Genomic DNA, 70,288 nt, shown 5'->3' with positions numbered 1-70,288 from the left:
GTCTTGCTGTAGGAGCATTTCCTCATTCTTGTAATGAGCTTGTGACCTCAGGCCCCAGCTATCTTCTGGCTGAGCATTAGATTTCCACTGCAGAAGACCAGGTTTGGTCCATCTTCTCCATGCCTGGGAATGGTCTGAGTTCAATGCCGTGGTGGCCCTTCTTTTCCTGGCTTAGCAGAGAGGGAGGATCTTTGGGAGGCTGGAAATGAATGAGGTGAGTTAAAGGATATGGAGGTGACTCTGTCAGGGAAATACAATCGGTTGGTTTGTTTTTCCTGTTTCCAGGGAAATATTTTCTTTTCTCCTAGGGCAGATAGGAGAGGTTATTCCTCTGCACTGATAGCTGCACTTTACGTGAACTTGTCCAGTGTTTGTGATGGCTGCTCTGAGGTGTAGTCACAGGAATGGGAAGAAAAAAAAAAAAAAAAAGACAGAATTCTCTTGTTCTGCAGATAAAACATGTAAAAGAAACCTGAATGAGATGTAAGGGAGAGGAGGATGGGCAAAATTATCACACTCCATAGTGAAATGGCACAGCCCCAAGAAGGGATATGGCTTACACTTACACAAACAGGCATCACCTTTTGCCCTTGCTTGAAGTGACTCAGCTGCAAATATCATCCGCAATTGATTGTTGCCCTGGAAAAACAAATGATTCAAACTTTGTAGAAGGGCACATGCAAGGCACTGGAGCCTGGCAACAGGACACAAGAGAGATCAGCAGCCTGCTTGCAAAAGATGTCTTTCTAAAGAGCACAACAGCCTTTGAAGCACACTTTAAGACACAGATTAGCACTACGGGCAGGTGGGTAAAACCTGGCTCTCCCCAAAGTTAATGAAAGTATTGCCACTGGCTAACTTCCTGCGGAACAGGCTGGGAACTGTACTGCAGCCTCTAAACTGGGATTACATGCACTGCACCAGTGCTTGCTGGCCTTGGCATGTGAATAAACAGCAGGAACAAGCTTCTATGCAATGAGCAATGGAGAAATATTTACCTCCCTGAAAAGTCAATATTTTAGCACAAACACGATTGGGAGAGTTTATGAAGGTATTTTGTTTGTAAGCAAACTTCAAAGCTTTTTATGAGTTAGTTTTTTAGCTACTATTATTTACATTTTTTAATGGTGAAACAGTTCCCAGAAGACTGAATGAGGTGAGTTTATGGCTCCAGTGAACTGAAGGAGTGACACACAGCACTTCAGTGCCAGCTGTGCAGTGGGAGTGAGAGTGCTAGGATGCTGGGCCAAGCTGTTTCCCAAGGAGATGTTCAAAGTGATGTCCTCAGCTTGGGTTTCTGGCTCCTGCTAAGTGATGTGATGTGCAAATACCCTGCAGATTAAAGAGAGCTATCCAGTGCTCCCCACTTCTGAAAACTGTGCAGACTGACTCAAAGTTTAGTTGACTGTTTTTTTTAATCCAGTCCGATCCAAGTCCTTCAGGGTATTCCTATAAGAGAATACTTTTTGGTGCCCAGAGAGCTATTTTAAGGTTCCCAATCTTTCTGTCAAACAAATGGAGGAACTCAAGAAGGGTCACCTTGGACACAGAAGAAATGAGGCCAGGCCACCCAACTTTAGTAGAAAGTGTCCCTACAGCTGAGAGAGACATCACCCTAAGCTCTCCATAGCCCCCGAGTTTACACAGTAATTCAGCATTATTACCTCTTTCCATTGACAGTACAGGGAGCTGAGGTAACCGGTTTCCCAGCTTAGCAAAGTACCAAAAGCTGGGTGATGAAGTGGCTAACCCGATGCTACTTGGCAAGCCAAAGGATGGAGTCTTATCCCCCAGCCTTCTTTGTGCCTTGCTGTTCAGACTCCCTGCTTACCTCTGTAAAACTGCTTAGAGACAAACATTAAGTGCTTCTCCCTCTGACTTCCTTACCCAAACCTCTCACTTTAGTCTTGAAATGCTGTAAGAAAATGGATCCAGACATGTGCTTTGAACAAAGCCTTGTGGCTCTAAATAGACAGTTTAAATAAAAGATGAGGTGCAAAACTGAAAGGTCATGGAAAGATCATTAACCATGCAGAACTGTAGAGTCTGCAGTTTTTCTCCTACCTCACAAATTATTTGCTTCCTGCTAGATGACTTTAAGCATAAATGTGATATTAGTATGGCCTTCCTGAGCACCTCTGTCCCATAGATTCCAGAGGAAAAAAAATATGCTGTGATTTGCATTGCTTTACTGCATACAAAAAGAAGATCTATTCCTCACATGTAGTGCTTCAGAGCTGCACCACTTAAAATTGTCCTGATAACTGTCTAAGCAAATCCCAGCTGTACAGCTGTTGCTGCTGCTGTTGCTATACCCTGCCCTGTGGATGGCTAACATGACAAAGAAGCCAGGGTTTCCTGGAGTATCTCAGTGGTTAGGATGCTGGCAGATGACTCAGGCACAGAGGGGTTTAATTTTGCTTCTATTCAGTGACCTTGCATAAATCATTTCCCACCCTCTGAAAGTGCTTTGAAAATGATGGCTGACAAGTGGTATATAAGAGCTTGTGTTTTAGCAGGGCCTGGTAGTCATTTCAACACAGCCATTTTGTAATCAGGGAGACAATGGTTTATACTGGTGCCAATGTATTTCATTAGGGCCCTCCAGTACTATGTGGTTCCCAGTGGTACAGCTCACTGCTGTGCCATGAACACCTCAGCTCTCTTTCCTACTGCCCTGAGCTCCCCATCCCTGTGTTGCTTGGTGAGAGTGATGACTCCAGCTTTAAAGGAAAACTAATATGGTTGGTGGGCAAGCACAGTTTTTGATTTCCCTGATTAAAGGAAAATGTGCAGCATGGGAGGATGGCAGACAGTTAGAGAAAGGGAGTATGAAGATGGATTTCAGGTGAAAGCTTTCTGACAATGAGATTTGAAGCAAGAAGCTCATGCAACAAGGACCCAAACCACATGGAAATTCCAGGCTTGCTTCCGAGTGTTGAATCAGTGGGAACCCTTCTTGGGAGCAGAGTGGGAAGAAGCAGTTGACACTCAGAGGAGTCCCTGTGTGTTGGGCAATGGATGTCTCAGTGAATGTCTACTCCTTACCTGAGCTTTCCTGTGTGCAGAGAAAACCCAGTATCTTGTACTTTCTTCAGCTGCCTCAGGTTTTGATAACTTCTGGACACTTATTGCCATGAACTGGGTGTCCATGATTGTATTCTGGGAAAAAGAGAGCTCTGTCGGGTTGTTACATTGAGAATCAGGTGGGGGACAAGAAAGATTTAATCTTTCCTTTCTGTCACTTCATCTCACATGTGGCAGTATTTTCACATTAAACTGTCCAGATGTTTCTTAATCTGAATCCCTCCCTGTCACCCTTCCTGTTCTTCTTGGTCTTCTCTTTTTTCTTCTGCAATCCTGAGGCTATGGTGTTTGGGTTTTTTTGAAGACTTGTTCAGATGAAGGGGCTTGCTTGCAGAAGTCTGGTTGTAGATAGAAAAACATGACCTCTGAATGATTGTGTCTGTACGGCACCGTTGTATTGAGTGCTAGCTGACTACAGAAAACACGGATCATTAATTACCAATTGAATGCTGCTCTCTGTTCTAGAAGAAAGGGCAGTTTTCAAGTAGAAAGCTGTCTATATGCAAATCACCACCTCTGTTGGAATTAGAGACCAGATTGAATGGGTAGAGGGGACATCTCTCTGAAGGACATCTCCCTCTCAGTGTCAGGAGACACAGAGAGCTGAGTAAGAAGAATGTTGACCTGCTACATCTGTTGTCTCTGTTCTGTGAAGAATAAGCAAATAGGCGTTTTGGAGCTAAGTTACACCAATGTCCTTACCTAACACCATGTTGCATCACATTGCTAGAAAGGACAGGAAACACTAGAAAAGAGACTTTTTTCCCATGTCCTACCTACCTCTTTCACACCTGAATGCTCTCTGCTATTGCTCATTGTTTTAGACAGGTTCCTGAGATCCGTGGGCTATGCTTTTTGCACTGCTGCCTAAGCATGCACTCTGAAAGGCTGTGATCTAATCTTGTAAATTGTTCTGAAACACTACTCGTGTGAAAGGTGCCCAGCCTGACATGATGGCCCTAAGAATCTCTTTTCAGTGTTTGCATTTCAGCTCAATGCTCTGCCCTGACTGCATCTCTCTGAGTGCTCCTTTTCATAACACCTAGGGAGGCCTAACAGGTATATCAGGGTTACAGGTGAAGGATCTTCTAATGTGTTGAGTATATGTGCTTGATTGCTATATTCTTGTTTTTCTACAAAACCTGTGTGTCTCTTTGCATCGTCTACCATGTAGCCCTGAAGAAGGAACTATTGGCTCAGTGAGGTACGAGTTGTATTTAACCTACTGGGAAGCCAACACTTCTTTTGCTTGTGCTGAGCACCTTGAGCTTTGATATCCCATTTCTATGCCAGGATGAAGAATTACGACGGATCCCAGGATGAGAAAGCAAAGAAAAGATCCGGCAGCCTCAGCAGGACTGCAGTGAGATTCAAGCAGATGTTAGATCATTGACACCTGCTGTGATAAGGGACCCAAATCTGGCTTATGTACCACATATTATTGTACAAGTTGACCCAGGTACATCCACTTGTTTTTCAATTCTATGTTGTATGCCTGCCTTGCTGCAACTGCGAGCAGTACTCCTTCAGGCTTGACTTCTATAAAGCAGTTTGCCATTTGGGTTTCCTTCACTGTGCATGACAAACTTTATGGCAAGAACTTTCTGAAGGCCTGCATTAGAGCTTCTACACACACAAGTGATATTCCACCCCAGTCCCAGCAAATGGGCATTTTGAGACAGTGCAGTCCAAAAGCCTTGTTTTCTGGTGTGCTAAATGCACAGAGAACTACCAAGTTCAGCTAGACTTCAGATGACCTGGTAAGAAACCAGGAACAACTCCAGCCCAGTATGCAGTGTTGAGACTGAACTTTCACACCAGTGTAACTCCATGGATATGTAACAGCACAGATTTGAGCTAATATGGGAGTGAACAAGAATCCAGAGTTCTTGTGACAAAGGTGCCCCTGTCCTGATGGCCTGGGCCTGTGGGCTACCCTGTGTATTCCTCACGTTAGGGAGCAGCTCTTGCACCAAACAACACCCATGGGTTCAACGGGTCTAGCAGCAGTTGTAGTTTTTTTGCCAATATAGGAAAAGGGCTCATCATTTGGCCCTACAGATTCTACTCTGCAAGTTTTTTAAGGGTAGCTGTGAATACTGAAAAAAGCCCTTGTCCCTTTGCAGACCCCCAGGTCTCTTCTCTGTCTATGTTTGCAGTTGTGGGGTGGAAATGTAGGGCTTGGGTCAGGAAAGCCCCCAAGGCATGGGGAACAAGGGTCCCGTGTGCGGACCGGGGCTCAGTGGATGAGTTCTGGCAGCTTGCTTATGTGTGAAAGGGCTAAACCCCACAAGCTTATGTGTGCTCTGAGCCATCCTTCAAGTCATCCTCATCAGGGTGCTGCTGAGCTGACACGTGCTAGGCTGCAAGCACAGCAAAAAGTACATGGCTGGGCCCAGACACAAACGGAGAAAGAATTGGAGAAATAATTGGACAGCACTGGTAGAAAATGGGTGGAAAATCCTATGTTCCTTCATACCTTCCAGCCATGCCTTAGCTGCTCAGTTTAAAAGTAAAGGAAAATATCAGCTTGGCAAAATAAAAAAAGTCTCTACCGATTTGTCTCCCTTTTTTTGCTGAGTTTGCACATTTCACTTCTACAGGGGGAATAACAGCTGCAATCTTTCCTCATCACAATTGCAAAGAAATGATCATCCCCTTTCGCTGCATTTCCTAACTCCCCCAGTTCCTCTTTCAGGTTTATGCCTTTTCTGTATGAAGTTCTCTTGGCGGCGTGGAAATTAATTGAGATGAGTGTGACTAAGAGGGGAAGACCCAATAATGTCAGGATTTCAGTAGTAGCTCCTGAGTTGCGTAAGTACTATTTTTACAGCGATTGCAGACAATCTCATGAATCATTGCAAGTGTACACAGCTAAACACAGGCTGTTTCTTCCCAAAGGCTGGGCCTGAGTGGTTGAGGCTTGTACATCCACAGTGCAGGGGTGCTAATAATAACCACTGCATTTACACAGCACTGTGATCTGGTGTCACTCACGAACATGATGGGGCCTGATCTACAGAGGTGTAACACAGCGCTCACTGAAACAAATCTCCTGCAAACAAATACCAATTCCTGTAGCCTCCTTGGACTTCCTGCAAATACCTCACTCCCGCAGACCATCAAAAATTTCTCTGCCAGGAGTCCAGAGGCAAAAACATGTCCAAATCCTCACCTACTGTATTACTCCTTTCCTTCCTTTGTCTGTACATTATTTCAGTGTCTTCCCTTTGCCTTTGAGGCCAGCTGTAACCCTCAAAGGCCCCTATTTGAGGCAACTTCTGTACTCCGCATACCGTCTGTCCAATTTTTCTGCAGAGACATTTGAACTTTCTTCCATCTGCATGTCTTGCCATCTGTAACAGGAACTTCTTCCTGAGCTGAGGTCATTGTTCAGTGCCCATCTGTGGAATTATGAGCCTAGGTTGCTTCTTTGGAGAGAATTATAAAAGAAAAAGACAGAGAAAGAGCTACCCTCTTCACTACATGACAGCATTAATCCTTGTTAAATTCCTCTGTAATCTTTATTTCTATTGCTGCTTGCTTGCCTCTGCTCTGCACTCTTTTTTTACTTCTTTCAATCTGAGGAAGAGGAAAGTTTCATCCTGGTGTGCTTTTTCATTGACACTGACCTTCAGATGGCATATATAATTTTGGGAGAGGCAATATTAATCAGAGCGGCTGCATGAGTATCTCTAATGCTTCATGGAGAAGGCTTCCTGTGCTTCCAGTCTCGGCTCCTCTTGGGCCTCTTGTTCCTGTGGCCGCATTACATTACCCTTACTTACCGCACTGTAGTCTCCGTTCTGTCTACACTGACAGGATGCATCATGGCAATTTGATGACTGCAGTGCATTACGGAGACGGACTCCAGCCAGGGAGTCTAGCTCATGCAGCAAGAAGCAGGCGTGAGGCTAGTAAATGATGGAGACTGGGAAGCAGAAATTTCATTAGCTGGGACAGACAAGTACAGAGACAGATGAGAGACTCACTTTCATGCAAAGGCTATGCTTGGTTCCTTTCGTATTACTGTAAGAGCTGTGCAGGCACTAATGGGGTCAGGGAACCATAAAATACAGGGTCAGAAGAGACTGTGTGTCCGGCTGAGAGGTGGGAAACAGTGACTCAGTGGTGAGGGACAGAGGAATGTCATTCTTGTGCCATTTATATGGCTGCTAGACCATAGCTCAGGAGATGAGATTGCTTGGAGTCAGTTTTACAACGTCGCTGACCTCCAGGCATTTGTGAAGCATAAGGGTGTATGCTCAGAACATTGCAGATTGAGAACGTGTTTCCATCGAGATGCATATTTACAGTTTGCTGTTGCTCTTAAACCGGATCGGTTTCCTGTTTTTCATCTGGCAGTTCTGCCTTTGGATGGCCAAGTGTGCTGCTCCTCTTTCACTGCCCATTTGCCTTTGTGCTGAAGAGCAGCAGAAGGACACACTCTGAAGATCCTTAAATCTAAAGGTTAAAGTAGGTTGCAAATTGCTCCTCCTAACCCTGTTATTAGGATTAACAGAGAGAGTTACCCATAAATCATGACATTGTTGGTTCTTTTTTCCTACAGAAGATGTATAGCTGTATTTACAGAGTTTAAGAGGTTGTGAAGTCACTGCAGGCGTGCTTCCCCAGCCAGAAGCAAAAGATGCTTGAATGTAAATTGGAGTAGGATATTTTATTGCTAATAATACATCTATTTGTAAAAACACTGTACAACAACATTGTAAAATATTCTGCTTTTAAGAAGCACATGCATAGCCACAGGGAACATGAAGTATTTTATATCTAGGTATGAGGTAGAAATATGGTAACAATGCAATAGAGATGTGCATGTATGTTTACTACAATATGTAACTGTACCAGTCTCAAAGCATTGGAAGTGTGATTAAAACGTGGGCTTCTGGGTTAAAGGGCTGGGGCTCTGAGACTATCTGGGCATTGATATGTATTGATACAGTGTCTGATATGATATGTACACTCAATAAAATTTCCCCAGCTGTGAGCCTTCCACTCGCCTCTGACCATCTGCACATTTGCTTGAATTGCTCTCATTTCTGTAATTCTGAAGAAACCTCAAGATTTTAAATTCCATGAAAAGGGAGGTTGCAAGCCTCCCCTCCAACTCTTTTTTCTGTGCCTTGCTGTGTCTGAAAGCTGGGCCATACGTTACATAAAGGCTGCTGAGTAATAGGATGGAAAAACTTGGATGTTTTTTAGTGCTTTTTAGAAATAAGTGTCTCAAATGCCCAGTGAATAAATTTCTTGAACTTGCTGCTCTAACGAATCCCCAAAATACTAAAGATGGTGAAGATGTGAGGAAAACTAAACCTTAATTCTAATGTGCATCAACATTCAGGGCATATTCCTTCTTGGATCCCTGATAAATTAGCTAGTTAGCTACCCTTTATCTTAATCTTACCTAATAGGAATTATAGCAGCCTGGGCCCTGTAGGGACTGAGGATTTGTGGTAGGAGCTACACAAGGACAAAACTGGAAACCAAAGACACAGCAAAGTAATTAAAAGTAATCTGCTCCCATTCCTTCTCCAAAGCAGCCAACCCAGGGCACAGCCTGGGAAGGAGAGGCAAGTGGCCTGTGCCTGAGAGGGGCTGGCTGAAGATGAAGCTGGGCGCTCCTGGGGGGAGATGGCAGCCTGTGGGCCCCAAGGGTTTCTACACTGGAGCTGGGCCAGTTCACCAGGATTAAAACCTTGATACCTTCAAAATGGTGTCAGGCGGTCACTGAGGAGTGGAGGCCACTGGTGCCTGTTCCCGGGGCGAGTGGGGTGCTGCTGCAGAGCGGGGCGGGTGCCGGTGGGGAGGGAGAGCTGTCTGGCATGGCGGGTGAATCACCCACACTCGCCCTTTGTTGTCCCACCTGGCCGCCGGCCAAGGCACTCAGCCATTTTCTCTGAGGTGATCCAACGAGATTGCAGTGCAAGGAGGGCAGGCCACCTGCCAGGAGCCGGAGATTTCTTTTTCTGTAAATGCTGGTCCTGGTTCCACTCCCAAGGGCAGGTGGCCACCTGGCCCCGCGGCTGTGTCACCATCCCACACGTGCCATCAGCACAGAGGGCCTGTCAAGTCTTGTGGGCCTGGTGCTGCCGGCCATCCTGGCCCTTGCCTTGCATCTGTGGCCTGTGCTGGCAGCAGGGTCCGATGGGGGGGGGGGCAGCTGGCCCAAGCCTCAGCCCCAAAGCTGAGGAGGGTGCTGGCTGATGATTCCCACTGCCGCCATCCATCTTTTGGCCCAGCAATGCCCACTCCCTCCAAGCCTTAGCCCTCAGTACACCTCTCCTTCATTGCCTGTTGCGTCCTGGGGCTCCAGAAAGTGCCCAGTTATAGAGCTGGGGTTGCAGTCGTGTCCATCTGACCCTGGAAACATTTACCACTGTCCTTTCTCCCTGAAAATATGCAAACAATAACCCATACTGCAATCCAATCTGCTTCTCTCATCAAGATAGCTGCACATCCCAGCTCTTATTAATCACACCGCCCGCAGCCATTCGCCTAGGTGGCTGCTGTGTACACAGAGGGTGAGCTCCCTCCTCCTCCTCCCCATACCACTCGCACTGATGTCACGCTGGGCTGCTCCTGCACGCAGTGAAGTGCCTGCCTTGATGCACGGAAGGACTCTCAGCACCTGATGAAAGCACCCAGGGATTTGCTGGCTTTGTATGGCCCCTGTGTACTGCTCAAGGCAGAGACCCAGGCAGGCTGCCAACCATTCTGTCATGATCGTGCTGTGTTGCCTGCTGAGGAAATTGAAATTCAGCAAGAAAGCAGAGGTACAAGGCTGCAAACACTGGAGGACACACACAACCTCACGAGGTGAAGCCCAGTGCATTGCAATGCAGATTGGGTGGGAGAATTTGCCCTGTATCTTGCTCTAGTTTTTCACCCCAAACTATAAACACTTCAGGTGAATATTTCATTCTTCTGCAGTGAATGTGTTACAGACCAGATGCTCCCAGCTATGCACCATGATGCCTTTGGTGGGACAGGTGGGCACCAGGGGGGTCTGTGCTTCACATTGCACAGGGTGATGTTTTCTCCCTTATATGTCTTGTTGACATAAAAATGCTTTGGGGATGTTGAGAAGAGAAAAAACTCTTTGCTTACATGACCCACAGTTACATTCTGTTTGCTGGGAAAACAATTTTTTCTTACTGGATGAAATCCATCTGCATGCCAAGGTGCAAGGGAGCATCTCACCATTTTGCTGAGCTGGCACCAAGAGGTGAATGACCTACTTAGTGAATATAAAAAAAAGGCTTTCTAAAATGCTGCTTATTGAGCTGTGGGACAGAATTTCTCTGAATTTAAGGTGAGCCTGTGGTACTGAAGATGTCAGGGACAATAATAGATAGATAGAAGTTCACAAAGTGAGAAAAAGCACAAGAGACAGTCATTTAATTTAATGTGTTTAATTTGTGGTGTGACAATGTATTTCATTACCCACAGACATAGTCCACATAGGTTAGAAATGCCCTGAGGACAAGATAAATCAGAACAGTGCTTGCTTAAATGTCATCTGTGGGGACATCCACAAAGTGAGGCAAATGGTAATTCCTGGGGAATGCAGCAAAAAGAAAAGTGTAAATTTCTCAAATACTGAGTGGTTTCTTAGTATCACTTCTCAACTGGTATCACTACTGTTAAGACAGCAAGGCACGAAGGTTAGTGGAGCAAACTTCAGTGGAAGACAACATTGAAATGCCTTGAGTCAGTGCTGAAAAGTTCATTTGTCCTTATTGATGTGCACTGCCAGGACTCTGCTGTGGTGTGCTCTACCATACCTCCTCCTACTTGAATGTGAAATAGTAGGTTTCAACAAGCAGCTTCTTTCTTCATGGGACATTGCTGCATTTCAGCTGCTTTATATCACTATGTACTCTGGAATTTCTGAAATGTTCTGGGGGACAGGTGATGACTGCTTGGAGCTGATTATGGATGGGCAGGAAGAGAGCCGCTCTTTATGTTCAGCTTAGCTTCTGGGACACTTCTGGGTATGGGGAAGTAGCAGGCTTGCCTTTTTCCTGAAGGGCCCTTACAAGCATCAAGCAGCAGGTCGCCTTCCCATGACACATCCTAAGACAGGTTACAACAGGGTTTGTTGGTTATGTCACACATGTGATGTGGTGTGGTAACACAGCGTGACAGCAAGATGAAATGCAAGACCCTGTGTCAAAGAGCTTGCTTTCAAAACGCACCCTGCTCCTTACCATCCCATGGTGCAAAAACCTTTTCACTCAGATGTCACATGCTCGCTTGTTGGTCTGCCCCACTGTTAGGATTGAAACTCTAAAGCTTGTTTGCCATGGCTGAGCAGGAGCTGAGGAGAGATCAAAAAGGCATATGGAGAAGACACTGTGGTTTTGCTATTCCCCTCCTCTCCTACACTTGTGTTACTTTAAGAAGAAAAGAAGTGCATTAGCAGCTCTGAATATGTTGCTGAGCATTTCTGAACACTCTGCTGGTCCCAATGTTGTTGCTCCAAATTCACTGAATTTTTACAGGAAACACAGGTCAAAGTCTAGTGCTTATGAAAAAAATGCTCCTAAGTCCCCCAGGGAGTATAGCACAAGTTATTTTCACCGTGCTGCTCGATGGCCCTCAGCTCTGTCCTGGAGGTATTTACCTGTGTGGGCAGGACTGTGGTGTTAATTATAATGCCCCAGGAAATAAGGTAATTGTATAATATGTTAAGGAATAGTACCCCTCAACCCAATAACCACTTTCCATTTCTTCTTGTTACCTTTTCCAGGCAGGATCCAGCACTTAACATTTGTGTCTAAAGTACAGAATATAATGATACCTTGAACTAATTGTCCTGCCTGACTACATGCATTTATATCCATGCATGTAATGGGTATAATAGTTTATTTACTTGTTTCTAATGACCTCATTTGCAGTCAGCTCCATTGCTTGCAAGGGTGATGTATGGAGACAACAATATCAATATTGCTTCTACATAAACATAGGCAGTGCTGAAAGTTTCTGAGCTGCTGTAAGTAGTACACCTATGGTCCTCATGATCTGGAAGGATGGAGATAGGCTTGAAGAAAGACTTAAATGTCTAATTGCTAACTTAGACCCTCAAAATATCTCTCTCATTTTTCATTTCTAGGCCCTGCCGTTTCTGCCAGGAATGTCTTCATTGCTTCATTACTTCTACATTTGCATCTCTGGATAACTTGATGGAGAAAGCAGGTCATGGTTTGATTCTTCGTTAATGATATTCACAAGGTAGGTGTACTTCTACCTGTCTTGCTGTGATGGTCCAATCTGACTCTGAAAACAGCATATGACACCAAATCCCCTCATTTCTGGAGAGGATGAGAGGCTTGGGGAGCACTTACAGCATGTGGGAGGCCAGGGCTCAGATCTGGTTTTGGCTGGTGATAGAGCACTGGGTTATGCATGCAAGTCCATGTCTGTTGGGACTTTGTGAATCATTATGAATGCCTCTGGATGGTGGGCTTCTGTTTTACATTAAAAAATATTATTTGGAGCAGGGACTGGAACGTGACTTTCCCAGATGTTGGTATTGGGCTCTTAGTATACCAGCCACTTAATTACAGTCATGATGAATTCACAGAACGACTTCAGCATTGGAGTCTCACCCGTAGAGAAGAGCAAGCCCAGACATTAAACAAACTAATCTACTACAAATTAGGAGGTACATCAAGCTAGCACGCAATAGGTTTTCACCAACAAAGCTCTGGCAGTCCCTAACATCTCTGCTTCTAGGCATGTCTGCTTTGTTTCTGCTTCAATTTTGCTTTGAGTAGAGGAGGGCCTACACCCCTACATGATCCACAGTCTCTCCTGCTTGTATTTGTCACCTAGGGCCTGAGCCAAAAGGCATCCCAGAGCACACATATCAGAACTTCCACCTAAAAGCTGCGTTCAGATATTCCTGTGGTTAAGATACTCAGACAGAATGTGGGACACATGGCCTCCATCCCTTTCTCTACCGAGGAGGTCTGAACCCACATCTCCCAGGTGGCTGTCCCAGTCAGCAGGTTATAAGATGTCTCAGGGTTGGACATTCTCCATCCTGTTGACGTGTATGGTCCCTGAAGAATGGGGTATGTGTCTCTCGTGCCAGGGAGAGAGCCCCACTCCACAAGCAGTGGCCAGGGCACTGCCTGGAAGAAGGCTGAGGTTCCTGTGCCACTGTATTGTATGAGATCTCCCTGTTCGGGGAGGATGTGGACAAATTGCCTGGGCTGGATGTGAGTGTGGAGTAGGGCCTGACACATGGTGGCAGTGCAAAGCTGGCTCTGTGGCAGAGGGAGTCCCAGGCTGGGTGGGCTGCAAGGCTGGCGGTGGTGGGCTCCATGGACAGCTGCCCCTCTGGAGAAGACCTTGGCACACAGCTGCCTCAGGGCTGGAGATCATCTAGGAAGGATGGACTCTCAGGGAAGCCAAAGTAAGAGTGCAGGTGCCCTGGCGATGGCCAGGCTTCCTCAAGCCAACCTTTTAATAAGAGGGACTGGAATAAGAGGGTGGACCAAATTCCTGATGCACAGATTAGACTTGCTGATTTTCTTCTTTGTAAGCATACAGAGGACTTTCAGGTGTCTTGCTCCTGTTTTCCCATCAAACAGAAAAGTATGTGTGACTCCACATGCCTAAAGGCCTCTTGAGAGATCTCAAAGGTGACTAAGGAGGTTAATTTTACTTTCCTAGAGCCAGTTGTGGGTGGGAGGTCACACTGTAGTTTTACTTAATTAGCCACGAGGACCTCCAAGCTAACTGAGAAAAGTCATCAGAAGTCCTAAAGAGAGAATTCATCTGGGAAATGCACTGTGAAAGCACTTGTGTGATGTGGGCAATAAATGACCTTTTTGAGAGCAGGTGACATTGGTCTTTCTGCTACAGGGTCTGGCCTTTTCATGCTAAGGATACTTGGGAGCCACAGTCACCAGAGAGAAGCTGGGACATTTCACTGCTGTGACTTTCTGGGAAGATGCAGTCAGAACTGTCTAGGTGGGCAGTTAAGCTCTCTGTTTTCTGACAAAAGAGATAAGTAGGATGCTATATTTGCTGAAGAAGCAATTTCAGAATGTGTTGATTATAATGTGGGGTAGAGTGGTAGGGTAGTCCAAATCTTCGGTCAGGTTTGGTTACGGATGTCAAAAGCTTGTACAGAAGAAGGCTTATTTGGGAATATCTTAAACTTGGTGGGATGGAGGAATAAGGACTGGTGGTTTTTTTACACAAGACAGGGCTGAAAATAATAAAAATTAAATCTATGTAAAACTTTCTTGTTTGCCTTTTGAGTGGAAAAAGCTTATACTCCAGTATAACCACCAGGTTCTTTAACCACCAGGGAATCTGAGAAAATAACGAATTAGCAGCATGACAGAAGGTGGGTTGCTTTTTTAAAATGGGCTCAGTTTCTGCCTGACATGTAGGAAAATCCAAACCGAAATAGAAAGCTTCTGTGCTAGTGTGCCTGAGATTAGATGTTATGATATCAGTTCTGTAAGATGCGGAAATATGAAGGGAAATATAGATCTAAACCAGAGTATATTAATCCCAGTGATGTCTGTAGTGGGAGAATCCATCATACTCTGACCTTTTCAAATCCTCTGAGACAATGGTCTCCCAGGAAACTTCCCCAAAATGCTCCCACCAGCACATTTCACAGTGGCCACTGACCAGCTACCAGGTATGTCCTTGGGAAAGTAGGGTTTTACGCTAGATTAAATCTGGCAGACTAAAGCTCCAGTCCTCTAAATTGCCTAATCCTCTCCATTTTACAATCTGAACAGGAAAAACAGAAATCTATGAAAACCAAGAGAAAAGCATCAACTGTATATTTTAAACCATAGCAGTATCTGGTTATCAGTTTTACAGTGGCTTGGATTTGACCTCCATGCAGAGAATTAGCTTCAACAGGCACCATTTGCATGGGTTTATTTTAGTCTGTATAATTTTATTATTCCTCCAACTATTGCAATCAAGGACATTAGCATAGAGGGAACACTTTGAAGAGGTTATTACTGAACATTCATAGTTTGCTTAAATCCTTAAAGCTACATGATCTTTCTCATGTAGCCATAGAGAGAACACTTTCATGAGTTTGGAGGCTTTTTCTTCTGGCTGTTTTTCATTTCCAAGGAAACAAATAAGAATTACTTTGAAGAGCTGATTAGCCTATGAGCTAATTTATGGATTTTTCATAGTCTAGTTCTTTTGAGCCTCTTTGCATGGAACTGATTTTTGTTTGGAGTAAGACTGTAGATTTTAGTCAATACAGACAGGACTTTTAAAGTAGCTTAGCACTGGCTGCAGTGTTCTCCTCAAGTTTAATGGGAAATTTGCTGCTAATTTTAATGAAAACAACAGCAAGAGATCTTGACAATCTGATTTTTCCTGCTTGCTGAACCCTGTGTGCTCACATAGGAGATTTATTTAAAGATCTTTTTATGTAAGAACAGACCTTGTTTCAGCAACAGTAAGTTGGTACTAGGAGATCTGATGACAAAATCTAGGCAAGGATATTCAGGGAAAATGCTTTGCACCGAGCAGAGGGGAGAGGGAAGGGCGGTGGTGAGGCAATGCAGAAGTGCCCAAGGGCTCTTGTATGCGATGTGTCACAGCCTCTGCTCATGGTGCATTTCACAGGATTCTCAAATTTGCCACTCTGAGATATATTTGACTACACAGCATCTTTGAAAGACAGCTTGGACCAGACTTCCTATAAAATGCATTTGGAGAAAGCTTACTGGTGTTGTCTAGTGAATGTTGTACATACAGTGGTGCAGCATTACTCTGGCACATGGGGGCTTTAAATGCAAGGCCATCCCATTCCTCTTGACCCAAAAATCTCAGAAATCTGAATCCAAGAACTATAACTGTATGATTAGGTGGCTTTCTTTAATTCTTTTGTCATCGTTGTTGCTGTTTCTTTTTTTGTTTTAATGAGAAAAGGCTAGCTTTGGAGCTTCACTCCAGGAACAACTCCTGACTAACAATCCTGGGAGCACGCAGGTGTGCCTTTCTGACATGAAATCAGGCATAAATGTCTCATTTTAAACATCTCACATTCAGTTCATTTCTGCTGAACATAGAGTTTCACCCATTAAAATCTCACCTGGGTCCCTGGCTCACTGCCTTGCCTTTGAGAACTTATTGCCTCCATGTTCAGCGTGTGAACATGGGGCTGTCCAAAAATAATTTTTCCCACCCAAATAATTACAAGAATCTGAACCTTAGAGGATATTTTAGACTTCCCCTTCCCTCCCTTTCCCCCCTGTTCCTTTCTTGTGGATACTAGCAAAGAAAACCATCAAGGACCCATTAGAGCAGAAAATCTGCACTGTTCTTTGTTCTTGATGTCTTGAGCCTTGTCATTTTAGTTTGATTGCTGTATGTAGAATATAGTAATCTAGAAAACTGTGTGTATAGCTCAGAGGCTGTGAGAAAAACAGTGACTGACCCACTGAAGGGCCATAAATGTGACTGCCACTGACACACTGGAAGGCCTTAAATAATTTGGTCCCCACTTTCTCATCTGAAAAATAGGGAAACTAATTATTTACTGACCTTGCAGGTCTGATGCAAGATGACCCTCTCCACTGTGCTCTATTCAGATAAAGCACTGTGGTCTGGCTGGCAGCTTGCTGCCTCATTGCAGCCCCAGGGTACTTTTACCCTCTTTTTCTCCTCTTGCATGTGGACAATTCTTTAAGGCTCTGACACAGGAGCTGCTGCTACTCTTTATTCCGGTGGCAGCATTTTGCCCTGCTGGCAATGATATTAGCTTTTTCATTTCGTTTATATTAACAGGCCCGGGAGAGGGAGTTTGTGTTCGCTTGCCTGACTAAAGGTAAGACAAAGGATCTGAAGTCTGTAAATGCTGAGGACCTCAAAAAATAAGAGAAAAGGGGAGAATAAATGCATGATTTTTAAGATGACAAAATGTGGTGCAAAGGAAACATCCTCCATGGTTTTTGATTCCCTTAATTATCCTGGTACATTGGAACCACAAACTATAATACAGAGAGTGAAGCAAAGTCAGCCAAACAGATAAATTGATGTTATGAATCCAGGACAGGATATGTCTGATTTTCCTTTGTAACTTAACTGATAGGGTTTTTTCTATTTATGGCTGAGCCGTTCCGTGATCTTACAGGAAATTGCTTCCTGTACATGCCATTCTTAATAGATTTTTAAATTCATGGCTGCTCTAGGAAAGTGGATTATAATACAACAGATTATGCATTTTTCCCCAGCTTTTAAGGAGCAGCCTTAATGATGGTTATTGTTGATGAGGGCATTACAGAGCATTCGTGTAGCAACCACCTTGAATAGCTTAGTGTTGAAAGCTTTAATTTTCCATTTAATAATAGTGAAACTAGTTAATACTAATTTTATACAATCACTTCCTAAGCTTCTTAGAAAGCATGCAGTCATGGATTTAGTCTGTGCCATGGGGGAATGCCATACATCATGAGGCTCAGAAAAACCCAGAGTTATTAGAGCTATGTGTAATATTTTACATCCCGCCTCAGATCCACTTTGTGAGGCCTCTGATTCATGGGCAATGATGACTTACCCGGAGATGGCTGCAATGATTCCTGCCGCCGGCTGTCTGCCCCACCTCTCTCTCGGAAGTTTTCATTTGCACTGTGAAGGTGGCTCAGCTGTTTGGGAGGCAGCTGTTGAGCCAGCATGGTTTGCAGACCAGTAATATTAACAGAAAAACTGGCACTGGCTTTGGCTCTCCTTAATACACCAAGATGTAATTTGCAGTAGTTCAATTACGTCCACACCAGCAGCTGAGCTGTCTCGAAGCAAGGGCAGGGCTTGGAGGCGAAGATGGGAACCCCTACAGCCATCTTCTGCCATCCCTATTCATCAGCCAGATACCCAGATCTGGGTTGGGGTTTGTAAACATGCATGGCGGTTCCTACATACATTTAAGCAAATCTTTTCTCACACAAACTTTCTACCTCACCTCACGAGACCCTGCAAGGGTCTATGGTGTCTTTGAATCCCATGGGGATTTCCATGGGGAGGAGGCAGTTCTGCCTCTGGGACAAGGACCCCTGTGGAGGGCTGGGGCCTTGGGAGGGATGAAATACGCTTTCTTGCACAGGGCTGGTGCAGGACCAAAGCCCTACATGTGTTTTGCTGAAACCTGCTTTTGAGGTTTCTGTGGTAACTTCTTCAAAAGCAAATGTCAGAGGGTAATATTGGGTTGGGGATTTCACAATTCACTCTTACCTAAGATGCCCAGCCAAGGGGCAGAGTCAATACTGTGTTATTTAACCAGCTTATGCGGGACATACCAGCCTGTTACTGGTTCACAGGAAAGCCTCCCCCTCCTGTGACTGTCTCATTGCGAGTGCCAATAATCAACACCCAAGACTGCCTTGCTGCTGAAAATCACTCACATTTTTTCCCCACAAGTCACTCACGGACTGACGATCTTTTGTGAACAGCTTGTGCTTTCTGCCTGTGTTTGGTCTCAACAGCAGGACAGAGCATTGCATTTGCCATCCAGTCAGACAATAACTCACAGCTGCTTTTAGAAAAAAAGGGGGGGAAAAGAGGAACAAAGCCCAGTTTTGAGGGCTTCAACAGCTCCTGCTTGTTATTGGAGCTTCGACAGCTCCTGTCCTTTTCATCTCTTCAGGTGTCATTGAGGGAGATTTTTTTAGAAGTGTGGTTGATGTCATAATTGTGTCCTTCAGAGCAAGGACTGAAAATTGTTTATGTGGGAGAACAGGACAGGGTCCTGCTTGGTTTTGGCAACAGTCCTGTCAGCCCCAATTACTGCCCTCCCCAGTGCATAGTCTGTTAGAGGGGCAGCAACCTCCTCCCATGGACGTGGAACCCACCTGAGACCCCCAGTGTCTCTGGACAGGGGCAGATCAGAGGAAGGAGGAGAGAGAGGTTCAGGGATAGGATGCCTAAGTCATTGGGTTGGGCTGAGAGAGGATGTGCAAGGAGAGAGGGGTGACTGGCAGAATAATAAAGCAGGGCTTTTCTGGGGCTGGTTGCTGAGAGTGGTGGGGGCTGCTCTAGTGTCAAGGCTGGGACTCAGGGAGATGTGGGGATGGAAAGAATGCAGTGGGAGGTTTAAATCATGGAGACTGTGAGGTGACAGCCATGACACTGAAACATGACAAGCAGGGGGTGCCTAGAGTCTAAGACACCCTATCTCAGGCTGTGTTTAAATTTCCTATGGGGACCCTTGCTTCTTCCCACAGGCTCAACTCTCCTTGGCTTCGAAGCAGGATGCACACAAAGCCTACCAAAAAGTTCCCATCCCTTTTTTTTTTCCTCCCCTGCAGGAAGCAGAGCAGCCCTGGTTGCATATTCAGTAGTAATTTACATGGTTTTGGTTAGTTACACAAGATATGTGGAGTTTCTCTTCCCCTAACTTGAATGTCTTGCACAACTAGCCAGCATAGTGTGAATTGTCAGTGTGAATTGTCAGCCCTACAATCAGGACTACCAACTGCAGTTTGCCCTGACAAAGGACACAGCAGAAACACAGGGGGGGTTGAGAACAGGCAACAAAAATAATTAAGCACGGACAGACTTCCCTCAGGAAGAAACTGAAAAGAATAGGAATACTTTGTTAGAGAGCAGATGACTAAGAGCTATACAAATTAATGAATGGAATAGAGAAAGTCGGGGGGGTGTTGGTGTTTACCCTCTTGAGCTATAAAAGAACAAGGCAACGCTCAATTAAAGGGGAAGCAAAAAGTATCAGGTGACAAAACCCACTTTGCTTAGCATGGGATTGAGTTGCGTTTGAGGAGTCTGTCTCACCACAGAGCATGGATGAAGCCTCGAGGACTGCACAGCTTGTAGGCACTTAGGCTGATGAATCCCACAGTGTTGGTTTTTTTAAGGAAATACTTGTTTACAGGGAAAATGAGGGTAAAAATAGGAGATGGTATGTGTTTGAAAGCATTAAGATTTCTTTTCCTAACTGCTGGTTTCATGAATTCAGAGTAAAAATGTCCTTTGTGGATAAATATATAATTTTTGAGCATCTTTACTACAACAGAGTGCATTTTATTGGTTCTGGCAGTCCTCCTCTGTTACTGTCTGACAGATATATGGTCATTTAAGATGATATTTTACTTTGTGCTAATTTCCTGCTATTAGCCTCTTAGTATGGGATGTCTGATTATTGGTGCCTTTGCTTAATTGATGTGTTATATTGTGCTTAGATCCATAGGCTGAAACTGGAGCTATACTGGATACTTCAGATATATGGGAATGCCCTTTCCCAGTGATCTAAAATGGTACCCAAAACTCATCTGTAATATTGGGTCACAGCAATCTTAGGTGTAGCAGGCAATATTCAGGCTTTCTCCTACCGGAATCATAGAACTTGAATTCTTTTAGGTGTTCTACAGATTCTTGCACAAACATGATCTGATGCCTAAAGGCTCCAATTAGGAAAAGGAATACAAAATGAGCTGCTCACCTTATTGAGATGATGCTCACCTACCAGAGTAAATATGGGTGAGGTAGAAACAAGCTGATTACTAACTACATGGGAAGATAAAGGACTTGGCAGAACTGGACTAGTGCCCAAACCAGCCTCAGTAATGAGAGAGGGTAGGTTTTCATTGCTTGTGTAGTGGTCACATACTGACATATAATCACCACAGAAACTCACTGTGTGCTTGCAGGGCTCCGGGACAGTTCTTCTGGGACTAGAGGTCATGCCCCGAGCAGGTTACAAGTGGCGTCCTGACTCAACAGATACTAAACTGTTTGAATTAATATTTAGAGTCATGAGAATGTCAGAAACGGAGTTTTCCCTGTCAGAAACACAGGGAAGTGTTTGAGAACTGCTGTGTGAAGAGCTTTCCCCTGTAAGATGTTGCATACCTGGCATACCTGTCCTAGCAAAGTCAATGAAGACATACCTGTGCACTGAGTTAAGCGTGCGCTTGAGTGCCTTGCAGGGTCAATGCCAGCACACATAACAGAGTCAAGTCTTGGGCAGTTTCTGGTGCTTCTTCCCCTGTCGTCGTTTAACCCTAGCTGACAACTAAGCCCTACACAGCTGCTCGCTCACTCTCCTCTGCTGGGATGGGGGAGAGAATCAGAAGAGTCAAAGTGAGAAAACTTGTGGGCAGAGTATACAGACAGTTTAACAGGTAAAGCAAAAGCCGTGCCACAGGCAAAGCAAAACAAGGAATTCATTCAATACTTCCCACTGACAGGCAAGTGTTCAGCCACCCTCAGGAAAGCAGGGCTCCGCCATGTGTAATGGTTAGTTGGGAAGACAAACATCATCGCTCAATGTCACTCCCTTCCTTCTCCTTCCCCCAGCTTTATATGCTGAGCATGATGTCCTATGGTCTGGAATATCCCTTTGGTCAGTTGGGGTCAGCTGTCCTGGCTGTGTCCCCTCCCAGCTTCTTGTGCCCCCCCCCAGCCTGGTCAGTGGTGGAGTGGTGTGAGAAGCAGAAAAGCCCTTGGCGCTGTGTAAGTGCTGCTCAGCAGTACCCAAAACATCCCTGTGATCAACACTGTTTCCAGCACAAATCTGAGACATAGTCCCCCATACCAGCTGCTATGAAGAAAATTAACTCTATCCCACCCAAACCCAGCACATCCTACCCATCCCACCCTCTCACCCCTACTCCTTGCCCCATTTAAAACTCATTGGAACTTCAGATTCAGTGAAGGAAAACAATATTGAAAAATGTTCTAAGTGATCTTCCAATAGACATGAATAACCAATAGCAGACTTTGCAGCGGTCTGGACATTTCACACAGTTTAGAAGACTATAAAGCAGGAAACTGTTGTATAACCTGCAATGTTTTGACATTAGTAGAAGGTGAAGAGCGAGGTAGGAATGCCAGGGATAGATTCTCTCACTACACATTCGGTGGTACAATGAAAGTGATATTTGGCCTAAAGAATCTAAGGACACTATTTTCAGAGCAGCTGCCTGAATTTTCAAATGTGCTAAGTGGCTTGACTTTCAGAGACACTGATCCTAATGGTTGTATCTAGAAGGTAGGGAATGTTTTGTAATTTTTAGGGTCAGAAGGGACAGACAGATGATCTCATCTAGTTACCTGAAATGGGCCATACCATTTACCTTAGTAATTCTTTGAGCTGAAGGAATTATTCTCCTTTGTGTAAGCAAACACAGCTGAGCTCACCAATACACACTAGTTTTTCAGTTCCTTAATGTCTACAGTCAACAGGACTGATTTTCTTGATGGTAAAATTAAAAACCAGGAGGTAGTTCTTGTCTGATGTTTCTCTCCGCAGTGCATACAGGCAATGCTCAGTTTCACCATGTTTTATTAATAGGATACTTTTTCGGTTTCAAGGCTAAAAGTCCTTCATGTAAACTCTTCCTGCCTTTTTACTTCCTGTGGCCTCTGTGCCCAGCTGTCCACGTCCTACCCCTATTGTAAAGCTCATGAAAAACCAGTCAACTCAAAAGACTGGTGATCTTTGGACTTTGCCTTAACTGAAACCAGAAGTGAGCATGCTGGGAAACGGTTGTGAGAAGCAAGTGAAAGGGATCTAGAAAGTTCAGTTGTATCAGAAGTCTACAAACAAGATTTCTTCAGTCAATAATTGATGAGAAGGTTACTTTTGGGGGGAAGGACAGAGACTTGGTGAATTATATTATTTTCTACAGTTGTAGGCAAATCATGCCACTTAATTAATCCTTCAAAAACACATGTCCTTTTCTGTGTATTTGCACGCCCATACTCAGCTGAGCACCAACCTTGTTTGTTGATCTACTATTGCTTCTAAGTGCTGCTGCTGTGTGTCTCATATGATAGTTCCAAAATTACTTTCATATTATTAGAATTTTGGGTCCCTGCAATTTTGTAAGACATCTACTTGAATCAGAACCCTTGCCATGAAACTGAAAGAAGAGTCCACTGTGCTGACTAGAGGAAAAAAAATCCTACAGGATTGTGAGATTTATTCCTCTTGGTTGCAAAATTAGTGTCCCTTTGATGATTTTTGTTATCTCATGTAGCATACCCGGCACACATCTCAGAAATCTGACATAACAAAGACTTTAACATGTACCTGGATTTAGATGCCAGTCCAAATTTTGTCAGTACAAACAATGATCACAAACAGATGCATATCCTAGGATTTTCTGGGATATATTTTTTGAATGCTTGAAGTTCACAGCATGTTTCCAATCTTCTGCTGTGTGCTTAAAAATCAGGACTTACCAGTAAAAGAAGAAGTAGGTATTTTATTCGCAAAATGTGTTGCGGGTCTTGTAACAAAAAGACCTCCATCAGTTTTGAAAAACATGTTCAATGCAGAATCTTTAGATTCACCTTGTGTTTGGTTATCTGCCTTGTCACATCCCTGTTCATGGGTCATGAAGATCTAGGTTCTGCCTAAAATTTAGTTCTTTTTCTCCACTTGTGCTCATTGCATTGCGGTGTAGCTACTCCAGGAGTCAAACTGTGTTGGGTTTTTTTTGTGTGGATGCTTCAGGATTACGTTATAATTTAAAATCTTTGTCCATTAGTAATCTGAATATCCCATTCCAATTTAACTCTTGAAAGTATCAGCCACACAGTACAAAGGCAGGTGTGATGATCTGCGCTTCAGTTTATTCAGACTGATAAGCCTGTGTGAAAGCACTTGAGTTGAGCAGCATGAACACAAGCACCGGAATGGGAAAAGAGTTGTGATGGCCTTGATTCTAGCTTCAAGGTTTAGTCTCTAGTGTGTGTGACTAAGCCATCATTGGGTGTGTGACGCAGAGTACGTGAATGTGTGTCACAGGGAAGACATCTAAGGCTGACCTAGTCAATGTTGAATCTTTTGCATTAAGTCAACGGGAAAAAGAAATTGGGGTGAAATTGCTTCTGACTCCCCATATGATGAGCCTGAGGTGATTAGAACAGACTTTGGCATTTAACTTTTGGAGAATGAAGTGAAGGTGGAGGAATCCCACCCACTGGGACTAGCTGCTTGTCATGCAAACCTGACTCACAGATGTAGCAGGGTCAGCACTGTCACATTTGCTGAAAATGAAGATGCTGTATTACATTCTGAGGATTTTGCTTATCTGGAAAATTTCTCAGAGCTGTAGTAACTTATTGCAGCCCACAGTAACAAACTGCTGTTTTCTGAGGAAATCTGAGCTTGTGCAATTCACTTCTAACAGAAAGTGTATTCAAGGTTGAGACAGTGCAGACTTACCATACACCCACAAAGCCTCTCTTGCGGGCTGCTGAGTGTTAAAAGATGCTTGTTAACTTCTTTGTTTTCTGGGCATCTCTTGTAAATGGAATGATGAGGGCTTCACAAAATCATCTGTCTTGACAGTATACAGACCTCCTTGAAATCCAGCTATTGCTGTGGCTGCATTCATATCAGAACTGGAAAATCAAGACACACAAATGAAATGGTAGAAATGATTTCTAGCCTTTTGATATTGCTCCAAAGCTGAAAGATGTTTCAGCCCGAGGATCATGTTTTAGCGTATCATTAGTACCTGACTCCTTTAAATTCTTCTGGGTGGGCAGTTGCATCATGTAAGCATAAAACTCCCCAGTTTATATCAGGCTTCTTTTAGCTAGGTAAGAGTTGATGCTAATGAGAAGAAGTCTTTCTCTAGAAGAATTCAGTCTAACCAAAGCAAGGCATGGCAGAACTGGTGGAGGGAAATGAATTCCCATGCAGATCAAGGTCAGGCAGTAAGTCTGTGTCAGAGCCAGGACCAGAACCAAGTTCTTAGCATACTGGATCAGGCTGTTCTCAGCTTCTCCTGTCAGCTGGTGGGCTGGAAAGGAGTTTGAAAGAGGCTTTCAAATGGAGAAAAGAACACTTACCTGCTTCATTGACTTTACCAATAGAGGTTCTTGAGAGAGTGTTTTCTCTAACAAGCAAAGTACTTTCATCAACAGCAGTGGAAAAGGGAAAAAGAAAGCACTTACAACATTTTCAGCCTAGTGCTGAGGATGTTACGGTTTCAAAGCATGTGTAAGTAGAAAGCACAAGATGCCAATGCTTGTGCTCACCAGCAAGTTTCTCGCAGAATCAGCTGACTCTGCAGTTTCTGATGGCAAGTGTTGCAATGGTCAGAGAATGTTTCATTTCTCTGTGAAATACCTCTGAGGCACTTTGGGCTAACTCCTTATGTGATCACAGACACCATATCACCTAACTTTCAGGCACCCTGCTGTCTCGTGGCCTCGCCAGCCCCGGGTTAGGCACTCAAGACTTCCTTCCTGTGCAAAGCTGGGGCAGCAGCAAACCTCTAGCACAGGATTTAGCTCTCGTTTGCCAGGTAGGAAAACTCAACAGTAGGGCCTCTTAAATGGGGTGCCTTCCTCCAGAACAGTCCCAATACAGATTGCATGTGATAAAAATCTCTTCCGCTGTTAGACCTTGCCAGCACGACCCTTTCCCACTAAGGAGAGGGACAAGTCTTTTCACTGGTACCAGGGTATTCAGAGCTAGGTCTTTCATTTGGGAGAAAAGACAACTGTTTTCTAGTTCTTCCACCTCTTGAGTTGTTGGAAAAGGGAATAAATCTAGATATCCGTCATTCTAAGGGCAGTCACCTAGGTATGAATTAAAATGAGGTGGTGATAAACATAAAATTGACTTCTCACCAGTCGTCTTCTATACAAGGACCAGCCATAAAATTGTGCCCATGTAGAGAGTATACCTAGAATATACATATTGGTTTGGGATCTTGGAGACAAGTGGGAGAATATCTAGGTTCAATCCTGCCCAGACAGGATTTGGGCATTAGTTAAGATGCTATCAAAAAGTTTGATAGTGTCAGAAGCAAGAGGTTGCTTCTGGCATGAACTTGGTTGCCTGCAGCTCTAGATGTCAGCTGAGCAGGCTTTTTGCAGATCTCAGTGATAATAAGATACCTTCTGAAGCCCTGCTGAAAGTAGGCCTTTTTTGAGTCACACCCTCCTTGTCCAGTCTTGCCACTATTTTAGTTCACTTTGCAAATAATAAGTCTGATCTGATACTAGCAAACTCTGAAGGACAGAATGTTAATGTCCCAATCTGAGCATAAATAATTCCCTTCACTAAAGTTTCAAAGGCTGTAGAATTTTTTTCTACAACATTAGCTAAAGGCTAAAACTGTATTTCAAAGCCTGATGGACTAATTATAACATGATGCTCTTTTAATGGAGAAAAGTAGTTCTACACGTGGCAGGACAACTGTCTCCTCTGTACTGAGATCTATTTCTTTTCACAAGACAGAAATATGCTGGAGTGGATAAGTGATAAGCACTCTGAACTTTTTGTTTACTTCAGAAGTATAGTGTATCTATGGGCAAAATCTTCTGACTGCAAAGTTTTTGAGGGATCGGGAAAAAGCCTGAGCCCTGTTTTCTTCCTTTTTGGGTAAGAAAGCTGACTTATGTGTATAGAAGTATACTGTGCACTGTTGTCCTCCAAGGGAACAGACAATTTTCTTCCCATTGTCCTCTACCTTGCACAAGCCTTTATGGCGATGCAGAAAGGACGGACTATCCTTTATTTGTGACAACATGATATCCTATCTCTGTGGTGCACAGCTGTAAACAGTAGCACCTTGTCCATAGCAACAGAAGGCTGGACAGTCCATGTGGAGTGAATTGGAGCTGGAGAAATGAACCTTTACTCCATAAGAAGGTATTAAATGTAGGGTGCAATAGGAAGGAAACTGGTAGAAGAATGCAATCTTTGGAGAAATTAATGGCCCACCTGCCTTACAAGTGAACAGTTCTGAAAAATGGAGTAGTATTTCAGCCAGGGTGTTGCCTCCCATCCCTGCTATTGCAGGATAACATCAGTCTGTGGTCCTCTAGTAGCTGAAAGCTGAGTGTGAATTCAAGAGCTTGAAAACTAGACAGGGTGTCTAATGGGTCAATAAATACAGAAGAAGTGTCAGACCCCTTAGATACATCACAGGTTAGCAAATGTACTGTGGGCTGTCCCTGTGGGATGAAGTACCTGTCCCAGTAGGTGTGATGTTAGTCAAAATGGAAGAATTAAAACACAGCCTCTGCAACAAAACATACAGGAACTGCTGATCTAGGTATGATTTCGGACTATTCACTAATTGAGATTTACAGTATCAAGTAGTGGTACTCTTGAGAGACAACACTGAAACATCTGCTCTAGCCTGGCCCACTGAGGCTGGGGTCATGGAGGTGCTGGAAACATTTTTCCTGCAAAGAGCTAGTCCAGCCAGTTTTTCAACTGAAAGAGTAAGACCTATCAAACTCATGTTCCATTACCCAAGCCCTTCAGCTGATGGAAGCACTAGGATATTCTGGGGAGATTGCTGGTCACCATTTCATACATAGCTTCTTGTCCAATTAATACACCTTTTCATTAACCACACAAACAAAACTCTATACTTGTGGGAATAAATATGCAAATGCAATCTGTCCACAAGAAAGCTCTCATTCTATTTCCCTCTCCTTTTTTTTTTGGAAAAACAAAGCAAGAAATCTTCTATTCCTTGCAGTCCTAACTCTAGCATTCAGCTGATTTGATGCAGTTACTCCTGATTTACATCCATTTGAGTGAGTAAGGAGTCAGGCCCTGGTTGAGAAATACGTATTTCTACAGCACCACATTACAAGAGCCCTTAATTCCCTGATCCTCACCCTGGAATGCAAGGAAGACTTGAAGTTTGGCAGAGGTTGTAGCCAGATGCAGTGTGCTTCTAGGTTCACACCCTCTCTAATTATTACTCTTTAAAAAATAATAATAAAATGCAAATAACTTACACCTGGTAAAGCTGGAAAGGCGAAGAAAAGCAGTAAAGAACCCAAAGGTTGTGGGAGTGTTGTTATTATTATTATTATTTTTAATCAGATGAATACACACCTGCCTAAAAGTTCCTCAAACATTGTCTGCTATTGCTTTGGTATCCCCTGTTAATACACTGAGGTAATGTCCTTTGGTTGTGTTACTTAATTGAACAGATGATGGGGGGTGGAGGAAGCTATGCAGGGAAACATGCTAGAGATAGAAGACAAGAATTCCCACCCACGCAGTAGGCATGTACTGTAATAATGGAATAATTATGTGCAGTTGTTTATAGCTGTCTTCCCCTAGCATCGGTGCCTTGGGCTAGGAGTGAAGCAGGATGGGTCCTGCAATCAGTTTTCACAATCATGTTTTTGCTGCGATTTGTCTTTTATTCCCCATTAGAAAGCAGAGCATGTCTAGAGCAAATGCAGTGGCTTCAGCCCTTCAGCATACTGCAAATTTGCTCAGATTTGGGGAGGGAGGGATGTTCATGAGTGACTGGTTTGGATTTGTCTCATGACCTGTGGATCCGGAACTCTGTAATGATGGTTCTCACTCTATGCTCCCAGTCTGTCCAGAGTCGCTCAGAGCTGGATCAGTCTTGGCCTGAGACATTTGCCAGCTTTTCAGATGACAAATGCTGGGCTGTGGATAGAAACCAAAGCCAGATGGCTTTGTGTGGTGGAGACAGCTAAGTAACTGTTACTGCAATGGGCTGTATGGTGGGGATCCATTCTTGGTGTTTTTGAAGCAGGTTAGAAATTGTTCTTGTGGATTCTTTGTGATGTTTGTTAATAAAATTAATCAAGTCCTGGGTTTTGCATTTCATCATGCACTCTCAAAGTGCTGATGGTAAAATGCTGATGATTTTCCTTCTGCTGCCCCTCTAAATTTATTAGAGGATGCTGTAGGCTTCATGCAGCTGCCATTTTGTGTTCAGTTCAGCTGCAGTCTGCCACAGATGTATACACAGAATTTCATTTCCATGGGCACTTAGGAAAATATTTCCAGACAAGTGGAGTATCCACATGATGAACTTTATCTTTCTCTTGCAAAAGCCTGCATACCATGCCCATGTAGTCAAGAAGAGAAATGGGAAGTTTTCATAGAATGACTGCAGGGAGGTCAATAAACAGATGTTGGACCGGGAAACAACCGGAGAACTCCCAAGGTAATTTTTGTCATGATAGTCATACCTGCTGCATTGGATCTGTCACACAGGTTGTGAGCTTTGGCAGCAAATGGCTTATTTCGTATGCATTTGTGCAGCATGTGACATTATAAGGGTCTTGATTTGAGATGTAGTGAATATAGCTATATCTTGGAAACTCAGAGCAGCCTGCAGATATTAACTAACGAAATATGTCCACCCCATTTACTTGTAGAGTAGACCAGAATGCGTACATTAAGCTGGCTTTGGAAATGCCTTGGAAATTCAATAGAGCTGTTATTTAAGGGGTCAGAGATGTAATAGTCATGAAGTGACAATGGCCAATATACGAGGCAGCTGTTAACATCACCTCACATATGCAGCAGACATATCCCTTTCCTGAGGATGTTACAAGCTGGAGCGCTATTTTAATCAGCTAAAACTGTTGAGAGGAATGTAGAAAAGCATGATTTTGTTATCAAAACTGTTCTAAACAAGCTGGAATGAAAAATCAGCTTTGCCACAGGGGAAAAAAAAAAAAAAAGTTGTCATAGATCTTATTTAAAAAACAGTTTTGGAATATAAGATATCTAATGGTTTAAACAGTCCTGGTGCCAATGACTTGGCTTTGGAAGGTGGTTTCTGGAGAGATGGGGCAATGGAAACCTTTCAGAACTCCAGGTAGATGCTAGCCACTGTTATGGGCATACCTGTTCCTGGAGTGCTGCTCGAGTCGAGTAGCAGGAATGAACACAGCAATGACTATGTCAGTCACATTGATTCCCACTGGGGATTTTGATGGAATGAGTGCACTTCTGTGCAACACTGATTTCACTTAATCAGCCCTTTCTCATGGGCAGCCCTTATGCTGAAATGCAATTGCTATGCCTCATAGTTCTCTCCCACAGACCCCATCATGGTTAGGGTCATATGGTCATTAGCAGTGGTCTTCTTTGCTTCCTATTCCCACAGCAAACGTAGGAAGTTACCTAAAGCAAATGGGTGAATCAAGAATAAATAGCAAGGTGTGGTGGGCTAACAGAGATTTAGGAACTAGCATTTCTCTGTTTGACTTACTATCAATGATTTACCATGGAGCCTTGGGTAAGTCACTTCATACTTCTATGACTCAAGTTTCTGCCTCTGAAACAACTGTCTGCTGATCTCACTGGAGTAGTTTTAAAGCTTAATTTACTTATATTTTATAGCACTTTGAAGATGTGAACTACACCATATTATGGGAAACATTGGGAGTCATAAAACAAAGAGTCAGTGTTGCAAGAGGAGGTATGATAATGAAGTCTAAAGTCAGAGACTTAATGCCTCAGTTCTTTGCTGAATCAAAGCCTAAGACCGTGAGTTCTTTGAAACAGACTCTCCTCAATTAGAGGCCTGCTCAGAGCTGAACATAATAGGGCTATGACATAGCTGGGGCCTCTGAGCCCTTCTGTAATAAATGATTAGGAACATAAGCTTAAAGATGGCACCAGCTGTAGGACTGCTACAGGTCTCTGTAGGGTCTATCTCTTTTTCTCACGGCTCTTAGGTTTTTTTATTATCTTCAAATCTCTGTACCTTACTGCTTGTTCCATTCTCCAGGTCATTAAAGCATTGTTCGTGCTATAAATAAAGAAGATGAAATTACAGGGTACTTATATGCACGCTAGCTCGGAAGCTGAATGGGCATGAAAGGGCTTCCTGGGTTTCTTCCAATTCAAAATGTTATTGAGTTACTATGTAATCAGATAAATGAGTTGTTAATCAAAGTGATGTCAGCTTGGGACATACTATAGAAAAATGATTCCGTTGTAATCAGAACGGTATAATTAAGCAATGAGGCATGACAGGGCTTGAATTATAGCACGATAATTTTCACCTCAGTGCTACTGATGAGGGCCGTGGCTGTCTGCCATCCAAGTACCCGACTATGTCTTGCTGCACAACAACCCCAGTACCGAAACATCTGAGGCAAACTGGAGTAAAAATTATTCTTTCATCTTAACCGCCTCCCCCCCCCTTCTCCAGGGTGAAACATTTCTGTGATCAGCTGGGTCAGGCTGAGCCCAGTGCATCTGGGAACGAGCTTGACTATGTGTCTGTCTGCTATTAGAATATTTATGGCATGAATGCATTTCGCTTAACATGAGTTTAACGTGACAGCGGAGTATGAGATCCTTCACAGGGCCAATGATTTGATCCATAGTCACTATTAATTTTAAGCAAAATGCTTAACTTTACAGAAGAAGCCTGCAAAAATATTCCCTACCAAACTGTGTTTAGAGTTTCCTAGATTTAAGCCCCCTTCTCTACGTCTGAGAAATTAAAATGAGGAATTAGCTCAGATATTCACAGTTCTCTCCTCCCCTCCACTTGAGATAGAGAGAAAATTGGATAGACTTAAAGAAAGAGCACTGAGGAAGCATCAGAATAACATGGGCTTTGGCAACCTCTTCCATGAACAGGGGAGAGGGCATCTTGTGAATTAAAATGATTTCATATGGAGCGGTGACCAAATCCTGTAGTCATAGCTTGGGCAAAGCTCCTTCTGAAAGCACTGTGCATTTGGTCTGAGTCAGCAGCTGAAAGTTTGTTCCAGAGACTAAGTCTGGAGGTGAAAATGCTGGGGCTGAAAAGTTCCCCTTTCTAATGGAGGGTAAAAATGTCACATAAGAAAAATAAAAACGTGCCACCTCATTTTTCCCCATCAAGTGCTGGCTTTGCTGAAGGGGTGGGAAATATTACGCAATTTACCCTTTCCCTCAACGAACTCTCTCCCATCACGTCACTGTCAACCTTGCTCTGCATGGGCATTGCTCACACTGCTGCTTTAGGAGTGAGATTTACTGGTGAGCTGATGTACTGCGCTGTTGGCCACCTGGGCAGCACTTCCATGGTCTGCTTGTGGTTTGTGATACCTGGGGCTGCAGAAAAAAAGGTTATACCAAAATAAAGCATTTTTTCACCTTCTCCAGACTCTCTTCCAAAGTGTCCCCTGTGATGGTAGTGCATGCAGCTTTGCTGGCACCTTTGTCTTCCTGAAGGTGGAGCTGGGCTCGTCTGCCCCAGTGCTGGCAGGTATGGGCAGCCCAGCACAGATGCCCTCTGTCCCGGGACAGAGAAGGGCAGCGCTGGGCTCCTGCAGCTGCTCGGCACACCTGCACCAGACAGTTTGGCTCAGGTCTTCTGTGTGATGGCTGCAAAAGCATTTAAGAACGCCAGTCAAGATTAGTGAAGCACATCATTCTCCTAGCGTTGCCTCTGTTGCAAAAATTATGTGCTCTTGGCAATCCTGTCAGGAAACTCTGTTCCTGAGGCTAAATGCATGCAAAGCAAAGCTTCCCTTCTGACAAACAAAATAAAAATATCCTGATCTTGGCTGCAGTAGCAAAAATGCTCCTGGCCTATTAAAATTATGTCATTGAAAGAAGTGTCTCTGTGTCTGCTGGTGTATCTGTAAATCAGTTCAAGTGAATGGTCCTTTGAAACTCATTTCAGCTGATATATATGCTCTTGAGGATGAATGAACTTTTGAGCTGCTAATGCTGCCATCTCTCATAAGTCAAATCTCCAGATACTTGAATCCCATGATGATAGTAAAACCTGGGAGTTTACAAGATACATCAGCATCAATTTTTTCAGAGCTTTCACCTTGGAAGGCAAGCAGCATCCTTGGGCTGAGTGCCTGTCAAGCGAGTGTAGCTGCGATAGAGGAAAAGAGGGAGTATTTTTGTGCTCTCCTTTCAGTGCTGGCAGGAGAAGCTGGCTTGAGAGATCCTCCATTAACAAAAGAAGAGATACAAAGAGGGCAGTCATGATACAAGCTTCTCTCTGGCTTATGGTTATATCCATGTTTCTTTGAATGTAGCCACCAGAGAAGCTTTAATTATGGCACATGCAAGAGTCCTGCCTAACTTCCTTTCTCATAGTAAGGAGAGCTGCATATCTTGGGTGGGGAATCCTGAAGTTTCTTTGAACTGATAGCCTGGAGAGGAAGAAGGTTTTCTGGGTAGGATGTTCCAACAGCTTATGTGTCCTTGCTAGTTACTGTTCCTTGTGTCTGACGACAAAAGGAACGAATGAAACTGAGGGTGACAGATCCATAATTGGTCTGAGAGGAGGATGTTTTCGTAACATAATATCTGACACGTGGGACTTCCTGCCACATGATGTTCTTGAAACAAAAGACTTCTTCAGGACTCTGAAAGCTTACAAATTTACCTACACTGTTTGAATAGAAAAGTATTGACCTTCGCAGGACAGGTTACATATCAGATATTAGGTAGATAGGGTTAGCAAGAAAATATATCGCTGACATTTTAGTACATGGTTGGATTTGCATGGGACTGTCCTTCTACTGTCAGCCCATTGCTAAGCAGCCAGCTGACAACTTGGGTTTGGCTTTTGCACGATGAGATGTTTTGAAGAAAGATTCTTGTATCCTCATTAACTGTAGGCTGTGTGCAGATGCACTGTGTTCTGTTGCTGACGGGTTTGAGATGGGATGCCCAGGGCTGATGTGGTCAACAGACCCCAGAGGGTTTTATCCTCTGCCCTCCAGAAGGCTTCTTTTTGTCCACTGCCACTTTGATTTTTCCATCCGTGATTGACTGTTTTAGTTTGCTGCAAATATCAGGATTTGTCAGTAGGGTTGGAAAAGGACAAGTCGTTCTTCTGAAGGAAAAGGAGCACCTTGGCACCTGTGGTGGTCTCTCGGCACCGTTTGTGAGGCACTGAAGTTGCTAGCAGAAGCCAGCAGCAGGCAGCATGTCTGTTTAACCCAGGCCATTAGCTGAAAGTGGAGTGTGTGTTTTATACTAGAGGCAAGGAACGTCTCTGTCACATCCACGTATCACTGTGCAACCCAGAAGGCAGAGAGATCCTAAAACTATAATCTTGAGAGGAAATCAGATCCAGAATTCTCCATCTGGACTGAATTCCCAGCAGGAAAGTATTCAGTTGATGACACGAATACAAGTCTTGACCTTACATTTGTTTTTCCCCTTGACTTTCACTGGATGCAGGCATCGACTCCTTTGTGTCTGTGCGAGGCACGCTGCTGTGACAGGGAACGACTGGAGCGGTTTAGGTTTTCCATTCAGAGATTACTAAATGACTGAGAATTTAAAGAGTTCACAAAAATCGCTTTTGTTAAAAAATTTAGCAGTGCCACCTACAGGGAAGGGCCGGGAAGCTCAGCGGCTGCCCGGGCGCCTGCGGGACGGACTGTCCTTCTCCCGGCTCCGCCGAAGGAGGCTCCGCGCCCGGTGCGGTGCTCCCCCGGTGAGCAGGTTTCCCATCAACATCAAAGGGAGATCTGCACGCACTGATAATGCAGAATACTTGAGAACAGAACTTTGTCCAGAAACCACTGTCTTTGATAGCTATTGCCTTTTGATTTTAAGAGCCTCCTTCCTGCTCCCCACCCCCCCACCCCCCCACCCCCTCCCGGCCCCTTCCCCACGAGCTTTCCCAAACACTATGCATTGCATGTATAAGCTCTGGTCCAATTCCCAGTGGAAATGATGGCAGCTTTCCATTGAGTGCAATCCAGTCCTTAATGCCTTTCATGTATGCCAATGAAAACTCTTTACATTGCATACTAGCACTCTTTAAAGGCTAGAGTAGATAGACAGATTAGATTATTTAGCACTATACAATGCAGCAGAAGTGGTGCTGGTGAGTCATTAAATGGCATTCTTCCCTCTGACTCAGTGTAGAGTCAATGCCTGGGCATGTTGCTATGGGGCTCTGTGTTGTTGGAGGTGCTCTTTTTCAGAAGAGAAGTAAACCCCAAGGTTCTGATCCACTATTCTCACTACAAAACCCATTTGCCTGTGAGCCACTTGGTTGAACTTTGCAGAATTTTTCACCCTAGAACAAGTTATCCTTAGCTTCCAATAGTAAACTATTGTTCTCATTGCTAGGAGGGAGGGGGGTTTTGAGCTATCTGGAACAAAACGTTTTAAAAATAAGAATGGGTTATTGCGATACACTGTGGGGTTTAAATCCTTAACATTGAAGGAAAACCTACGCGGTCAATTACTGCACATTAATATTTAGCTTTCTGGTTTTGTTTACCACTTCAATGACTGTTTTCAATTACTGTTCCCTGCATGAAACCACTTTACTCAGGCCTGCTGCATATGAAGGGGAACTGACTTAGAAGATGACTACTCTGTTTTGCAGTAATTTTCAAGGTTTCAGACTGTTTTTCTGTTCCCTATCTTTAAGGCACTGCGTGTCTAGAGTGTGAGAGTCTTGTTTAAACCCTGTCTGTCTTCCTGGTCGAAAGATTTCATTGCAGCTCTTTCTCAACTGTGCAGGGAAAGGAGTTTCACCTGGCTCTTTCATCTCCTGGCCACTGTCCTAACCACCAGGATGTAAATTACATGACTCTCTTGCAAAAAAAACTTTCTCAAAACCTGATGTCTTGACAAGAACACTTCAGCTTTGAAATCTCACTTTGTGGAAAATGTCCTGACCAGCTTCGGTATGCAGCGAAGTTTGCTTAACAAATTACATAAGCAGCCCAGAGATGTCTGCATGGCTCCTTCTGAGAAGAGCTTTTCAGGCAAAATTCCAGCACACCTTGGGGCAGCTCTATTTTCTTGGTAATGCCCCGAATTCCCTTCTCAAGATGATAAGTGGTTCCCTACCTCTCTTCTTGAAAAGAAATCCTCTGCAGGATAGGGTGCACTGAATATTTGTCAGTGAGGAATTTGCTTTGTCTAAGAGGGTGGTGGATGAACCTTAGGTATGATGCCATCCGCTCCCCTGTGTCCCGTTGCCAGGCTTGCTTCCAGCCTCAGAGAAAGTGTTTTAAATCTAATAATTGAGATTACAAGGAGTTATTCTAGGTTTGGGCTATTGCAAGAGAGGCAATCTGTTCCTCTTTGGTAAGGACTAATGAGATGGAGAGGGCTCATCAACACAGATGAGGTAGAGATCAGGGATGTGAGGCCAGGGAGCAGCAGCAGGAGCAGCTCCTTACTTCAAAGTCAGTGTTTCACAGTATGGCATTCCTGACTAGCCCAGTGACTGCCTTTGTCCCTTGTAACATTTGTGCCAGCCCAGTGTGATAAACCCTGTATTAGGTTGTTTTATCTGTGTTCAGTTCTTTGTGTTGCAAACTCTTATGAAATTCTAATCTGAAAAACAGATATGCCCCCCACCCTCCCCAACATAAAAATTATGCTTTATGTGGGACAGGCATCTTAATCATCTTCCTGTGCCACAGTTATTGTCTGTAGCTCCAGCTAGTATCCGTTAATGATTAGCTATGAAATCCAGAGCATTCAGAAAACCAGACTTTTTATTAGGAATCATTTAATCAAGATACATTAAAGAAATGATGGCAAAATGCTTGGTCCCAAAGCTTAACTTGGAGAAACTATTTTTAAGGAGGAAAAGCTGTATTTGGGACTGTGCTTACTGATAGTTTTACATAAAATTCACAGCAGCTGGAGGAGCTATTTCCTCATTGCTTTGGACTGTAAGCTCAGCTGTGTAGATGCTTTCTCAGAACCTAATTGTTTTCATATGAACTCGGGCTGGGGGGTGTGTTGGGGGGGTGGGATGACACAGAGCTATTGAAATTATTTCGACTGCCTGGGGAAGCATTCAGAAGTTCCAAAGGAAAGTTTTATTGCAAGGTCACATAGCCAGTAACACTTACCTCCTAAAAGTCCTCTTGCTTAAAAACCCTGTAGAGAAGTCTGATTAATGCCGAGCAAAGAAAGGAGATTGACATTTTTTAATGCCACAGTTGTGCCATGCAGGGATTAACTTGCATTTATTGTATAACAGCACGCTTAACACAGTACATTTTTCAACCTAGTCAGAGATTTTTAACACCTACTAAGGGGCTGTCCTTGTAATGAAGAGTTGATAAATGAGAGAAGTTGGGAGGAAAGCAATAACCTATGTTTCCAAGAGGCAGAGCTGCTTTGGGATCGAGGAAATTAGAGAACAGAGCTTGTGACAGAGCCAGGAGCCGGATGCAGATGCCCAGCCTCAAGGTTAACTGCAGAGCCACTCATTGTCCTCAGTGCCTTTTCAGCGCTGTGACATTTGCATTGTGGCTGCTAAATCACAAATACAGCTGGATGAATTTAGTACTGGAGGGACTCGGGTGTGCTGAGCTGAGTTCCTCTGGATTTATACCATGTTAGATGAGAACAGAGTTTCGCCTTGAAGTTTGCGGTTTATGTGATATATGGCACATTCCGGCAATAATGACAAAAAATCCTCTAGTGCCTTCTTCTGAGTTATTTCTGATTTACACCCAAAGACATTAAACTTCCCTGATATTTATATCCTGGTAAATGAAAACACTCTAGGGTATGTGATCAGGAAGGGAAGTCCATCACTTCTGTTCTGCAAGATCAAGCCTAAAATTGTTTGATATTTTGGTGCAAATTTTCTTCCTAAGTTGACTATGAGGTATTTGGGAAGAAGACATAAAGATGCTGCAGAACAGATATGTGGTTTCTAGATTGAAGTTTGCTCACTGTTCAGAAGGGGAGGAAAGTGAGTGAGTGTGAGATGACTCACATAACTATCTCCAACAGATCAGGCTTAACTGCTCTGAAAAGGAAACTGCAAATGATCCTTCCCTATGTGCAAATTCTACCCTCTGTCTGCAAACACCTGCTGGTGACTTCAGTTGAAGCCACATATTGGGAGGCAAGATTTATATCTTCAGACTTTATCATGAAGAGAGGTTGTTGCAGGAGCAGAAAAAAGGACTGCCTTCTGTGTGAAAGCCCACACATCAATTCCTGTAATATCTAGGCTTCATTTTGGCTCAGTGTTCTTAATTTGGACTCTCCCGGATAGATGCAGACACTACTGGGGGACAAAAATACTATCAGATGAATGAGAAAGTCATTAATCTAGGAAAAATGAAAATACAGGAGGGAGAGCATGTGTAGGAAGAACAGGGTCTATACAGTCCGTTGCTGGGAAAGGTGAGGTTACAGGCACATATGTGAGTGCATCCTGAGAATATGCTGGTGACAAAACCGTTGCTGTTGTCCCGTGCCACTGTTCCCCATGCTCTTTCCTTGAGGAATGTCTGTAACCATAAGAACAGTGCAATCAAAGTCTGTGATGGCTCCTCTGCCCTGAAACCTGGGATATCCTAGGGCTGAAAGCCTCCAGTCCTTTCCCCAGGAGCTGAAGAGCTATTCTGTCAAACTAGCTGCTGCAGGCTTGCCTCCATGCATTGGGAATATATCTTCAAACCAGACACGCAGTGCAGTTTCTTGCTGTATTTGTGGTGCAGTTTCTTGCTGTATTAGGGAGCTGGGACTCTGCTCGCCAGTCACTCCGGCTGCGTCTCAGATTTAGCATTAGAAAAAAGGTGCAAATCTGGGAAAGTAGCCTAATTTTCCAGGGCAGAGGGCAAAAGGGTTTTATATGAAGGCAGGTTTGCTGCTTTTTAAAAAAGGCAATTACGTTGCCCTAACAGAAATGAAAAAGAGTTCTCACAGTTTTTTTCCACAATTGCTATGAGTAATGTTTCCAGTCGCTTGGTTTGTGTTGTGCATAATGAAATATAAATACTGCGTGGAATGCTTTGTCATAGAAAAATATTTATTAATAGCAGATTTGCAATCATCATCTTGTCTTTGATTTGAGCAGGTTTTTTCTTCTCATAAGGTTCTTTCAGGCTGCTGAGCTGTGACTGATGTGTGTTTATTTCAGTTGAGTCATCAGTATCATTAATATTATCTTATTTACCAATGTTTGTCATTTTACAGCATTTAACTGGTAGGGTGACTCACCTCAGAGAGAAATGAGAACATGAATATAACAGGCTTTTTTCCTTCTTCCCCTTTGGCTTGGGATAGGAACAGAGAATGACCTTTGAGGCACAGCCTGAGTCATGCAGTTATCGTATTTACCTCTGCTGTTGTGAGATTAATAATTACAAGCATCTCTACACACAAGGGAAAAAAAAGCTTGGGCTTTTGTCCGCACTTCTGCTTGCCTCTCCACGGCTCACGTGGAGAGACATTTTCAGCAGGCCACTGGGAAAATGTGGCTCTCTCCCTTGCACAGGAGCAAAGGAGGCAGCAGAGAAGAGACTGAGGAGGAGCTGAGGAGGAAGGCTCCCCAGAGGAGCCATCCTGCTGGCCCTGCTTGAACTTAGTGAAATTTGCTTAGGGCACTATGAAACATTTGCATTTGCTTTTCAGCTCAAGTGTGGGAACTGACTTAGCAGAACTTCAGCCAAACCTGCTTCTTCACAGCTAGAAACAACCTTTTCCTTTTCGTATCTGCCTGGTATTAATTACTGCAGTGTGCTGCTTGCATCGCAGCAACCCGCGGAGAAAACATGGGGCCTTTTGTAACAGGCATTGCAGACAGAGCCTGAGAGTGCCACGAGTCAATCCCACCACTCTGTAACTCCTCGTGAGAGCAGCACTAAAAGAAGAGACCCAGCAAAAGATTTAAACATGTAAAAGTCAGGCAACAAGAGAGAGCAGAGCAGAACCCAGAGCCCTTGCCATCTGCAGTGTGTAAGCATTGTAAAAGGAGGCTTACTGAAGGACCCCATAGCATCTCCTTCCCGGGGACATTTCCCACTTATACAGTCCCCTCATGGCTTTGCTGTCCCTCTAGATGAGGACTGAGGCAAAGAAAAGCTGATGACCCCAGAAAGCTGGTGCGTTCAACAGGGAATTGCCCAGAGTCAATGTATTCAGCATGCAGCTGCCTACAGCTCATTAGTCAGAGCGGCTGAGAACCAGGGTGGGTGGTAAATCCCAGCCCCAGAAGCTTTAGTTTCAGCACCTCCCTGTAGCCCTGTGCCTACTTAGACACCTTGCCCCAAAAATGAGGCAGGGTAGCAGGGTCAGGGAAGAATAAGTTTGGAAAACGCACTTCCCCTCTAACTTTAGAGTGTGATTCTCATTTTTCTGTTCAGCAAAGGACTGGGAGGGTACCACCTACCACCCTGTACCAGTCCAGCAGCTACAGAGCTGCTGTTCTCCCCTGAGCCTCAGAGCTTTCAAATACGTAAATAGTAGTTCCTTGAAAAATGCCCTAGATACGGCAATACAGGCTTCTATATGGGCATGCAACCCTTCTTTTCTTTTACAGCCCTGCCACTGGGCAAAAAATAATATTTTACTCACTGGCTGAGAAAGGGCCAAAGAAGCTGCCATAGTTTTGTGCAAAACTTACCCCAAGACTGACACCCAACTTGTTCCTTGCAGGCAAACGCCTGAACTATTGGGGTAGAACTGCATCTATACCTCTGTTTCAGGACAAGTGATTGTGTTTCAGTGTATAACCTTGTAGGAGAGAACCCAGGCTTTTAATTTCTGCTAGCAGAAGAAGTAATTCGGCTTTCAGCTTCCCACTTGTTGGCTGAGGGTGTTCATCATTAGACTGCTGCTCTGAAAGAAAAGCATCAGGTGCCACAGCTTTGCCTGAGGGGCCTGATCCTGTCTGTGAATGAGCTGTGACTGAACACCTGGATTCCAGGCTTAGGTTTGAACAGAGCCTGAAATTGCTCAACCTCACAAAACCCCTGTGTTTTGTCAGAAGGTGATGACCTGAGATGCTTGTGTGGCAGCTGAGCAGGGGTGTTCGTGTTCACAACTTTGAACTGCGCTTACAATTATTTCTAATGTGTGTGCTGGACCCAGAATAAAAGTACTATTTGATGATGTGCCCGAAACCGTGCAGGTTGGCGAGGGATAGACAGCAGCTTTCCTGTGCCTTAGCCGAGTGCTGTGATTCCAGAGACCTTTACCTAAGAGCTCTTTTCTAGGAGTAGGTTATTGCAATTACATTTCATTGCAAACCTTTGTCCTGTAGATTACTGCAACGTGTAAGTTCAGTGATTGGAACTTGGGTCCTGAGTTCATCTTTTCGAACAGCCACACTGTGCTGCTCTGCTTTTCGGAGAAAGCTCTTGGGTAAGAGGGTCTTTTTCAACAGTGCCTACCTGTTTCCTAATAAATCTGTGTATTTATAGGGCTGGCATCTTAAGAGAGTTTCTCTCTAATGTGCTTGCCAAGGGACCGATAACTTGGCATCTTTAAGTAATCGTAATCCCAATGTTGCCAAATGAAACTTTCTAATTCAGGAACAAAACTTCCTTTTTGTCCCAGCAGACAGAGTTGTAGCTTCCCCCATTCTTAATGCTGCCATGCAGGATAGCCCAAGCATTTGATAAGCCAGAGCTTTGATGCACCATAATCATATTTTGCCCAGATACCTGAAAATCTGCAGCTGTCTTGAGGATACAAAGGAAGAAGAAAGGATGGAAGAAATGCTTTGGTTTTATCTACTTATTTCGGGTGTTTTCCAAAACATGGTTGTGTCTGTTGAAAACTTTCCCTGTTACTCAATGTTGCCTCACACAGGGACCGTAATTTTCTTTGAACATTTTATCAGAATTCACTTAAAGCTACATGATAAACTGACTCATCCATAAATGCTCGAAGAACTTTTTATTTTCAGCTGGTATAAATCTGGATGTATTTCAGAGCTGGATTAGTTATTAAAAAAAGCCTTTGCTATGCTGATGTGATGAGCCCACTAGCTGAGCGTTACTAGTCTTTTATTATCGTGTGGGAAATAAAATCGCACACCTAGATTCAGAGGGTGTGACTCATGGCTCACCTGTATGTGAGCACAGAGCTGGCTCTGTTCTGGGGTGTTTGCCTAAAGACCTTCTGGCTGGGTGGTTGCAAGCAGTTAGTGCAATGGGCCACAGGGGCAGGTATTTCTGGCTGACTCAAAGCCTTGCTGGAAGCTTGTAAGGCAGGGGAAACCGAGGAGGACTTGGGCTTTTCCTCGTTCCTGTGCTGCCTGTGCAACAGGTTGAGTGGACAGAACACTGCCATCACTGCTCCCCACGGGCCACCATCTCAGAAAGGGGAGGCGGGGGAAAGACAAGCACATTTGCTGAAATGCTGAGAGCCCACACCTTGGAAGTTAAGCTTTTGGCTTTTCCTTTGCAACCAGAGAAGGATGCATCTATGCTAGAGTTTTTTTGCTGTGTGCTGTCTGAGTTTAGCTGAAGATGAATATTTACTAGGGCTAGTCTGGGCTTTTTTTTCCTAACCCTGTCTGCCCTCTGCAAATGCCCACTCTCTTCTATGAAGAAGAGAATATCTTTCACCTGGTGTATTCCACAACAGCTCCAGTAATCAATCATAGGGCCTAATTACCCTAATCTGCCTCCTTTTCTGACTTATTAAAGCCTAATTAGTTTATAATAACATAGAGGCTGGAGGTAATTTGGAAACTTGGAGGTAAAAAAGCCAGCAACAATTGAACTGCAATAATGAGGCTTCAGGAGAGCCCAAGTCCACAGCTGTGTTTACACTGCCAGTTTTCAGGAAACCTGGATGCAACTGCCCAAAGGGTTTAAGGAAAGGACACTGGTGTTGCTCTGGGGCAGGTTAAACAACTTTGTATTAAAGGATGCTATAGGCTTTCCCTGGTGCTTCTGTGTGCTGTCAATATGCCGTGTGGTGTAGCCATGTTTGTTGGTCTGTTAAAAGTGTGTGATAATGCTGCGATGTGGCCAGGGCACTCAGGTCTTGGTTAAGCACCTCTAGAGCCTGCTGAGGTTGCTGAGTAGAAAAAAATGGCGAACGAAGCCTATTAGTTATGCATTAAGGTGTGGTAAGAGAAAACTGCTGGCTGCTGTTTGTCATTGTGCTAGAGGAAGGAACAGGGAGGGAAAGATGCTCTTTGCCTGATGGTAAACCCAAAGGATTTTGATAGCTGTTAACACAGTGATGCTGCTAAATTGATTTGAGAAATACTTGTCGGAGCTGGAGAGATAGTAGCGGTATATAAGAGGGAGGAGCTAAAGTGCAGAAAGAAACAGGGTGGTAGGGATAAACCTCTTCTTCCTATTCCACCAGAATTTTCTCACCTGAACAACGGTGGGGCAAGGAAGTACTCCTCAGGACCTTGTCCTGTCGAGACAGCTCTGTAGGATCAGAGTGACTGCTAGCTACCAGTGACAGTAGTACAGTCTAATCAAACATGCTTTGGAGTGGTACAGCTTTCATTTAGCTTTACAGTGTTAGTAGAGTGTCCCACATAGTGCATGTTGTGTATCTGACTGCTTAAAGAGAAGTGGAAACCTTTGCATCTCTAAATTATTTAGATTTCTGATGGTACACATAATAGTTGGATGAAGTTCTCTGATTCCTTTGGAAGACATGAAGATCTGGCAAAAGTTGCCCATGAATATTGTGATCTGGCAGTTGTTTTGGGCTCTCACAGCTCATTTAAATATGAGGATTGCAGAACAGAGTTCAGCTGCACAGATAGTTTTGCTAAACTCTGCACTCAGCAGGGCATTGACCTTGTTTTTGTAACAGCTCTCAGTTTTTGCAACCCCAATGCTGTAAAATAAATAAAAATGAATAATCGAGAGACTCAAACTGGTATGGGAAACATAAACAAAGCAAGCAGTAGCAATGCGTGGCTGACTCATCCCCTCTGTTATCATCCAGATGCTGTTATGCATTTCAGTTTCTATTGCAGAATATCTCTCTTGCAGTAGACAAAGTTTAGGGGTTGGTGGCTGTTCCCCCCCCCCCCCAGTGTCACTAACTTTATTCTTTTCAGAATCTGGTGCTGATATTCCAGGAATGCAGTGGCTGGGGTAGCTGGGGCGAGATCTCAAGAATACTGATGACGCCAAGCTCTTGCTTCAGCAGCCCTCATCGATTTGGATATCTCTGTTTGCTGTTTGTACCTGGCTTCTTTCGAGTCACATATACTTGGGAGCTGGGGAATTCTTCCAAAGAAAACAAGTGCCGTGTGACCTTTCTGCCCATATCACAAAGATGTATCTAATCTACTAAAACTTTCTAGGAATGACAAGGCTCTGCCAGGATGGCTGTATTGGTGTAAATACCTTCTGCATCAATGGTGCAGCAGGATTTATGTGAGGTAACTTCTGATTGCTGCTCTTTAAAATGGAACCCAAATGTAGACAAAATCGTACTGAATATCCCTTAAGAGTCATGTATTGCTGTGCTGTGATAGAGGAACAGACTGAATTGTAGAACAGTGCTTTAATTATTTTATTTTATTTTATTTTATTTTTTACTGCTATAGAGCAAGTATTGAATCTCAAACTGTAAGATGTTTCTCCTTTTATATTCCCACCCAACTCTTCTGACTGTTAAACTAACTTGAAAACAAGCCAGACTTAGCCTGCCCTTTCACATATGTTAGGCAAAACCACAAACAACTATGCCAAAACTTGCCTGGAACAAGTTCATTAATACAGCCTAATGAGACCTGACATACAACTAGAAAAACAGGAAAATACTAACTTTTGGGAATCTTTATTAGAACTCTCCTTAATTTTCTTTTTTTTTTTTTTTTCTTTTTTCCTCTCCCCTTGGGGTTAACATCAGTAAAAAGTCATTATTTTTCAAAAGCACCTAATGAGGTGGGGAGATCAAGGACTGGTGCTGAAGGCACTGGTGCGTCTCAGCTGGCTCAGGATCTGCCAAGCTCTCCCCGTCTGGGCAGCACAAGGGGCTCTTCCAGAGGGTGATTCAGAGCATCTAATTTAGCCTCCCCTGGAGAGCAGTTCAGAGGTGTCTGCCTCTTTGAGGAGCGAATTAAAAGATTGAGGGCAATGACTGGTTAATCTCAGGGGAATTCATACCACACACCAAGGTGCCAGAGGCATTTTAATAATGGGACTTGAAACCCTTGGCTCATGATAACCGGACTGTGTTCACTTCTGTCAAGGTGAGCATCCCCAAATCGTCGATATCCCTAGTGTAGACCCATGCCCTGTTGACTTAGAGCTGTTCTGGCAGTGGGACTGGGCTTTCTTCCAACAACCTTAGCACAGAGTATTTTCATATATATAAAACATTTCTTTCCATGGGCAGACTCGCTGTTTGCATCAAGGACGTAGTAATTCCAGCGTCACACAGCCTCTGCTCTGGCCCTAGGAGTGTTGCTGGGAATATTGCCTACTATAAAAGGGCTGGATCCACTTCTGGCTACAGATTAGAGGATGGTTTAAGGTCAACACCTTTTTGGGCTTGTATAAAATGTTTTTCTCTTCTGACTCATACATGAAATAGCTGGTTTTTACGTACAGCTGTCTTCTCTCCTTCTGAACATAATACTTTCCATATACAATGGTGGGACTGCAAGAACAGGCTTTGACTGAAATCTAGCTACTTATTTCTTTCCATGCTGCATCCTGAGCCAAAGACTGAATAGCGGGATCCCCAGGGCCTGCCCTTGGCCAGAAAACTCGGTATTAAGATTTAGCTCAGCCATACATCAGGTTTTTTGCAAACAGCAGGGGGAGCTCATATTCTGCCTGAATCCCAAAGAAGCAGAGAAAGTACATTTTGCTGAAATTCTATTTTAACCAGGGGGAAAAAAACCCCCGAAACACCCCACTTGTGGGCTTTCTCTTAAAAAATTGCAATTTTTTTTCCCCAATATGCCATGGGGAGAAAATTAGGGCATGTAAAACAGGTAATACAGTAATTAACGCGAACAGTTCTGTAACAGAAGCATTGCTGGAACAGTTCTTGTGAACTGGTTTAATCTTTCTACTTCCATGGAGGAAAGTCAAAAGCAGTTTTAATACCTGTTTGTGGAAACAGTCCCCAACAGGGTCTGAACTTGAGAATGGCTGAAAACACTATTATTACGTGGAAAGTAATTCTTGGGAATGAAAGACCAAATGCACCCTTGAACCTGGCTGTCCAGAGGTGACTTTGGCTTGGGGAGGCATTTAGGAGTACAAATTTGCTTTGTTCTTTGAATTCTGTGCAAGTACTAATTAATCCACGCTGCATCCCCACACTTCTGTAGGTAAATGAGCACTATCAGGCTTTGTTTGGTGCCGAAGGAATCTTAACGCATGGATGTCAGTGACTGATGCAAGATCACACTGTCAGGACAGGATTGGGAGATTAGGATCTGGTTTCTTGGTGTTTCCCTCAGAAAAGCTAGAGCAGTTGTTGTCAAGCTCTTTCATCCACGATCCAAAATCCATTCGTAATTGCTTCCCCACAACCCCCTGAGATCCCACGGCTCGTCAGATCTCTGCACAGGCAGGTGGGGAAGCTTGGTGGGGGCTGGCAGAGGATGACACGGGGATTGAACAGGTTTTGGATGGGTGCAGTTTTGGGGAAGATAGGGAGCATGTTAATCCTCCTCCCTGGAGCTGCTTCAGCAGAGAACCCTGTGGGAAAGTGATGATTCTGCTGTCCTTAATGCCACTAGATGTAACACAGGTGATAATCCCTTGTATCCCTAGTGCATGCCCTCTGATTTGGAAATTTTCAAGTGAACTGAGTGGTCCCCCAGTTCTGTAGGATTATGGCTGTTTAGGGCTCTGCAGGCAAGGTAGATTTTCTGCCAGGCTCATAGCAGGGAAATAAATAACGCACAGAGTCAAGAAAAGGAGGCAATAGTCCTAGACGTCAAGCCCCAGTCATAGTCTTCTCATTCTTTGTGATATTTCTTTGTCAAATACCTTTGTGATATTTGTTTGGGTGACTATATCCTCATGAAATGTCTTTAGTAACAGGCTGTGTAGGCTAACTGTGGTATCCAATGCAAACAATGCCGATGCAGTCTCCAAGGGGAGAAAAAAACCCCTGACTAAGCAGGAAATGTAACGATAAAGCTAAAATCTTTGCTTTTACTATTAATTTTCATCACATGCTCAACTAATATTATTTTATCAATGAGTAGGAACTGGAATTTCTTAGATAATCTAAATATAGATCCTTTTTTTTTTTTTTTTTTGGTTAGAGCTGGCCCTGCTTTTAGCTTTTGAAAGCCAGCCTGGCATTTCAAGAAGTCTTGCCTACATTATAGAATTTATAATAAGCTTATGGGTGAACAAAAGAATGGTGGTAGGAGCAGGGAAAAGATACGGGATGTCAGTGACAGATCATCATGATGTCATCAGTACGATGGCAAGTATTCCTTGTAAAAATCAGAGCCATTGATTATGCTGTCAGGGATTTGGGATACAGAAAATATAGCTAAATCAAGGATTTCAGGCTTTCAAGTGGGGAGGAGATGGAAGTTAACAGAAGGAAAAGTTTGCTCTGTGTGGCTGGATGGAGAATGCCAAAGCTAGATGACAATCCACACGCCTGCATGTAAACTTCTGACTAGCATTAGGATGCCCCAGAAAGAAGAAAGGCCAAAGAGGGATAAACCCCATGGCTCTCCAGAGCAGGGGACAGTAAGAGCCAGCTAGCCAGATGGTGTGAAAAGTAGCTTGCATGGCATGTGAGCATAAAGCATGCACCTTTCCTGGTGTCTGTAAGAAATGTGTCCTTACATGCATTGCCACATGCAACCTTCCTATCAAATATAATGAAAGTCAGTCTGCTGTCTGTGAATGGGTAATGGTGCTTCCCCACCACTTCAAAGTCTATATTTCACTTTTTTTTTTTTTTCCCGTGATGTCGAAAGAGATGATTTTTCTCCTCTAAAAACCACAGCCACTGAGAAGTTAATGAAGGGCGCTGCTTTTGAAACGCCCAGGGGACTGATCCTGCCTCTTCCAGATTTGCTGTGACTTTTGCTTGGGAACCAAGCACTGCACTGGATCCTTACTGCTGATTAAGACTCAGAACTGTGAGCACAAGTGGCTGAGAAAGTGTGATGGAAGTGTCAGCACCTGACATTGTGTTGGCACAAGAAGGCAACACCCGTCTCACCATAGGTTTGTGTGCTTTGTTGCCCAGTGGTGTAGGGCACCACAACCTGAGCAGCCCTGTTCTTGGGTTGCATCTTACTTATTTGCATAATGCTGATGAGAAATACCTGGGTCCTTTCTGTGCCAAAGCAGTGAGACAACAAAGTCTTACTGTCTTAGAGGGGCCATACCAAGACAGCTGAAAAGGATGAGGGGGAGTGGGAACCAACTGAGAAAAGAGCCATGTGAAGTTGTCTTTTTGTTTTTAATTAAATGGTGAGGGAGCTTTAGGCCTGCTGAGTCCTGTAGTAAAGTATATTCAATAAGAGAAACTGAACAAAAGAATGAGGAAAGGAGAAGTGGTCATGGACAAGGTGGCAGGAAAGGAGGCTGAGTTGAAGAAAAGCATCTTGTCCATGGTGGAAAAGGACTGTGAAGGACTGTTGGCCCCAGGGAGGTGAAATCCCCCACTACCACTGCAGAGAGCAGCCTGGTGTCATCACCCTTGCCTGACTCCACCAAGAGCAGAGGTTGCTGCCACCTCTTGCACCTCATGCTGCTTTCCCTGGGGTGCCGGCTGCCAAGCTGATGTTGCTGGGAGGAGGAGGAGCCCTGGGGCCACAGGGAACTGGTTACCTCCCTTGTGCGTGTGTGGTCTCCCCTACATAAGCCTGGCCCTGAAGGCTTTTGTGGAAAAGGGCAGTCCCTGCTAGGACATGTTTCTGCTTCTTTATCAGTTGCTGTTGCTGGTTGCTTTATTGCAAGCAGATGCCATTTGCTCAGCTTATTGACTGGAAATTGCATGCAGCTGCACTGGGTAAAAGTGGGTCTGAATTATTTTACCTGCAAAGGCTATTTAAATGGAAAGCTTCAAACTCCCCTTCATCCTCCTATAACATTGCTTAATTTATAATTGAGACCCAGATTCAGAAAGCTCTTGAAACCTGTGCTTATAGGTAGTGGGGAATTGAGATTTGGCCAAATCTGATCTCCCTTAGTGTTACTTTGCAGTTACATGCTTCCTATGTGCCAGACAATATGGGATTATAGAGTAACTGATGCTACTGAGCGTGCTGCTGTAAAAGAAGTGATGTATTCCTTTTTCACAAACTTCTTCAAACGTGTCAGGTCTGTTAATGACCCCCCTCAAGTCACATCACTATTTGAAAATATGTGACTGCAGAGAATGTTTTGCCATTAGTTTAGGAGAAAGCATATAGCTACAGTCACTGCAAATCTGACTCACCAATTCTTTAATAAACTGAACTAATTTGGGGCTGAAGTATTCAAGCACAGGAGAGTTCAACTTTCCAGAAGAACATAGTTTCTTATGATGTGTTGGAAGACTAGGTTTATTGTTTGCTTAGGTTAAAGGTTTTAAAGAAAAAAGTTAAATTGTAGTTACCACTTCAGCACTACAACCACATCTGTGGTTTTTGGTTTTTTGTTTTGTTTTGGTTGGTTGTTTTTTTTAAAGAAAAAACTGGAGCATGATTTTGGGGATGCAATGGAGGAGAGACTGCCTAACTTTCCAGATTTAAATTGAAGGGTCTCTAAGACAGCAGGCCCAGGCAATCAGAGAGCAATTAATTCCTCCAGAGGGAAGTTCACGGAATGTGAATTGGGTCCCTTCTCTGGAAGTGCAAGGGCTGACCCGTGGGATGCACAGGGAAAAAGCAGCCTCCTGCAGTGGGGGGTCTGATATTAGTCTGAAAATCCCCTATTTGCTTTTTCTATAAATAGGGGTTTTGAGAACAATTTTGAACTTACACATTGACATCCTGTTTTTTAACATCTAGTGCTCATACAAAGTGAAGCAATATGCTAGCAGACTTTGGTTTTATTGGATCTGCTTAATGAGGTTCGTGCAGTTTAGCCTGGCACGTTCTGCTTAGCAGAAGCAAGTTACCTTAAGGTCAGGTACCTCACAGGAGCCATTTCACTTAGACAAGACTTTCCTGGCCACTGTAATAATCACTTCTGTAAGACAATGTCTGTGCTGAAGTACCCTCCTCATTCAAAGATGTGTAATCATGCCAAATTCTGCCTGCCTAGTGGAAAAAGCTGGAAACAGAACTTAAAAAGGCTGAACCACTTTTCCAGGAAAATGTTAATCTACTCTGTTGCAAAATCAGTTCTCAGCTTACATTTATATTCCAGACAACAGGTTAACTCATCACTGAAATGTCAAAGGACACAATGTTTCTATTACTTACAAGAAGAGGATTACCAATATTACTGCTAAATGGGAAACCTTTGTGTTTAAGCTGTGATGTGCTTAGACACATATAGAAACAGCCTTAAGGGACCTGACAAATAAAAAATAGCAGGAGAAGATTAACACAAAGGCTTATGCAAAGAGGTTAAAAGAAAGTATTAACTTTTTCTTCTTCCCTAGAGTAGACTCAGATATTTCAAAGAAATTCTGACCTGTAGTTGGTAAACAGATAAATCCTTTTAATCTTACTGTTTATGAGAGGGAGAAGAAGGCTTGTTGGAGTAGCCTGGCAAAATTACAAGGATCCAGTTTCTTGGCCAGTGTCCACTATGGAACTCCCTTTCTCCTTACTGGGCACATCAGACTGATGTACTGCATGCACCGAAACAGCTCCAGTAGGAGCAGTGACAACGCTTTGCTCTGAATAGCTCATGGAAAATACTAGGATGGTTCATTGCTGAATATTTCACAAACATGCTTGTGCAGGGTAGTAAGCAAATATATTTAGTACATTAATCTGTTTCCTTAGAAATTGATGCTGCTTTACAGGATATGCTGGATTGTGGCCTACTGCAAGCATTTCAGAGTAGCACAGACCTTGACAAAATAAGCATAATTATAGCATATGTAGAGCTCTTGGTTTTCCAATGCCACGCATTTGGAAATATATCTATTTCAATACACCAGCACAGAGAAGAGGACTTGCAAAAGGTCACAATATGAAGCTTCAGGAATTTCTAGGATGAGGAAAGCTCAGCCTTTACTTACACCACAGCAACTCTGTTAGCATCACCTAGAGTTTTGTGGCTGCAACAGTAAAAGTAAATAAATAAATAAATAAATAAATAAATAAATAAATGGGTTGTGAATAGCTACATGGGTAGGCTGCAAGGAAAAAGAAAAGAACATTTAGAGATTACAAACTTCCTTTAAATGTAACTGTGCAGTAAATGTGAGGGAAGAATCGTGAAATTTGGGATTTTTTCCCAATTGACAATAAAATACAGCATCATAAAACTAGACAAATTCAAACTGTTGTTTTGTAGAGGGAAAAGGAAATCAGCTCTAAATGGCTCAGAATTCTAGCAGAAGAAATGAGTACTGGGTTCCCTTCATGGAATTCAGATGCTGTGATTCCTCAGGTAGATGTTAAGGTGAGGTTTGTGATGGGAGAACCAGAAATCATAAAAAGTCCTCCTTGGGGAAGCGGCAATAGCTGTTGCATCGAAGACCTGATGGTCCATCACCAGTATTACATCTCCTGTGGCTCGTGCTGCCTGCTGCCTGCTGCCTCCCCCAGCTCCATCCAGGTCAGTACTGGACCAAGACTGGAGCTGTGAAGTCAGAGCTGCTACAGACTGCTTTTTTGAAGAGGCAGTTGGGGCTTTTGGCATATTCTGAACCATGGGACTCTGCAAAAGCAGGTGTATGTCAGTGCTCCTTTCCAGGACCAAAATAAGCATCTGTTTCATTCATTGCTCTCTTGTTAGTTAGTACAAATATTTCAAGAACCATCCCTCTAGTTTGTACATGCTGAAATTCTAGGCATCTAGAAAAGCACTTAGAAATATTTACAGCTTATTTCAGCCAGAGGCAAGAACAGAAATTACTGGTAACGCTTTTAGGATATCTGAGAACACTGGATTTCCAGATGGTTTTCTGTTTCAGTGCAATTCTCCCATTACAACAGAAGGCCAGAGCGGGTTGACATGTCACCTGGAAAATTCTGGTTTGTTTGGGCTGTGGGTAAGATGATTTTGTGTGTTTCCATCCTACAGCATCCCAGCTAAAAGCTGCTGGGTCCTTAAGCTGTGTGAACTGTGCACCAAAGAACTCTGTTCACCTCTTCCTAAAGTGGAAGTTGCATCATTCAAAGAGCAAAATTAGTAAGTGAGGCCCTTTTCCCTTCAGGCCATATAATATTTTCTCACATCTCTGTATGTAATGAGCCATGAAACTTGAGGCCAAAGTTTTCTAGCACCAGTTAAGGACGGTTATCTCCCCAAACTCATGTGACCTTGAGGCTGTGATTCCACTTCCAGTGGCCAAAACATTCTAGGGAAAAAAAAGCGATGAAAATAAATACTGTATTCTTTAAACAACCCCCAAACCGTTAGAGAGATTTTAGGAAACTGCTGTAAAGGAAGGCTGAACAACAGTAACATTCAAGAAATGGCAGGGGGACAGGGTGCTGTTCTAACTTCAGCAGAACAAATTAGTGGTGTAGCAGTACATAGGAGCTCAACGTCAATAGCAGAACACACAAGTATTAAATGATTAATGGGGCACTTGTCACAGTTTCTGCACGTTGAGTAAAGAAAGTAAGGCAGAAGTGTTTGTTTTTCAGCTTTGTGATCAGTACATTCATCCTTCCTGAAGCTGCTGCTCAGCTCAAGATCTTGTGATTCATCTTCTTGATCTGATGATTACAATCATTGCGCCACATATAATTTGAAATCCCTTGCCTTTATATTTTTATTTTTAGGCTGACCGTATGAAGAAATGATCATGCTCTAAGTTGGTTTCCATTTAAGGAACTTATCTGCAAGGAATGGATGGGTGTTACAGGAAGATTACATGGCAGATGGAGGAAGACATGGGTTTCTATTTTGATGTAATAGTAGATAAGAGGAATTGCACCTCTAAAGCAGCTCACTTGGGAGTGGGATTGGAGCACAGCAAATGAGGAGAATGGACCAGTGGATCTTCATCCAGTATCAAGAGAGGGGCAACACCACTTGGACAGGAGAGTGCCTGGAGGCTGGTAGGGCCATTTGTCTTCTCCTTTGATTGAGAGGAAGGTACAGTGTATCTTGGTATGTATGCTCGTGTACATGTGCTCACTTCTGATAGAGCACAATCACCCAACAAGAACAGCAGAAGTGAGCAACTGTCCTTCTTTCTATGCAAGGCCCAGGCAGTTTGTAGTCATCTGTGGATCCTTGCCTTCAATTTTCCTAATCTGTGCTGTAAAAAGTTCTTCCCCAAGCCAAGAAACACAGGCTTGAACCAGTTCAGGGTTTCTGTCAGCAGCAGCCGCCTGCACTATCAGCGCTGGGCAGGGAGCTGGCAAGAGGCCAGGGCTGTGGCGCTTTCAGCTCTGCTCCTGACTGCAATGTCTTGAGTGGGTTCAAAGTTGGGAAAAATGCCTTTGCATCTGTGAATATGAGCTTTTTACTTTTTTCTACAGCCAATATGTGTTTCTACATACAAATACTGCAAGTCTGGTGCTAGCAGTGCTATCTGTTACTGTAATAAATTATTCCTATTATGCAAAGACCCAGGTAAGTTTATAAAGAACCAGCCCCAAACTCTAACCTGATCTGTGCTGGACACCTCTGTAGGAGGTCTTAAGGGGGGGGGGGGGGGGCAGGGAGCAGAAGTCATCAGCAGTACGGAAAGCTGCTTGTGAGTGAAGGCCATGCACTGTCTCCTTAATGGGCCCAGCTGAACATCTTTTGTTCCCACTGATGTCATCAAAGCTGAAGACCCTCAGCATCTACTAAAATGTGTCACAGAATGGACTCGAGTTGCTGGTGTGAAATATTTTCATATTTCTCAATAGGGACGATGCTATGGCTTAGATCTGATCTTGTGAAACAGAGGAAGGCATCAAACAGGCTGATCACCTATTCCCCATTCAAATATTAGCACTGTCAGTGTAGTTAGAGAACTTAAATGCTTTCTCCTTTCTGCTCTATATTGCAAGCAACAAGATCTTTGTTTTTTGCCTAAAACTCCAAGTGACCTTCCTTTCAGGAGACTGTCTGAAAATCTACCAGAAAGGTTTTACAGTCCCATCTGACCTAGGTTTATCACTATCCCTGCATATTCAAAAGGTGCTTTGTTTTACAGCAGCTACAAAATAAGCACCTGGATTTCATAAAGTGACGTCTGTGGAAATCCCCTAATGTAATGTCTATGTATTACAGAACATTCTTGCATGTTGCAGAGTTGTGAATTTCACCTCTTCCATGAATTCTGCTTCTGCATCTTACCTGAGTGGTATTAGGCCTCAAAGGCTGTTGTTCAAGTGGGTTACATCATTTAGAAAGATGCCATTAGGGTATCATTATTGTGACAAGAAGGAATTACCAAGACTCTGATAAACTACTTCCCAGGATCTCCCCTTTGACTTTTCCAGTAAGGGTGATGATTTGAATCTTTTCTTTTACTCCATTATAGTTCAAAATCCAGCCTTATCTGTTCAAGAATGAATTTTCCTTTTTAGCAGTGTTTTTTAAAAGAAGCTGTTAGTTTCTAACTTCACTCTTACATGGTTGCATGCAAACTTGAAAACAGATTAAAAGTGAACAGAAAAATCAAAATAACTGAGAAAGAAATCTTTTAAAATCTATTGATAGAGAAACTGTTTTGAACTATAAGTCTTCGGATTTTTTTTTTCTGCAGGGTCCTTACATCCTTGAATGAAGAAAACCCACCAAGATTTGCTTTTATATTAATGTGTAGTCAAAACTTTCCTTAATGTAAATATCAGAATAAATTAATTCTGCACTATGCTTTGACTCAATGAGTCAGTGTTAATCTGGAGACTGTGATAGTGATCTGCAGATTTGTACAACAGTATGGAAAATAAAGAGCTCTTCTTACACCTATAGGTATATACCTATATACATATATATATATATATTGTTTTTTCTTGGCTTCATCTATTCAGCTGATTTCTTCTTCCTTCCAACTTTAATTTGTTGCTCCAGAGGCTTTTCTTTTCTAATGAATTAATTTTGTGAGACTGTGAGCATGGTGTGGGTGGAGACCTCATGCTGAGCTCCAGCAAGTGGCGCAGAAACTGGGAACTCCACACACGGATGGTGAAATCTGAATCCGGCACTACCTGAGGAACCAGGAGCTTGCTTTGTGCTCGATTCTCACTGATGTCCAGAGGATGGTGCTACTTGTCTTGTTAAGAATTTCTTGTCTGAGTAAGAACAGCAAAAAACCTCTGTACTGTCGTGGCATTGTCTCCTCAGTGTTGTCTGTTTGTCAAAAGCACCCTCAATTCCAGAAATGAAAAGTGAATTACAGCAAATATTGACATGTGTCTGTTCTGATTTGTTAAAGATTAGTTTTAGTGGGTTTGCTGGGAAATTTGCATTAGGAATAAAATTCAAATGCCATTGCAGTGGAAATTTTAATTCAATGTATTTTTCTCTTTCTTTCCCACAGGTCAGGTTCTTTAGGAGAATGTGTTTCCTATAATACACTGCATTCCTTCTTGTGGCAAGGGACAGTACCATCTCAGGGTAGCCTGGTCCAGATGCATCTTGTCTTGACCACAGTGTGGTCTTGAAAGCTGCTACTTATAGCGTAGAATGGGGTGGTGTGAAATTAGCTAATAACACATTATAGGAGTTTCAGGGAAAATATGTTTTTCAATGGAAATACGTTTCTTTCACAAAACCTGCATTTTAGTAAAAACTGAAATTCTAACGGTTTTGACAACTTGTTTAGATTCTCCTTCACATTTGATGCAATCTGTGGAGCGAAGAAGTAAGCAAGACAGCTTTGTCATCCCTCTGGAGTCTACTGGCAAGTGATGTCAAGGAGAAAACTGGAAAATGTAAGTTTCCTGCCTTTTCCTGAACTCGGGACATAAGCTGTTGCTAAACTTAAACAAAATCCATGACTAAAAGCAGTTTGGACACACGAGGCTCTTAAATCTTTGGTGTTTGCAGGGGACAGCAGGTGTAGCCCAAATCCTTCTGTCTGTTCCACCAGGTTTATGAATGTGCTGCATTTGGAAATGATGTAAAATGAAACGGATATTTCAACACATCCATTGCCAGTGAGAAATGCCTCCTTGCCTTTACCAGAGGGAGCCTGTGGCTCACGGGGCCGCTGAGCTGCCAGCAGCTTTCCCCTCCCTCCTGCCCAGCTTGAAAGCCTCGTGCTTCAGTCGGGTAACTTTGGACTTGGTAACTGATCATAGGATACTTTTGCGTGAACTACTCTTAGCTGATGATTGCATTTCAGATTCCTTTCTTTCACTCTCATATAATTTTCCTGGAAATCTGTAGGAGCCACCAAGCTCTCCCTGAGCTGCAATGAGATCAGAGACAAACACAGTCACTACGTCCCTTAACTCCTCCATCCCTGCTCGTTCCCTGCATAAAGTTTTCTCTTTTCCTCCAATTTCAGGAACACATGTAAATAATTAACTTACAAATTATACAAGCTTATCACACTGTATCCCAACAGATGGAGAAACACCATTAAGCTGATTTGTTCCAGCAACCACGTGCTAGACGCAGAAAAAAACAAGGAAATGAGAAGTTACCATTCCTAAGGCATGTAACTGATCTCATGGCTCCTATTGCTGCATGTGACATTACAGCTCATTTACTGTAATCTTAACTCTGACCCATCCAGCCCTTTCACCATACTCTGTCTCCTGTCAAACAGCTGTTGTGAAAGTTTATTTCTCCTGCAACAGGGCGATGTGGTTGCAGCATGTATCCAAATCATACGTAATCTAGCTGGTTCACATCACTCTAGCAACAGCATCGAGATGTGGGCATCCGTCCAGTCTTGCTCTCAGTAGCTATTTTAGAAGCACTGCTTCAAGCATGGCTAGGGATCGTGGCTGGTTTGCTTGACCTCTTGGCCTGGTGAACTCACATACAAACCTCACCCCCTAATAACAGTGGTAGGCACAAGATGAAAGTGTTTTAATGCTGGGAAATGCTCTAGCACTGCGGTGTGCAGAGAAAGGGTTATGTAAAATGTGGATGTCACTTAGGTTATGAGGAGCTGCCAACCAGAATAGGAAAAAAATGTGTTTAATTTTTTTCAAACCAACTTGCTAAAAGTAGCTCTTGCTACTAGAACAACAGAGATATTGAAGCTGGGACTTTAATGAAAGCAAACCCATTTGCTGTTGCCCATGATACAGGCAATGGCCGGAAGAGAAGTGTGTGCTATACTGCCCACAATTCTTACGGAGCATTAACATTTCATTTCATTTGCCAAGGGAAATAAGTGCATCACTCAGGTAATCTAGTCAATCACATGTAAAGTTGAAACTTGTCTCTCTTGCTTGACAGTGAGTAAAAGAGTAATGCAACATTTGGAAACTGAGGAATTCCTGTGTTTTAGCAAAAGGATACTATGTCACTGGGTATCCACTGTTATTCTGTGGGAATTGTGCCAGGACACCACAGCAGCGTCTTGCAGAGATACCCAGAGGCTTTTCACTTGTTGACTTTGGTACCACTTGCAAACTAGCCACAGCAGATTGCAGCTCAGGTGAATTTGACATGCCTCTTAGTGTGGGCTGCAAAAGCTACTTCGGCTCTGTGTTACTGCAGCTAAGCTGCTCCAGCCTGTTCTTTGGTACCCAGAACACAAGTACGTGCCAAGGGGAGTGGTGCCCTTTGCCTTTGCTGCGGCCCTTGAGCCAAACCTGAGGCTCTTATAAGTGACCAGCACCACTGCTCTGCACTTGCATTGAGTGCTGGGATGCCTATTTTGGGTAACAAGCTTTGCATCTTTGTTTTGGGGGCAAGGCTGGAATGTGAATATCTTACAGGGGAAATTTCTGCTTCTATACTTAGGAATTTTCTTTTTTTTGAGTGTCTGTTATTAGGACTGGCTTTTCTGCTCTCTGCTGGAGTGGTCCATGTAGTTGCACTCCCCCCAGAAGGCAGTGATGTCCTAGCAAGAGAGACAATGGGGCTTTGAAAGCATTTTCTGTGTGCGCATGTGGGCAGTGTGTGCAGTCTGTGGCTGTTATTCTTGACATGGGAAAGCTGCTTATCAAAGTCTTTGCTTGACCCTACACTATTGCTGTGAGCTCAAAGTCAAGCCAGTGAGGGGGTTTCACTGCTTTGGAGATACCTTTTGTATTCATAAACAGTCTTTGGTTGGGATTTTGAAGCTCTCCACAGTTTTAGCCTCTGGGCTACTCTCTTTTGGTCTCTTTCGGGTTGTTCCTAGGGGTTTTCACCCTGAACACCTGTGAGAAATACTTTTGAACTATTTACTCCTTTCTCATTTCACTTTGAGGGCTATATAAATCTTAGGCAAGTATTGCCAGATGACTATCTGACACCTCAATTCTAACTCACCCAAAGACTTGCTGTTTCCAGTACCTGTTGCTACTTCTGTAATTCCACAGCTTTTGTGCTCATGTAACATAGATTTGCTTATATCTCCTCCCTACTATTTTTCTGGTACAAAAGCTTCCCTACAGTAGTTTCTATTCCACTGCTGAAACTCTGCGTTGACATTCAAGGGCTGTCTGGAGGGATATAGAACTGGTCTTTGCTCTGTCCTCCCCTGCTGCCATCTCCCAGCTGCCCCATTTTCACACTCCCATCCCAGCACACAGCACTTTAGGTACATCCCTGAAAGCTTGCAAAATCCTTCCCCCCAGCCCCCTACTCTCTGCTCCACCTTTGGAAATGCAAGTCTGGCTTCTTCTGGCATTCTCTGAGCCCTGTGCAACAGTGCATCTGTGAGGTGGCCGAGCCCAGCCCAGCCCTGCAGCCGCCCGAGCTCTCCATCCTGGCTGGGGCTGTTGCAGCTCCTCGGTGGAGCTGGCCCGGTGGGCAGCCCACAGGGGTGAAACACCCTTAATGCCCAGGTACATGTGTAATGCTAAATCAAGTGTGCATTTGGGCTTGGCCTATTTGGAGTGCAATAGCCTCAATTTAACTTTACGAGCAAGGGCTGTGTTATTTGCTGGTAATTAGTATGCTCGGTGCCGTGCTGAAATGCCACTGAAATGCCAGTTGTTGCTGGGTATTTCTGCTCTGCTTTTGTCTGTTAGGATGGTAATGAGGTGATTTACTGTGTCACCCTGTGCTGGACCCTGCTCAGCCTTCCTTCTCAGAGAGACCTACTTTAGCAGCTCACTTGCGCAATGCCTGTTTTTTGCTGTTACTCTGTGAGTTACTCTGTTGTTACCCTGTACAACTGGGACAGTGACTTTATTGAGATGTATTCCAGGCAATTTTTTCAATGTAAGTATTTATGGGCAGAATTTTCAAATATTATTTAGGAGCACAAATCCTGTTGAATGTCAGTGTGATTCAGATTCCTACAAGAACATTGAGAAATGCAATTTTGCACGTTAATAATGCCAAAAAACTGGCTATTGGTGTGGTTTGAGTAGATGGCAGGCTAATATGAGTTCCCTGTAGAAACATCTTCAGCCTCGGCTAGGCTTGTATGCCCATATGCTGTATTTAGCTGAGAATAAAGTAGATTTTTGAATTCTAAATTATGAAGTTGCAAAGTAACATTTAGAAAAGAAGAAAAAGAAAAGTATTATTATTCCTAGCTTTTATTCAGTATGAAACCCTACTGCTTTTGAGATTTTTCAAAAGCTTTCTTTTTAGTGCAAGATACTACTACTTTTTTAAGCCTTTAAGCTTTCTTTTCAAATTGTCTCATGATTGGCATTCTAACTAGGAAGAGAAGTATTTGCAAATAATAATAAAAAAAAGTATGAGTGATGGTTGCTCACAGTGTCTGCATCCACAGCAGAAGGCCAGAAAAAGAAGGGAGAAGGAAAGGAAAAAGTATTCTTCCTGACTCACTGTTTAAATGATAAAATGCCCATTAATAGGATCATATTATAGAATTATAATTCTAACCTTTTCAAACGGTTTCCATCATTGCAGATCTTGCAGCTGGTGCAATTACAGTGTGGCATAAACATTTTGCTGAAGAGTTTGATTTAATTATAGCAAGACTTTTTGTAAGGTCAGTGCTATGGTACAGAACTGATGCTCTTCAGGCATTTGCTCTAATTATAGTTTTGTTCTTGATGCTGGGCCTGACTGATCTTCATGTGTTATGTGGAGTCACTCCTGTGCTGTGTCAGTGTTAGATCACTTACTGATTAGAAATAATGAATCTAGGATCTGGTTTTATCCCTGGGACAGCTGCTTGCTCACGTTTTGGTGTGTTTTCTTTCCTCCAGTGGATGAGACTTACCGTACCTGGTCATGAAATGGGGATGCTGGGCTGGAGGTGGTAGTATATTGTTGGAGAGGTGTCACATGGATAGTAAGACTCAACCAGATGGTGTATCCCAGGTGCTGCCTCCCTCCTGCACTGTGACCCTGTGTACCCAGTGAGTTGCTTGGTGGATCTGGGTCACCAGCTGAGTTTCATTTGAAGGGGTCATGATGCCGAAGAGAAGCCATGTCACTGTCCTGTTCATGCCTGAGGCGCAGGCCAGGTATCTGCCAGGAGTGAGCTCTGCGAATCCTCATGCCTGGTGGGTGAGATTTTGGCAGAAGTCTGCAGTCCCACAGGCACAATTTTGTGTTTTGAGTCTTGCCCTCTGTCCTGTAACTCCTTTGCAAAAGCACCCACTCCCCTGCTAGTGTTGGTTTTGATAAGCCCCTTCTAGATGCTAATGAAAGCATTACATCAAACTGACCTCACAGCACTACCTGCACATTTTTACCCCTTTTTGGTTGCCTTTCTCGCTGTGACAGATCCTGTTATTTGGCCCAATCCAGAATAGCTCAAGAGCATGTAATACACCAAAAATACGGGAAGCAGAATGGGTTTGTAAGGAACAAGTTGTGCTAGACAAGCTCCATTTTCCTTTCCCCCTTTTTTTCTATATAATTACAAAACTTGATGGTGTTGGGAGCAGAACAGGCAGGATTGCTGATATGTCAACATAGTATATGTGTTCTAGAGACAAATGAAAGAAAGCAGGGGGGAAAGAAAGGGATCTGAAGGGCATGGACATTGCAAAGGGGAGGGAAGGAACATACTCTGGTGCATCTGCTTTGTGTCATGCCTCCTTAATCATGTGCACTCTGCTTGGCAGTGCTAATGGGGGTATACAGACACCTCCTTTTGCATCTTGTCTCCTCTGCTTTTCCCCAGCAGAGAATCCCTGTGAAAGCCATCTAGTCCCACCATCATCAAATATTTTGTAACTAGATCTTAACAGTTCCTTCTTGCCAGTTAAGGACTGTTCTCCACGTCATATTTCCTTTTTGTTCCTGCACAACATGACATCTTGTTTCAAATGTTTCCATCAACTGGACTTCTGGTACTCTTCCCTCAGGAGACTATCCCAGTCTTGTTCTAAAGGAAGCACCATTAGAATTTCTTCTCCAATACTCAGCAATTTTTTTCCTTTGCTAAGCCAGAGAATGCTGCTATAGGAGGGAGCCTGCAAGGGAAGGGGAGGAAAGGGTGGAGTGAGGTGGGAAAAAGTAAAGAGGTGAGAAATAAAGAGTGTGAAGGCAGAAATACTGATAACTGGCTGGACATCTGAGAGCCTAGTGAAAATAAACATTTAATCTTCATTTCTTGCATCCTCTACTTTGCATAGCAGCAGGAAGGAAGAAAATGTTCTTACATTAAGAAAAGGAAATTAAAACTCTACTGATGTTTTTTTCTGGTGCTGAAGAACTCTGAAGTGTGAGGGTAGAAAAGGGAAATGGGTTGATATCCAGGACTGGCATTTTTGAAGGCACCTAAAGAACTTTGGTGCTGAGCTCTCCCTAAAGCCCTAGAAGAGTGGAGTGACAAGCAACATAAGCTCTTTTTCAGAATCCTCTCCTTAGCGTGTTAAAGCAGACAGGGAAAGCAGAAGACAGACAGAGCGGTACAGCTATCCATGTAGTGATTAGTCCTGAGGTTGGCAGAAGTAATAATCAATTATTTGTTCTGCAGCTTTGTCTGTGACCTGCATGTGTATTCCAGGGCCCCACTGGGCAAACACACAGGGAAAAGATAGTCTCAAGGAGCTTGCTTAAATGTCTTATTCATTACATTAATTTTTGCCTGAAGAGTGTTTTTTTCCCTTGGGGATGGAGGCCTTAAGATATGGTTCAAAGGAGTGTGTGGAACTTAGCTAAGAAGCTGTCCCTGAAATTAATGATAGAGTTGAACTAAACCCTTTGTCCCCTTTGGAAATCAGCCACTGACACTCAGATAGGTTTGCCCCATGGTAAAACCCTTTTACTTCCTAATGATTGAATTGGCCTTTTGGGTTTACCCTAAAGGGTAAACATACCCCACGGTGCCATTCAGTACTGCATATGTATGGCAGGCAGGAGAGAGAACCAAGCAGCTTCAAGAAATATGAAGCAGTATGGCCTTTTATATAAAATGAAGCTGTGAGCAGAGTTTGGGTCACAGATGCTGGTCCAGTCCTTCAAGTTCAAGACACATTGGCGCAAAAGCTTAGATTTCAGAGCAGTGCTGGCAATTGAATTGCAGCTCAGTACTGGGAGCTGCTGCTGTTTCTATTCAGGGAGTGCAGAAAAATTCAGAAATCTTGAACAGATCAACAGGAAAATGGCTGTTTGAAAACAATATCAGGTGGATTTAAAGTCCAGGTAATGCTGGATATTGTCCCAGTTTAGAGTCGCTTAAACAAGGAGATCCTGAGATACAACCCTCTTCTTCTCATCCTTGTCCTTTCTTCTCCATATCCTTATTTCTTGCCCCAAAAGACTAATAAAGGGAACTGGCACCACTGATTTGATACTTTCCTCCATGTGCTTGAAGAACCAGACCTTTGGCTTAAATGCCCAGGGCTATGACTCTGCGTGTCCTGGAGGAAAATGCTAAAGGACTTCTAGCCTGACTGCTCTTGCATGAGCTGAGAGGACTCCTGCAGACTCTGTCTATGCCAGCATTGCTGGTGTCAACTCAAAGCCAGCCGGGGCAGAAGTCTGGGAGGGGGAAATAGGAATTCTGCTGTGCTCCTCCCTCACCAAGACTGTTTTTAATGTTTGCTTGTTTAGATTGCGTTCTGTGGGAAGTCCAGGAAGACTGAAAGCTGTTTTCACAAAGAAAGAGGCTAAGGTCTTCTGACCGAGGAAGGATGAAAATTTGAATGGAGTAATAAAGCCAGATAGTGGGGACTATTACCGTGAGTGGGCTCTGGTTAGTCTCTCAAGCTCCTCTCTTTAGGTGTAAACTACAGGGGTGGAGATGGGAAGAGGAGGAATGACAAAGAAGGACCCTGGAGGCATTTGAACCCGTTTCCTGCCCTCTTCTTGGGATGAAATCAGATATGGAGCTTTCAGAGACTGCCTCCACCACCCTCCCTGCTTGTTTTATGAACAGGGATCCCAGAGTCTGGTTAGAGCTGTGCGAGGCAGGGTTCACCTCTATGTGGTACTTGAGGTAGAGGAGGGAGATGGTGGGTGAGGCCTCCCCTTTCCTCCATCATGTGCTGGGAATCGGGTGATGCTGGAGCCTTCCTGCCCCTTTGTCCTTGAGATGGGCTGCTCTTCTGCAGGGGCAGCTGATGGCAGCAAGCATGCCAGGTACCTACAGGGCTCCCAGCCTGGCATGAGAGGTGGAGCGATGTAACCTTAGACGGATCTTCTCTGGCTTCTCTGGCCTCTTGTGGGGATTCTTCAATAGGCCACTTCTCATTCCTCACTGCAACTAAACTGTTAGCTAAAGAAGCTGTTAACTGAAGGACAAAAACATTCTTCCCTAAATGGTGGGGTCACCTGTTCCCATCTCACACCTTTTAACAAAACCAGTGCCACAAAAACTCCAACTTGATCATCAGAAAACAAAACCCAAAGGGAAACACCCTGGAGATCTTAATATTCCTGGTTTCATGTGGCATCTCCATATATCCTGATGCCACTTTGCCCTTTACTAAGCAGCATATGTTGCCACCTCCTACAGAAATGGTGGACTCCTGCTTTTTCTCCAGAGAACTGGCTTTTACCACAGGAGGAAATCACTTTATGAAGATTTACAGTCTCATTGTCTGGAGAAATATGATGCCACAGGATGATCTTTCCCTTTTTTATTATTGTTAGACCACTGCTCAGTACCTCTCTCCTATTAAACTGCCACACTTGCTGGGATCCCTTAAGAGCTCCCTCACTGTACATGGTGATCAGGCGAACAGACATGACCAACTCAGATCTTTCTGGCTCTGACAACCTGAACCAGGCTGATGTACAACGAGTTGGAAGACTGGCAGACTAAATCCATTAGCAGCTCTTGAGTCACGGTACTAGTCTTGCAATTTCCTTTGCTACTAACATTGCCTTTTTTGCTTGTCTGGTTTGTACCCTAATTTTCACCAGTTTCACCCTTTGCATGGGCAGGTGGGACCATCCATTGAGCAAGTCTTTTCTAATCCAGTACATTTCCCACAGTATCCTGGTGAGTCAGACTTTTTTCAGGATAGAGCTGTGCTTGCAAAATGTCACGTGTTGTTCCGTGCAGTGGGACAGACCCTCCCTCTGGATATCAAGCTTCATGTTTTACAGTGATATATCGTTCTGCAGCGAGCACAGGTGGGCTGAGTCACAGTATTAACAATGTCTGATTGTTTTTAATCAGGCAGACCAAGTGCCACCTTCAGAACCAGCTCCACATCAAAAGGCTGCAAAGCATAGGGCTGAATGTTTATTTTCTTTAGTGATTAGCTCCATTCTCTTTGCATTCCAGACAAACAGCATCCCCACTGTTTTCTGACTCAAAGCAATATATCCCCTTAGCATGTGGCATGCCAAAATTAACCCCTAGGCAACAAAGTGACAGGAAACAAAGGATTGTTTGTTAAACAAAAATCTATTTATGCAGGATCAGACATCCAGACATGACAAAATAAGTTCCTGTATTTATCAGTGATTGTGTAATCCTGCTTTGAAGCTACAACAATGAACCTATAAAGATGAATGCATTTTTTGGTTAAAAAAAAAAATAAAAATCTGTCTTTGAAACAGATGATTTTGCAATCAGGACAGCAGGTGAAAGCAGAGCTAGATGTTCAGCTGATGAAAGTCAGTATAATTCCCTTCAAAAGTTCTGGTTATATCTGTACCTACTGCAAATCTAGCTCAGAGTATTTTGAACTTTAAGCATTGTCCCAATTTGAAGAAAGTGATTCTTTAAGATAAAGTCTGACTTCCTTCATTTTCTCTGTGTTGGATATAATGGGGTAAGCTTTAATATATTTAGATGTTTTCTCATGTATAGACTCTTGAGCTGCAAGCTGAAGGGAGATTATTTTCATGTTTTTTCCCTGTTAAAATGCTGGCACAGCATCAGTGAGCAGTAGGACCAGCAGAACTGGCCCTCCCTGCCTTCCTTGTTGCCTCAAGCTGTAAAGTCCTGTCGTGTTACATTTTATACAGTGCTCAGTAAGCTGTTGAAATGCAGTTGCTGAACACACTGTTAAGAAAGTTTCCCTCTCCCCTTGTTTTTTATTTCCCTGTGCCTTGTTCTGCTCATGAGGTCTGCTTTTTTAAACCCAACTGCTATTCTGGCTTGAAGGAATTCCTTTTTTTTCTGGGAATGAATCCATCTTTCTGAATCTGCCTGGTTGGCAGGTGATGTCTCCTGCCCATTGCATTAGCCTAGGTGTATTCTGAGTGTTCAGAGCTCCTTGAGGATTACCTGGATATCGTCGTAAGTACGACAAGAAGTCTCGTCTTGCAAAAGAAACAGTAAATTGCATGTTACTATTTTGTGCTCTAAAATGGAAAGAAAGGGATGACTTAACTATATGTGACCTTGCCTTGATGGAACTAAGTGACTTAAAGCTCTTTTCATCTCTATTTTCACTTAGTCTGTGATAAACACATGTTGTGACACATGTGCATTGTGTGTATATTTTACCTTTATGCCCTCCTGCAAGACCTTTCCTCTAATGTCTTCTCTTGCCTGCTTTTTCTGGAGCACACATTCTGTGAGGGGCAAAAAGGGAGGAAAGCCTGTTCAAGTCTGTCCTGTGTGTCAGTACTGTCCCCTCTCCTTTCTCACTAATTGAGCTTGAAATGGCTGGTGAGAAAGGGCTAAGGTAATAGATTAAGGTGTCTCACAATTCAGTGAGCTGCCTTGATCTGAAAGGGAGTGAAAAGGCAGAGGGACTTGCATTCAGAGATGATGAGCCTGATATGGAAGTATCATTTTTGTGTTTTGCAGGTCATACTACAGAGAAGTCTAAAAGATGAGTTGATCAAATGGATGAGCTTTCTTCATTGTGAAGGAACCTCTAAAGCAAGTGTTTTTGAGAGGTGTGTTGAGGGCCCCAGGGAAATGCTCATTAAATTAAATATTGACAGCTCTATTCATTACTTGACTTGACTTACACTGTGCAGTGCTTAGTGATGTGCAAAGTTAGGACCTCCTGTGCTTGGTGCTGTTTACAGGAAGGAAAAATTAAAATTGCCCTTGTACAGACCTTGAAATTGTAATACGTAGGGAGCAAATGCGCCTGTAGTCTTTGGGGCAAGGAGCTTTGCCGTGAGAATAAAGGAGAAGGAAGAACAGCTTTAACTTGTTAAAATGAATTGATGAGATGTGCTGGTGGGGTGAATGGTGAGGTTTCATTTCAAGAGACAGAAGGTATGGTGGGACACAGCTTTTGAAGGTTGTAAAAACTCAGCAGGAAGGAGTCTCTGCTGCTAATTTGACACTTGTGCCAAGCAGCTTTTGGCTCTAGGAGTTAAACATCTTCTCCTGCCCCAGGGGTGGGGGGATTATTTAAGAGGTGGAGACTGGAGAGCAATGTGCAGATAACATTGCATACAGTGGCATATCTGGCATTTCACACTGGAGGAAGCAGTTTCTTCAGTGATGTTCGGTGAGATTTTCAGCTCTTGGGGTTGCTGCAGAGCTTGAAGCAGCTTGTGAAAGATAATTGCACAGTGTGAAGGAAGAAGTTCTGAGCACGCAGAGAGACCAAAGTACACATGTCCTGCACAATGGGGGGGAAAGATATTTCACCAGAAAAAGACAGGCGATGTGAGAAATCTTTGTAGTTAGCTTGTGAGAACTGGAATAGGAAGAAGTTATGTGACCAGGGAGAGAAATCAGTCCATGACAGGGCTCCTGAATGTGCCATAGCAAGAAAAGGCTACAAAGATGAAGAGACAATAGTCACTAACCATATTAGAGTGACCAGGGTGCTTGAGAACTCACAGCATCAATATCTTTACAGATGTTTCTGCCTGAAGAGGAGCAATGAAGATCTTTGGAAGAGGACAGGCTGATCGCTCAGGAGGATGTGAACTGAAAAGGCAGATAAATTTTGAGTTTCATAGCTGGTGCTGCTATGCCCATGATGTGAACCTCTGGAGATTTTGGAACACAGGTTATCTGTGGCTTGAGTGAATTATAAAAGGGTGACATTTGAAGTAGTTATCAATATTGATACATGACCTCACAGCCTCCTTACTGTGATTAAGGAGAGGCTAATGAGTTCATGTATCCGTTTGACAAGTTGCTATTGTTTCTTCCAGTGTAAATCATCCTGTTCTTTTATTACCTCTGTTGGTTTTGTTTGGTCACTTAGCGTTGTTTTGTTCCCCAAGGCTTCAGTACTGGTATATGCATTATTTTCTGTCAGCAGCTGATTTTGCCACTAAGATGATCACAAAACTGAAAGCCATAACCCTTTGGGGAAGGGTCAGGAGTGGCAAGTCAGATACAATATGTGCATTTAAAAGCTACAGTAGGATGTGACAAAACTTTCTGGGTTACATCAGAAGAAACAAAGGTGGGAGGCTAGAAACTGGCATTCCTCCCATGCCAAGAGGCTAGCTAACAAGTCACAGGTGGTCATAGCAGGAGCATGGGAAGAACATGATTGTAATGGATTGTGGTGATAGCTTGCGTGCACTTGCATGTTTCGCCTGCTTGTTTTTCCCAGCAGTTCTTAAAATATTTTACATAGCTTGCTGTTTTGTTCAGGTAGAGTGCAAATTGGGAATTACCAGAGGGCAATGTCCATTTTGACTGCTTGACTGGGTTTTACCCTCCTGCTGTCCTTTTACTTTCAGCTTGGTCTAATACCCTTAGGGGATGTTGGCCTTGCTGCAGTAATCCTTCCTCACTGCACAGACCTACTGAGGTGACTCAGGTGGGTATTTGGTGAAGATCATTGACTCGAGAGTGCTCCCATCATATTGCAAACACTCCAAACTACTGTCTTACTGCTGCTCAGGAGAGAAAAAAGTGTTTTTCATGTGAGAAATTACCTGGCAACTAAACCTCTTACTAGAGGGTGCTTGTTGCCCACTGGAGCTGGTCACCTGAGAAACAGGGCTGTGACTGTTGGGCAGAAGCTCTTCTAGTTGCTCTGTTGGGCAAGAGAGGAGGGAGAAATCTTCAAATCCACATATGGATATTCAGAAGCATGAAATGGAGGAAAGAAATTTTTTCTTGAATGCAAATGGATCCTCAAGGGCTTAACAGAGCAAAAGCCTCAAAATACTTGTTCTGCCAAGGAAAGTACAATAGCATGTTCAAAATCCCTGCACAAAGTCTCCTGGTTTGCTTACATGGGATGAGAAGTAACCTGTATCCTGTAATCTCGCTCATAACACAGACCCAATTTTGTCTTAAAATGACTTGTTTGGTGGTTTTGGGTGTGGGGAAGGAGAACATTGTCACTGTTACTCCTATCAGTTCAGTGCTTCTGTAGAGATTGCATCCCCAGACTGGTGAGAAGGTGGAAGTGTGTTAAACTGCAGAGGAGCCTGAGGGGGAGAGGCAGTTGGCCCACAGGTCCCAGTGTGGAGGGAAGGTTTTTCATCCAGATGTGGTGAATGATGGGAGGAGGGAGAAGACTGTATCCATGGCACCAGCTCTCTGCATCGGCTCTCAGTTTCCCACGCTCTGTACCCAAACCATGGATTGTCTATGCCACAGAGGAAGAATTTGCTTGGATCTGGCAGGGCTACTTAACTGAGGTGCAGTGCTTCACCAATCCAGAAATGCTGTTTGTTTGTCTAACTCACCTTCCAACTTATTACCATGACTAATAAATCCTTCTGAACCTGATTCAGGTCTCTGCATCACATTTCTGGAACAGGAATGCAGCCAGGGCCATTCTGCATTTAATGCTGATTTTATCTTCGTTTTATCATCGTTAGCTGTGCAGGATCTGAGGTGATTTCTCCTAGAAGCTGTGCATCTGCACGTGCTCCCAAGTGGTTGGCTTGGAAAGCCTCTTGGTTGCCATGGGCTACTGCCGAAGGCAAGGAGTAGGCTTTTGGGTTGGCCTGCACCAGACCCCACACAGCTGAGCACTGGGGGGGTGTTGAGGCGAGGCTCCAACACTCAGCTGCAAGCAGCAGGACCAAATGAAGTGATGAAGCCTGGCAAAACTGACTCTTTGTGGGGACCTTACTAGACTTCCTAACTTATTGTAAAATACCCAACAGATTTCCCACTATTTAGGATGCTCCAGCCCACTCCATGCCACAAATTACAAAATTATATTCTGCAATATTGAATTGGAACACTGGCTTAGTCAGGGTACCTACCCAGACCGAACCTGAGCCCTGTAAAAGCGACTGAGATACGAGGCACCCACAGTTTCCGCTGCTCAGGTTTGTGGCTGACCAGCGCTTCTGAAAATGAGACCAGTTTGACCTAAAAAACGAAACTGACCAAACCTTCGGCAACTTTTAAAATAACTTCACATTAATCTCTTTGCCCTCAATTTCTTTAGAAGCTAATGAGTTAGTATCCTGAAGGAGTGTATTGTGATAATTCACAGTGGCAATGCTCTAAGATCCTTGAATGGAAATATTAGAGAAATGGCCAGTTGTGTAATTTTTCAAGAAAAGGAAAAGAGGAAGGGAAATTGCAGTGTAATGGTGCCTGGACAAGGGTGGGAAATAGTAATTCAATATGTAATGATTGAGCCGTCTGCAAGATACTGTGGAAAAATGCTTATTAGCAACACATTTCAAAAGACCTCTCATCTGAATTGCTTTGCAATATAAAGTACTTGATAAGTTGTTAAAGAAAATAAGAATATTCTGCACAGGCTTCTCTAATTATGCCTAACTGTAAGTTTTAACTGAGCAAGGAGCTCCATCTGCTTCAACAATACGATTTATGATATAGGAGCTTGGCATCCTCAGAGTGCCTCAGAACAGTGAAATGCAGTAGCATATGTAAATACTTCCTAATTATGCACAGCAATGGGAATTCACAGATGGGTAACACTGCCATCTACCAAAGGCCTGCTACCTATAAATCCTCCTTGAAACAGTCTTGTATTACAATGGATTCTGGTAGTTTTGGGGATGGATTGTTAAGATTCCATTATCTAAATTGTGTTTCAGGCATGGGTGGGCTTGAGCTTGCTTTTATAGGAGGATGTATTGCAGACAATGGCATGAAGTACTTAACTGCACTGCAGAATACGGCTGCTACCCTATTGCTGCAAAAGCAATGTTTGTTTTGTGGTGATGGAAATAGGAATTTACGCAGATGCGATAGCGCTGTGCTTAGACAAAGAAGCCAGTTCAATGGGCCCATTTCTTTCTCCTGTAACAGGATGAAATACCAACGAGTTTTGCACTCAGCTGGCTGTCAGATATTCCGGAGATAATTAGGGGTGAGTTC

At 43.6% G+C, this 70,288-nt stretch overlaps 2 long non-coding RNA genes across 2 annotated transcripts; one reads left to right on the top strand and one right to left on the bottom strand.

Annotated features, from left to right (window-relative positions):
* Window positions 1-10,501: 10,501 nt before the first annotated feature.
* LOC119145572 lies at window positions 10,502-17,862 on the bottom strand. The gene is made up of 3 exons (XR_005103448.1): window positions 17,666-17,862; window positions 11,316-11,425; window positions 10,502-11,181 (listed from the first exon to the last, which is right to left on the bottom strand). It is a non-coding gene; the product is annotated as an uncharacterized LOC119145572 (long non-coding RNA).
* LOC119145573 lies at window positions 16,720-53,258 on the top strand. Its single transcript, XR_005103449.1, has 3 exons — window positions 16,720-16,751; window positions 16,897-16,936; window positions 52,422-53,258. It is a non-coding gene; the product is annotated as an uncharacterized LOC119145573 (long non-coding RNA).
* The last annotated feature ends 17,030 nt before the right edge of the window (window positions 53,259-70,288 follow it).

The sequence above is a fragment of the Falco rusticolus genome, chromosome 3, assembly GCF_015220075.1.
Source record: "Falco rusticolus isolate bFalRus1 chromosome 3, bFalRus1.pri, whole genome shotgun sequence".
NCBI lineage: Eukaryota > Metazoa > Chordata > Aves > Falconiformes > Falconidae > Falco > Falco rusticolus.
This window is presented reverse-complemented; position numbering and strand designations above follow the sequence as displayed.